A 72,089-nucleotide genomic window follows, 5' to 3' on the forward strand; every position below is an offset into this window, starting at 1 on the left:
CCTAGAGATAGGACGCATTTAGCAACGCACCGAGAGGTGTGCGTTGTGCGAGTATAGTGAGTTAATCCTCTTTGCTTGGTGAAATGTTGTAGCAACGCTTTTCTATAGGTTGTTGCATTGCTTGTCTACAAGTTAAATAGCCGCGTCTGACTGCCTGAGAAGGTAAGAGATGGAACGCACTAAAGCAAAGTTTGCATTGTTCCTAGAGATAGGCACAATCTTATGCTCAACGCAACCATGCACTATAGAGATATAGTCATGCGGCTGACCACCGAGAGGTGTGCGATGCGTTAGTACAATGAGCTGGGATTACTGGGGCGATTTAAGTTAATAAACATTACTATGCGTTAATGGTTGTTGTGTATCTACCTATTCTCATCGCAAGTCTTCTATTGCTCAGTTGTTTAGTTAGGAGTAGGAGTAGTGTGTAAATCCATTAAACTTCTTCTTTTTATTTTTATTCATCGCCTCAAACGCATTGCTTCACAAGCATTATTGAGTGACAAGTCCCTGTGTTCAACCTCGGATTACTCGAGAAACTTGCATTCGCGTTATACTTGGCGCGAGCATAAGAAAACTTGTGATAGGAATGCGTGGTCATTGCATATTAGATTAATGCATTTTCATTCCGAAGCAAGACCTCAGACGCATGGGCGTAAATGCACAGCTTTGCACGATCTTATGTGTGTATGTAGATGATTTGTTGATCTTTAGATCGAACTTTCACGTCATAAATGATGTAAAATCCACGTTGAGTGCAAACTTCGATATGGAAGACTTATGAGAAGCAAGTATAATCTTAGGCATAAAAATGACTAGGTCTGAAAAGAAAATTTCTTTGGATCAATCTCATTATGTAGAAAAGATTCTAAAGAAATATAATTACATTGAATGTAAACCAACATATACTCCTTATGACCCTAATGTTAAGTTGTTCAAGAACACTGGTGACATTGTTAATCAAATTAAGTATGCAATCATCATAGGCAATCCCAGATGTGTTGTTGACTGCACTAGGCCTGATATAGCTAATGTTGCAGGATTACTTTGTAGATTTACAAGCAGATCTAGTATAGAGCATTGAAATTCTATAGAAAGGGTTATAAGGTATTTGAAGAAAACCCAAACCTAGGATTACATTACTAGAAGTTTCCCATTGTCCTAGAAGGGTTCAACGATGCTGATTGGAACTCCCTCGCGGATTGTTCAAAGACTACAAGTGGCTATATTTTCAATATAGCAGGCGGAGCTGTCTCTTGGAAGTCCAAGAAACAGATTATCCTAGCCCAGTCTATGATGGAGTCAGAAATGATAGCACTTTGGGAAAAGCCGATACCAACCATATTGATCCATTGCAATAGTGCTGCAGCAATCGCAACAATTCAAAGTTGTTACTACAACGGAAAAAGATGAAAAATACGTCGTAAGCACAACACCATTGAGAGTTCCTCACTACTATGCAATTAGAGTGGATCATATATGAACTGATGAAAACTTGGTAGATCATTTGACGAAAGGACTGGCCAGAGAGAAGATTTTCAAAACCTTAGAAGGATGGGACTCGTGCCTATAAAGAGATGAATCACCTATGAGGAAAACCCAATTTGTAGATTGGAGATCCCAAGAAACAGGTTCAACGGGTAATAACTGATCACAAATGATATGTAGTGAATCATGCTAAAACAAACTCAGAGTTCCCTTTCTATGATCTAGAGTCTGAGCATGATATCCTGAAACGTAAGAAATGTTGAACTTAGTTCTTAATGAGATCTATACTTGATGTCAAGTGGGGTACCTAGCTATAGGAGTACTCTTGATAGACTCACTGTGTGAATGTGGAAATGGAGGCCACTTCTATGGAGTTCGGAAAACTCTCTAAAGCATTCACTAAACTGGGATACACGTATTATGCCTTAAAACACGAGCTTTCGAACTACACCCTAATGAGATTGTTTGTGAGACATTGTTAGAGATAGAGCTCAAAACCATGAGTCACTCTAGTGTATTTTGAATCATTTATACTAGTAAAGGTTCAAGTCGTAAGACACCTTTGCTTATGCATAGTGTTGTATTCACTGGTATTGCTCGATGAAAAATGTTTTTCCTATGTTTTTTTTTTAAAAAAAAAATTCAAGTAGGGGATTGTTGGTGAAATTTTAAATTTTAAAGGAAATAGGCATTTTGAGAATCCCACATTGCATAGATTGGGGAGTGAGACCTCACTTTTATACTCCCAACTTGAGTTGTGGATTTGAGCACCAAGAAGTACCCATATTTTAGAGGGAATGAGGAGATAAGCAAATATGGGTGTGGTGGACATCCCACACGCACATGCCACCATTGCTATCCGATCAATCGGGCGTGGCCGTATGTGTGATTATTTTTATTAAAAAAAATATTATTTTGATCTTCTTTAATTTTTTTAAAAAAAATCTTGTCAACAGGTCCCAATATGTGTCGCGAGTAGGTGGCACGGTCAAGTCTTCCTACACGTTCAGAGCATCTTATTTTTTATCACAGAGTTCCATTCCACTGTGTTTCATTCTCTCAATTTTCCTTTTCCTTTTCGTTTTTTGAGCTTCAAAATCTTGAAGGGTGTGAGTTTTGTTTACTCTTAGTTGTTTTATCCTAGAGACGATGTGGCAATTCCGTAGAACTGCTTGCACAATTTGGCAGAGTCGTGAAATGTCTTAAAGAGAGCGAGATCTGCAACTCAGCTTGTAATAAGTTTCTGTTTTGCATATTTCATTTTTCAGACGACCGTTGTTTCTAACTATTCGTTACTCTCAAATCTTGTCTAATGGAGGGTAGCGGTTCCAATAGTTTCCAACAAAACCTTTCAAAAAATAGTGAGGATTACAAATTTTGTTCTTCGTGGAAGGAAAACATTGAAACCCAGTCAAAATGAGGCCTTCAGAAATTCATAAACTCATTTTAGTTTATGGAAAAGTATTGTTATCTATCTTTATGACTACATTAGTAATGTGTTAGGAGAAGTTTTTTGAAGTGAAAAGTTTTCCTTGAAAATATTCCTTCATTAGAAAAGAGAAAAAATAGTAGAAGAATTGGAACTTGATTTAAGTTTGAATTTAGGACAAAGAAATAGATTAGATACAGTGTTTCACTATCTCATAAGTCACATGCTCCTTCCTAATTACCATTTCTTCTCTCTCCACTTTAGTCAATACTAGCAAGATTAATAAATAAATAATTAAGAATGACAAAGAGAAGAGTAACATATCTTCAACTACTTAGAAAAAATAGTATTGAAGCAACCTATGATTGGTGCAAAGTTTTACGACAAATTTTGCTTGAAAAGGTAATTGAAAATTTTAGGAAAGTTACACATTTCTTTTAGAGGTTAGGGAGCAAAATCGATTTTGATGGATTAGCAATGACTTCACAATTCAATCATGTTCTTATGGATTTTTTTTTTTTTTTTGTCATTATAGATTTGTCGGAAGATGTTCATATAGAAGATTTTCTTGAGAGGTTAGAGAGAAATGGAGAGAGGAGTTGGAAGTTTTTGGAAAATTCAGTATAAAGTGTGTAATCTTTTCTAAATATTATTTACATTCGTAATTTGAAAATTCCAACCAACATATCTTTCTCCTCCTTTTTCATAATCTCATTTTATTAATTTATTCTATTCTTTTGGTGAACCTTTAATTTGTTTAATATTTTTTAATCAAATATTTATTTAATCTATAATCTATACTATATCTAAAAGGGGCAAAGTGGAAGAATCTTTATGTTCCCATTTTCCCCTCATATTTAGATATGTACCTACGGTACCCTTCAATTATTTAGATGTAAACCTTTGCACCTTTTCTATAAAGCATCCTTTTATTTTGCTCTCTCATGTATCAAAACTCTCATACACCTTTCTGACAAAGCATCATTTCATTCAATATGTATTATGTGATGGGGAGATTAAAAATTTTAGGGGTAATCCATCTCTTCAGAACAAAGGTAACACCATATGTGTTTCTTGTTTCTTTTTTCATTCTTGTCGATCATTACCACTTTCATTGGGACACCAACAATATCTTCAAGAAAAACAAACAATTCTCAATGAAACAATGTAAGTGCTTATTTTGGTTATATATTTTAAGTGTGTGATTTTTTTAGGGTCAAATACGTAACCACCATGTGCGTTTTTTGTTTCCTTTTTTATTCTTGTCAATCACTAACACTTCATTGGGCTATCAACAACATTTTCAAGAAAAACAAACATTGTCAATGGAACAATATAAGTATTCATTTTGATTATATATTTTAAATGCATGACCAAATAGAGGAACTCTTCCAGTGTTTTCAATATTGAATTCAACTATGAAAGAAAGAATAAAGAGAGTTGAGACAATAGAGAAGAGAGAAGAATGATTCTCAATAAAATAACGTAAGTGTTTATTTTGGTTATATACATTAATTGCATGATTATTATTATTTATATATTTTTAATGTCAAATCAAGGAATTATTCCTATATTGTCAATATTGAATTCAACTAATGTAAAGAGAATGGGCAGAATATAGACAAGAGAGAAAGTGATAAATAAAGGAAAATTTTGAGAAAATGTGGGAAGAAAGAGAATAGAGGAGTTAGAAAACAAGATACTTTCTATTTAAATTTTTCTAATTTTAACATCATGATCATTCATCTTTTTCATTTTCCAAAATTTTATTGTTTATTTAATTATTATATCCACTATCATCTCATATGTGTAAGTTTTTTTGGTAGGGTTATTTTCTTTGGTAGGATTTTTTCTGTTCTTCTCTTTTCATTCCAATAAAAGCAACATATTTAGGAAACTAAAAAATTCTCATTGAAAAAATGAAAGTGATTATTTGGTTGTTTAAATTAATTAGAGTTTTTTTTTTTTTATCTAGATTATTATTGAAAGCATAATAAAAATAAACTGGTTGAGTGAAAAATGTGATATGGGAGAGATATAGAGAATATTTGAGAAAATTAAATACAAAAGAGTTAGAATATAATCTTCCTAATTTAAAATTTTAAGTTCTTACTTTTATTTATTTTCATTGGCTAATATAATTTTTTTTTTATATGTTCTCAATAGCATATATTTATAGTAGGATAAAACTCTCTCTAACCTTTCTTAAATTAATAAAATCAAATGACTTTATAATTCTATTCATTTTATGTGTTTTGTTACTTAAGATAGAGGTATTAAATTCTTCCTAGAAAAAGATGGAGGTATTAAATAATGAAAGAATGTTTTAATGGAATGTATCATGAAAAATTAAAAATAGAAAACAAACTCTCTTCTTTTTTTTCCTTTCTTTCTTGATATTCATTTAAAAATAAAAACAATAAATAACAATATTGATTAGATTTTTCCTATACAATAAATATTAGGATAAATATTAAAAATTTTAAATTGTTGAGAATTTTTAAACAAAACTTTTTTTTGTTTAATTTTGTATTTATAAAATTTAATTGAAGTGTTTATTTTATCATTTTAAACCTAACACGGAACTATTGAAAAAAATAATAATAATGGGATGGTTTTATTCATTTGAATAAGACAAATGTTTACATAATTTTACATATAAAACAAATAAAATCTTTGAAAAAAACTATAACTATAACTATACAAACAAAATCTTTGGAAAAAAAACTATAACCAATGCATAAATATCCAAAATTAGAAGATTTATCCCATACATAATAGGTTAGAGGTGTAATTTGGTTTTGAAAATATTAGGAACTCGATATTAATTTATATGGTTTGTAAAAAAGTATAATATTCACCTAATTTATGAGCTTCTATATAAATAAATGCTAATAAGCTAAAATTTTTCCATATTTTAAAATTTTTAATTAAGATTACGAGGGTGCACATGTTCCTATAGTTTTAATTAATTAACCAACATTCATTAATTATCGGTCATTTTATTAAAGACTAACCGTTGTACTCTTCGCACTGTATCGCAGATATAACCCATCAACAATAAGTTGACCCTTCACAAATCCTTTATAACTATAGCTAGGTCAAATTATCGTTTTATCCCTCTAGTTACATCTAAAACCGATCCCTCTAATAATACTTAGATATAGTCCAACTATAAATTAGGGAGAATCTTTACTTTCTATTTTTGCCCTTACGTTTTTTTTTATAATTATTATTTTGTCCGTACATTGCCATTTAATAAGTAACTAATTTATGTTTTAGGTTGAATCTCTTTGGCCTATTGTACATTTGTACTTAAAAATGAAAGAAACAACATCATCTAAAAAGAAAAGTTACACAATGAATAAGAAAATGTAACGAATACAAAAATTAAAGTGAGTAATAACTCATATTGCTGCAAACAAAAAATATATAAAGTATATAAATCAATAGAAAAATACACTATAGATACACTTTAAATGTAGTACATCAGTTGACTGGTATACTTTAAATATGGTATATTAGTTTACTGTTATACCAACAAAACGTAGGTTTGTTGAAAGGGCAAAATTAGAATACGGAATAAATGAAATTTTAAATTTAAGAATTTTGCCATATCTACAAATTTCCATATGTTGAAAGCATGTCCCTAGTTATATATTTTGAACTTAACACCATTACAAAATCCCATTAAAAATATGATATTTAATTTGCTACTTGATTAATTATTAATTGATTATATATATATATATATATATATATTAAATTTGATTTTATATAACTAATTCTATGTAACGACCCGACCTTTCAAGTATTCAGACAAGGGTCGTTACGACATAATGCACATTCTCATTCAAACATTTTGAACATCATGACGTAAATTTAGTGAAAACATAATAAACATTATAAACCGAAATATTAATTTAATAATAAATCCATTAACCAAAACATTTTGCTGGGATCCCAAATAAAACAGCTACAAAGAAAATGATCCAAAGCAATTTAGTGAAAACATGTTATCTGACAACGTATTCAAATGAAAGGAACAAAAGCCATTAAAAAAACATGTGCAGAAGCATTTTCTAATGTCTCCATATGGCTCTATCATGGATCCCGTCTACCTCTCGCTAGTCCATTCCTATCATTTCCTGAAAGAAAAACATAAAAGAAGAAATGATGAGTATAACGAGTAAATGACCCATTACTGGGCCCTCTAGATTACCTATTAGCTAATTTATCTAGGCACTAGTGTACATCCATATCATTTCAATTGTAGTGATCCCGAAGAGTCACTTATCAGTCATAAACGTGATCTCGAAAGAACACACATCAATCATAATGTGTAACCTGGAGGTACAAAAATCAGTCATAATGTGTAATCCGAACGTACATGAATAAGTCATAAACATGAACCCAAGGAAAATGCATCAGTCATAGCATGTAACCCAAAAATACATAAATCAGTCATAAACATGAACCCAAATAAACATGCATCAGTCATGGTGTGTAAGTCGAAGGTCCATGTGTTGAGGTTGATGCCCTAAAGTCTCGTGTCCTAACAGTATGTACGAACACTTGTGTTGTTAATATATGATATTTACTTCACATCTTGTATTTTGCTTGGTTAATTGTTTTACTTGCTTTACCACAAACCAATAAACATAAAATCCCTGATTATCTATATGTGACTCAAGCATGTATGTGGTGACATACAAGTGGATCATGTCTTGAATGATAACCAAAATGATCTGTAGTAAATGGATAAAGGAGGGAAACCTTATCCTGGTAACGTTACGGACGCGGTCTGCTTTCTGGAATGGTCACAAGTGTTGTGACTTGTCACAGATGGTCTGATCCTGATCATTCGTGTTGGGGACATGCGAGCAGGGGCGTCCTATACAAATAGTTTGTATAAAACCTGACCATGAAGTGTTAACGTCTCGTTATATAACATCGTTCATGACAAAGACTTCACTTCACTTGGATGACCATAGGTAACATGACCTCAATCCTGAGTGAGTTAGGAACTCCTGCCACTGAGGGCGGTCTTTTGATTTGTATGAGTGCGAGTGGCGACATCGCCGATTCAAACCTACCATTTTGGGGATTTGTCTGATTTGGGAGCTGGGAACTCAGCTACACAAGATGGAATTCACTCCTTCTCCGAGGCAGGGGTAAGTAGATAGATGACTCCCTTAAGGGTCGATTCTAGGGCTTGAGCTTGAACGATGTGGCGCCACACACCTTCTCTTGGCCCAAGAGGTGTTCACACATAGTTGGACTATGTTGTATTGTTCATTAGAGGAATAAGTGGTACTTAAGGAGTGAGATGTAACTACAGGGGCAAAACGATAAATTGGCCCAGCTGTACTTACGAGCATCTATGAAAGGTCATCGTACTCATGATTGGTTATATTCGATGGACACAAAAATATATCTGTGGTAAGAAGAGTTCAGCTGTTAGTCTTTAGTGGAATCACTGACAGTTAATGGATGGTAGATCTTGTGGCTAAAGAGTTTAGTCAGCTATTCACGTACCATTGGAGCTTCAAGCCATAGGTCCATTAGGTCCCCTGGGTAGCTTGGATAAAGTCGAGAACCAGTGTTTGGGTTAATTTGAAATGTTCAAATTGACAAGAGAAAGTTCAATTATATATGATATAATTGGACTAGTTAATTATATGTGATATAATTGGCTAAATGTATGAGACACATTATTTTGGAAGAAATTAGATATAAATATGATTTATATCAAGTAGAGGAGAAAATACTATAGTAGATATGTGATATCAAACTATATGATATAAATATAGTATGATTATATTTATTAATTAATTAATTGATTAATTGTATGATAATTAATCAATTTTTTTTCACGTTCGGACATTGGTAGTGGCCATCATCGGTTATGGTAATCGATGGGTTAAAAATGAAAAGAAGTTTTCATTTTGATAAAGAATTCAATACTGCTTCGACTGCCCAAAAGAATTTGTGAAATGATCGCCCAAGAGCCTATACGATAGTTGCTTCTCCATCTAAATGATCATCTACCTCACGATTTCTCTAAATGATCATATACGTTTTTCCTAAACGGTCGTTCAGCCTTTCCTACACGATCGTGTAGCTCCTCTATGCGATAAGCACTTCTGTTATACGATAGCACTGTTATATCTCCCACTTGCTTATCGTCTACACGACTCGTTGTCCTCTGTCCTCTACCAAAATCACCAAAGCCCACTCTTTCACTCCGAGAATACCCGTGGTTCATTAGTGGTGGTATCGTCCCCGCTGCAACGTTCGTGTTCGTGTTGATCGTGCTGTTGCAGTCGACGTTCTTGTTGGGTGTTGGTAGATCTGTTGGTGGGATCTACTGCGTTGGGATTCAAAAGTTCGAAGAGTGTTTTCAACTAGTATGGAACCCTTCCCTATTATTTATCATATTCTGAGCATGCCAATAATTAGATTTATGTGCATAACTGTATGTGTTGAATGTATTTCATTTGTATTTAGGTCACTGTGAAATCAGAGTGACTTGAACACGCTCATGGAACTCTTGGTATGAAATCCTTCACCATGTCCATGATCAATCATAAATGTGCACATATACAGTCATATGTGTACACCCGCCTAGATAAGAAAAACTAACAAGAATTTTATAACTTAGCATGCATCAATTTTTATATAACTCCTATGTTATATTTACAGTCGTTAATCTTAATGGTAAAATTTTTCAATATACCCTCAATCAACAGTACATTCATCATGGTCAAAATAGTCCAGTCCAATCGGTCAATGCCATTAAATTATGTAGTTCAATTAGTCATAAATTATCAGTCCAAACAATCTAGAATAATCAGTCAAATTAGTCTTAACAATCTCAATAAATAGTCCAAGTAGTCTTAAGTAAACAGTCCAAATATTAGGGACGAATGGTTTGAAGGCGAACCAGTAGAAAGTTACTTACCTCGAATTGCAATTCCAAAATGATTCCAAGAAATAAATCTCCAACTAAAACTTGAATTAACATTCCAAATACTTTGTTTGCTCCAAATTTATTCCAAACTTCACTCAATGATTCAAATCAAATAAAAATCCGACAAACGATGGGGACCGACGGACAAACAATGGTGAATGACTAAAAAAAGTATGAAATTAATAGGGATTTTTTTCTCTAGTTAACCTCTATTTGGAATGAAGTGAATGATTTAGAATGAAGTGAATGGTTGTATTCAAAGAGGAAAAATAATCCTAATCCTAAATTATTTGGGATTCCATAACTTGAAGTAGTAAACATATTAGATTTCCTTTTTGAATAAGACTTTTTCTTTAACTAGGAAATCTATATTTTAATTAATTTAATGTAACAACCCAAGTATGTATATAAATATTACGGAAAATTGTAAGTTTTAATTTTAAAATTAATTCTAAGACTAGTTGGAGAATACCAATTTTAAAATTTCATACGTTAAGATTAAAAGTGGTATATAAATAATAAGGAAAACACACAAAACATTAGTTTGATAATTAAACAAATAACAAAGAAATAATGATGATATAGGATGATTTTTTTAAGTAGAAAAATTTAGTAAGTTTAAGAATAAAATAAATAGATAAAATAACTAAGAACATTTTAGAAATATCTAAATAAGTTAAGATAATAATAACAATAACAATAAATAATAAAAATTGAATTGAATTGTGTTGAGTTGAGTTGGTTAGAAAAGAGATAACAAGAAAATAAAAATAAATAAATAAATATAATAATAATAATAATAAATAAATAAATAAATAGATAAATTGGTTAGTAAGAGAGAGATAAATATAGAAAAAAAAAACAGAGAGAGAGAAAGGAAGGAAAAAAAAAATAAGAATAGGAGAGGCGGTTTGGAAAAAAAAGAATAAAGAAAAAAAATTAAGAAAGAAAGGCAATGGAACACTCCTATAAATAGGAGAGATGGGTTGAGATTTAAGTATAAAAATAATTAAATAAATAAATAAAGGTTAAAGCAAGTTATTTTTGGGGAAATTGACGAATTTAAGTAAGTCTCTACTTCTTTAACATTTAAGAATTTCTTTTCTTTTCTTTTCTTTTATAAAACTTCAATCTTGAAAGATAAAATAAATCAACAATATTATTAAGGTAATAAAGTTTCTATATAGATTACAAACATCAAAAGAATAACGAACAAAATGTATGAAATTTCTTTACTACTATTATTATGTTATATACTATTAATATCACTATAGCTAATATTATTAGGACTATTACTATCAAAACAAATAATAATAATATTATTACTATTATCAATAATATATTATAATTACTATCACTATTATTATTACTACGACTACGACTACTACTATTACTGTTATTATCATTTCACTATTACTGTTATTATCATTTCACTATTACTGCTATTATTACTATTATTGTTGTTATTATTATTATTATTCTTATTATTCTTATTCTTATTATTAGGGCAGGCCTTGTACTTGCTGTCGGTGTAAAGAAATATATGTTATAAAGAAATATATGTTAATTGTATATGATACAATTAATATAATGTATATAGATACATTATATTATAAAGTTAATTTTGAATTAGATTCAAAATTAAACTATGAGATAATAATGTATTTGAATAAGATTCAAATATTAAATGATATGAATGAGATTCATATTAAAACTATGGTTAAATTTAATATGAATGAGAATTATATTAAAACTATATGTTAAGTTTCATGTGAATGGGATACACATTAAGACTATAGGTTATGAGAGAAAAATAAATTTGTATATGATTCAAAAGCCATATTAATTAAATATATGATATTTAATTAATTAAAATTAATTAATTGAATTACTTAACAATAATAACTCCTCTACAACTACAAAGGAGTTGAGGTGAGTGAGGTAAGGGGAGTTAACTCTTTTCTCTCACAGAGAGTTCTCTGAAATTTGAGAACACAATTTTTTTTCCCTCCTACTCTCTCTCAATTCTCTCTCAATCTTTCATCACTCTAAAATATAAAGAAAAAGTTCCTCTTAAAAATCTTTCCTTAATCTTCTAAAGATTAGTTCTCACAAACTAAATCCTTGTCAGAAAATAATGGGAAAGACTTAGCAGTGATGTCTTCTTCAAGATACAAGAAGAGTTGTGGAGATCGTGCTGTGTGAGGAATTGAAGAAATTTTGAAGAATTAGTCTTCAAATGTAATTAATTTTCTTTTCTTTGAAATTCTTCTTTGTGTAAAAGTATGTTTAGTTTAGATGTTTAATCTTCTCTATATTTTATGTAAATTCAAAATATTAATTAAAAGCACATCCGATCAATAGTATGGAAATTCAATTATTTCAAAATCATGTTAGCCTCTGCACTTACGAGGAGATATTAAATTTGTGCTTTGTTTGGGTCCAAAAATTTTAAGTTGAAATGAGTATTCATGGAAGATGCTATTTCCACTTTAATTTCCATTAAATTATTTTGATGAGGAATCAACATCCTCAATTTAAGTTCCATTAAATAATCTGTTGTTATTATTATTATTCATTCACTCCACTCATTGTACTTATAATAATCCTTTGACAACTTATTAAAATATCTAATATAATATGCCAAAGAATATCCAAAGATTATTATTTAAAAATAAATAAATATCAAATTACAACCTCTTGATTCTTAGGATAAATAAGAACTTTATAATTGTTAGAATTTTAAACTTAGTTTCAATTAGGTTTGTATGATTTTGTTAAGTTCCATACTTAGTCCAAACAAATTTTTACACCCATAACCCTAAATTATTATAAACCTACTATGCAAGCTAATTCATTAATATGCATTCAATATCAAGAGTACGTAAAATACCATAACATATTGTATAAATTTTCTATGTTTTTAAGTAGGTCGTTGGAAAATCAGATACATTTTTCCTACTATTCAATTGATAATTATTACAACACCATAATATAGTTTTAAAAATTTTAATTAATAAATCACATAGTTTGTCTTTTATTATTATTGTTATATTTAATAAAATATGATGTTGAGAATTATTCTTTAGACATATTTATTCTCTTACTAAAATTCTATTGTTTTTTTTATTGAGGTTAAAATGAGTCAAACAAAATTAAAAATGTTTTTAAGATCTCATTTTAATGTGATCGAGGAGTGGGATTCTAAAGTTTTAACTTAATATAATATAAATATAATTTTTCAATAAAATTTTAAATTTCAAAGCATTGGTTAAAATATTCATCTAAACCATATAGTGTGTAGCATATATACAATTTTTCTCGTAAATGAAAAGTTAGAAGGTTTTTAGGTTTTGTTTTTTAATTCAAAAAACATGTAAGAATACTAATTGAGTTATTCTCGAGTTGGTTTGACTCCAAAAGATATAATACTAATAATGACAGTTTTATCTTTTATGTCAATGTATATACCGATGAATGCATCCAAATAAAAGTTTAAAGATATTATTTCCAATTTTGGCTGATATATAGATGGAAACAACTTTTTTTTTTTTAGTTCTTTTATACAATGATGATTGTCAATAATTTTAAATGAAACCCTCTTTTTCAAGTCCCTTGTATGACTAAATGTTGCTTGTGTGGTCATGGAATTATTAATTTTTTAATTTCAAACGATAATATATTATAAGTGAAAAAAATAAATAACCCATGAAATTTACGATATTATTTTGAACATCACTTAAATAATTAAACAATAATGACAATTTAAAAATAACAAAGGATGATAATTTGAAAATAACCTTCACTTTATCGATGTTGTACTAATATCTTAAAAGTGAATATTTATTAAATTACAATTTTAGTCTCCAAACATTCAATAATATTGTATCTAGTTTAGTAAGTATTAAATGTTATGTCTATCATTTAAGTTAATTAATGTTTGCATATCAAGTTAACTCTATGTATTACTTATGAAATAATGATATAAACCTAACAAGATTATTCAGATTCATTTTGGACAAACACAACTTAATCGTGCAAGTTTTATGGATTAGTCAACAAAGTCGCCACTTCACTTGAATATAACATGACATGTCAATTTAAGTAGAGTCTAATGAATAATATAATGATATCATTTCAAATGTTGATTGTTCAATCTTCACTCATACAATTGTTGAATTAAACGGGGAAAAAAAACTCATATAATGCAACATAAGTTTTAAAAACACTCATGTTATAATAACCGTTGGATGTAGATTGAATAACCTATCCGTTCATAATAATTATAAGAATATAAATTTGAAGGATATTTCTCTCTAAATATCTAGTTGCATATCATGTGCCTTTTAAATAATTGCTCCAAAGTTTTGAACTTTCTTTGATCCCATCGTGTTTGGTGTCCCAAACTATTTCCTATATATTATATTTTCAAAAACATGATGATATTTTATATGAATGGAATTAATTGATTTGAAAAAGTTAAATTATTATGTCTCAAATTAGCAAGCCGGCAAGGAATGAAAATGCTTTATTTCGCCAAAAAAAGAAAAAAAAACTTTATGTAAACGTTGACAGGTAATACTTTTAGCTAAAAAAAAAGTATTTTTAATTTTAGAGATATGAAGCTCTTACCTTTTAATCGAATTCATGCTTTGAGATATTTTTATATTGACATTTAAACGTCTTTAATATTTTTAATTAAATTTTTAATTTTATGTCAATTAGATCTCTGTTTTTTTTTAATTTTGTGTCTAATAAATCATTGATCTATTCAATGTTTTTTAATTCACAAACTTATATGACACAAAATTAAAAATTTTAAGGTCCTATTGAACTAACAAATTATGTCTAATAAATCAATCAATTTAAAAAAATTAAAATTTCAACCATCTAATATATTTAAAGTTTACACTATTAAAAGTTGAAATACCTATTAGTTAATTTTTAAAATTAAAATACCTTTTACATCTAAACTTAAAAATTTATCAAATAAACTTATAATTTAATTAACATTTGATAAGTTATTTGATGATTTATGTTGAACCAATAAGGAGTGCTTGTTTGAGGGGTTGAGATTAGGATGGAGCATTCTAATCCCAACCATTGATTGAGGATGGATTCCTAGGTCTTTTTAATGGGAATAGTAAATACTATTTAACTCTATGTGTCAACTCTCTCTCTCTTTCTTTATTATTATTTTTTTAAATAAATAATAATTATTTGACTTTTTCTCCACTATTTTATATTTTAACTGTTGTGGTTTTATTTTTTTCTAATTATTATGATTATTATGTTATTTTTTTTAGAACCCACACTTGTCAGTTCCACACAACTCTAACAACCTATTTTACTCTCCAAATTTCTTTAGAGTTTTTTTTTTTTTAACTCCAAACAGATAAAGAAGAAGAAATATTGTCATTTTAGTATAACAACTACAAAAATGGAAATCAAATCTCCAATTTCTAATGAAAAAAGTCATATCAATTATCATTAACTTAATAGATTCGTGTAAAAAAGCGACGAGACTATAGTTTGTTTAAAGTAATGTCAATCATTCATTGGCTGAAAAATAATGGAAAATATAATATAACAATAAAACATTGAGTCCCTGGTCAAATGGTGAAGAACTAATGAGTGCGCCATGAACATAGATTTTATTTTTGTTTTATTAAAGCTTGGGACAGATGGATTCTCCTGAATGGCTTCCGAAAAAGATTTTTTTTTATATATTTTTTAAATAATATAGATTTATCAGAATTTGACCGTTTGTGTGCCACATGGAGAACCTTGATGTTTAGCCATATGTCGTCATTCAATATGCACTTCTGTCCCTTACTCTTTTGTTATTATTATTATCATTTTGTCTTTTTTGAGAATCAATTACTTTTTTTATGTAAAAATTGATAGGATTTTAACTTTCAAATTTTTAATAATTTAGTCTTTAATAATCAACCATTTAAGAGTGCTTTGAATCCATTAAATTGAACTTGCAATAGCTATAAGAGCTAATTGAAGTTGATGAGAAAAACAATGAAGGTAAAAAACACATTCATTTTCTTTCAAAACAAGTGCTTTCAATCCATTGAACTGAACTTGCATATTACTTGCTTCATCATATCCTTGTTCTCTTAAACTAGCAATGTTTAACCCATGTTGAGAAAAAAAATCATTTATGGCTTTCTTAAGTGATAGAGAACTTGTACCATCGTACATCTTTTGATTCGTCTATTAAGATAGAAACCTATTTGTCACTCATATCTTTTATAACCATATTAATAATTTTTACTGCAATGGGATGCACTATATCTTTTTTAATATTGAGTGGAGCCATTTTCAAATTATCTGGGGCATTTTTTAAAGTTACAACTTCAATATGTTATTATGGTTGTAAAACCATTGTAAAAGTTCAAGAAAATTACCTTGATTCTTCGAATGCAAGTCATTGTCGTAATCAAAATCAAATACAATCAATAAATGCACCTATTCAAGTTCGATACTCAACTTGTACTTGGTCAGGACATCCTATTTAAAAGAAGTGTCAATAAGTTATTTTTATTTCAAAAGAGGCTCACATTTACCCAAAGCCTTATTTGTGTGCACTATTAGGACCACCGACATAAATATGCAATTTCTCTTTTTTTTCCAATTAGAACATCCTTCACTAACAAAAGAGTCACCTCCTAACTCTTCACTTACTTCTGGTTTGAATAAATAGCAACATAAACAAAATATGACATCCTTTGAAATGCTATATTCTAGCCAATTAAAATATTCACTATACCAAAGCTCGGTTAAATCGTGATGACTTTGTATCAAATTTCTTAAGTGGAAAAGTATGATTTCGATGCTAACAAGGACCTTTTAGCAAATATGCTCTTCAAACTTGATCTCAAATATTATAATTATAATAATAAATTTTGATTCTTAGACCAGAATCTACGGGTAGTTCTTCTAGATCGAATTCTGTATAAGATCGATTAGAACCCAAAACATTTTTCTTCTTTGAAGATGACGTCTTTATTATCTCTATTGTTATTTTTCTTTTACAATATCTCTCCATATTAATTTTGAATTAACTCTACAAAAGTATTAATAAAAAAAATATTATATTCTATTATAAATTTAAAAGCATAAAAACTTAAAATCTAAGAAGATTTTAAAACTTACTTGCCAAGTTCGTTTATTCAAACGACTGACAATAAATAATCTTCTAACTTGGAACATTGAAATTAATTTTAAAAACCTATAAGAGTAATGTGAATGTAAAAATAACATGGAAACAAATGAAAATATATAGAGCGCAATGTGGATATAAAAATTATGTATAAAAAACTAATGGCACAATAAAAATATCTCTCCATATTGAATTAGAGCTAACTCTAAAAGTATTCACAATAAAATATTAAAAATTATTATGTAGATTTCAAAATATAAGAACTAAAAAATCTAAGAATAATTTCAAAAACATATCAATGATATGATATATATAGCCTAACGAGTAACAAAAAAAACTATCTCGTATAACTCTAAAACTAATATATATAACAAAATTTACATAGAAAAAGAAAAGTAAATATTACTTATTCAAAGAACGTTATTGAGAATTGAGATTAAATACTTCTTTAAATTTTGAAGAAAAAAACTTCCACAGATGATAAATGAATTGCACTGATTTTCTAATTTTTTAGAGTCTGATTTGTAATTGCAACCTAAAAAGTTAAAACATATTTTTATATTTTAATTTCATATTTAGAATTAAAAAAAAAAATCCCACTTTTATTCCCACCAAATTGTAGGCGGAATCTATTTTAAATTGGATTTTTTTTCAAAAAAAAAAAAAAAAAGATATACTAGTTTTTGAGTGGGACTTTAAAATCAAAAGTTAAAAAAAGATAAAGCAAGAATCAAACTCAAGTCTCATGCAACTTCAATCAATCCCTTAATCACTTAATTTTGGTAAAAAGAGCGCATTTATATAAAAAAATATATTATTAACTATTATTTAAAAATTTATATTAAAAATACAAATATTGATAATTTGAGGGGGCATGTACTCCTAGCCCCTATGTGGTTTCACCCTTGCTTATGGATAATACTCCTACCTCCAAATGTCTTCTTTTGTTATCTACTATTCATCAATAGTTTAAAAAAACAATCTAAATTTTGGGAACTAAAAAAAGTAACTTTGAAAAAGTTGTTTCTGTTTTTAGAATTTGACTAAGAATTCAACCATTATACTTGAGAAAGATGCAAATCATTGTAAGAAATATGAATGAAATAAGCTTAATTTGCAAAAACAAAAACAAAAAATTAAGGTCCCATTTGATAACTATTTTATTTTATTTTTATTTTTTTTAAAATAAGCCTATAGACAATACTTTAACATCCAAATTTCTTCCTTTATTATCTATTTTTCATCAAAAGTTTAAAAAACGAAGCCATATTTTGAGAACTAAAAAAAGTAGCTTTCGAAAAGTTGTTTTTATTTTTGGAATTTGACTAAGAATTTAACCATTATACTTAGAAAGGATGCAAATCATGGTAGAAATGTAAATGAAATAGACCTAATTTTCAAAAATAAAAATTAAAAATAAAATGGTTATTAAAAGAGGTCTAAATTTAAAATACTACTTTATTTTAATTTTTTTTTAAGCATAACCGAGATGAGGAAAGTACATATTAAAGTAAAAAAGAAAATCATTCCCAAGTTCATTAAATTAACAATATATATATATATATACATGAAACTTTATTCTAAACTGAATAAAATCAATCATTTTTTTTTTAGTTTTCAATTAGCCATATTAAAAATTATTTATTTCTTTATTTTCTACTCGATGCAAATAATTTTAAAATTAGTTGTATTTTCTTTTCATTTAATTTCTTTGTTCATTCAAACACTATAAGGTGGAATAATTAACATGAATTAACTTACATTAATATCACATCACTAAATGAATACCTTTACTTTTAACCTAGGTATTTGAAAATTAAATAAATAGTAAATTACATAGTTCATTTGTTTCCGGGAGTTATTCAAACTAAAAAAAAATCAAATTAGGGAAAATAAATAAGATTTTGTTTGATAATTATTTCATTTTTCATTTTTTGTTTTTAAAAACTAAGTTTATAGATGCTACTTCTACCTCTAAATTTCTTCATTTGTTATCTACTTTTTACCGATAATTTAAAAAAGTCAAAATTTGAAAACTAAAAAAAATAGTTTTTAAAATTTTGTGTTTGTTTTTTTAATTTGGCTACGTGTTCAACCAGTATACTTAGGAAAGATGCAAATCATTGTAAGAAGTTGGGAAAAAATATTATTAATGTTTAAAAACAAAAAAACGAAGGACGGAATGATTATCAAATGGGACCTTAATTTTTCTAGTAGTCAACTCTCAATTTCAAAAATGGCAAAAATAACTATTTTTTAAATTTCTCTTTTTAAAAAAATTGTAATTGAAATTGTGTTGAATTGTATTACCAACTGCATAACTAAAGTAAGTAAAATAAATCATCCTATTGAGTAGCATAGAGTAATTAAACAAGTTGAAGAAAAAAAAGTATTAAAGAACTTATTTGAATTTAATTTATCATCTCAAAACAAATTAAATGGGAATCAACTTCTCGAATTCCCTAATTTCCATCATAGAAAATTTTTATTTAAGAAAAATTGGTTTATTGATTCAAAATACTTGTGAAATTTACTCAAAAATTTAATAACACGGTTATTAGAAAATAAAAGGAAAATACATCACAAACAATTTATAAATTTTTCCATAACATGCACAGCAATCTATCAAACACCAAAATACAAATATTGTAGTTTTAACTTTTAATCTACTAAACCAAACAAGGATAACAAAAAAAAAAAAAAAAAAAAAAAAAAAAAAAAAATCTGACTTTTAGAAACAACTCATTAAATAAAATTAATCTAAAAGAAACTTAACTTATAATGGTGGTTTAAAATTTTCATCAAAATTTTTATTAGGAGAAAATTTATTTTTCCTCTAATTTCGATGAGATTTTGAGATTTTAAAAATTTTTAGAGAAATTTCAAAATTTTGATAATATTCTGATTTCCCATTTCTGCAAAATTTCGATATTTCGAGAAAAATTCGAGAAATTTTGACATTTCGAAAAAAATTCAATTTTTTTTAATTAACTACGTTAGATCCAATTATAAGATCCTGATTGCATACAATTCTATAATTTCACATACTAATGTGATTTTCGACAAATGATTAAGCACTTTTTAGTTATTTTTTAATTTCCAACCTTTTTCAATTTTTAGCTTTATTTTCCAAAAAAAAACTTTCCTTTCTAAACAAATTGAATTTGAAAAAACCACAAAAAATAACAATATTTATTTTTAACCTCACACAAACTTTTTCTACAAATTTTCACACTATTTCACCTCACAATTGAAATTATGTGAGTTTTTTTTTCTTTAACCATCTAGAATTTCATAATTTTTACATCATTTCACCTCAAAATATTTATAAACTTTATATTATTTTGTAATTATTTTTCATTTCTTTTTTAAATTTATGTTCTTGCATTAACATTTACACAGACATTTATAATAGAGATCTAAATATTGTTTTACTTTATAGAAATTATAGTCTATTTAAGCCAATAATCAAAATTTCATTAACTAATCATAATAATTTTCATTAATTTTCATCACTCTCTATAATTTTTTCCAAAATTCCTATCGATATTCCATAAGATTGGGACCTTCATATTTCCATCGACATCGATATTTCAAACTTTGATTATAATATACATATACATGCACATCATATATCTACATATCCTATTTAGAAATGAGGAAAACTCACAATTAAAGACGATGGAAGCACTACAAGAATTTTGGTTATTCCCGAAGAAACTTTTTCCGATGTCAAAAAAAGCGTCAGACGATCTCATTTCCCCCGAAGATAAATGGGGATGTTGGGAGAAAACCCAATCTCGACGGAAGGTTCACTAGCGTCAGGATAACCAATCTATGTCGACGGTCGATAAACCTACCATTAGGCTTGTTGAACTATCCCGACGATTCCTAGATCGTCGGGAGTTGTTTAGTTTTCTAAAAAATGAGAAAACTGTAGTTTAATGTTCTCTTGACGGTCGGAGCAATACCATCAGGAGAAAGTCCCTTTGCTCGACGGTTCCGAACCGTCAGGAAGTAGCAAAATAGAAAATTAAAAAACATTATGAAAAATTGTAGAACTATCTCGACGGTCTTCGAGCGACCGTTCGGGAGTCTCTATTTCTGTCGATGATGATGCAATCATTGGGTGATTCTTAATTTAAAACAGATAGTTTTATAGTTTTTTGTCCGCCTATCCCGACAATTTGGGAAATGCCGTCGGACGAGGTTTAAGTTTTAAAAACAAGAAATATAAATAAAAAAAATTTATGAGAAATTGTCAAGTTTTGCCCGACGGTATGCAAGCACACTGTCGGACTATAGTTGAGTTTGCCCGACGGTATTCGAGCAACCGTCAGGAGTTCGTATTTCAACCAACAGTATTCGAGCGACCATCTGGAGTTCGTACTTTAACCGATGATATTCGAGCGACCGTCGGGATATGTGTAGTTAAATAAAGAAAAACTTATGGGTAATTGTAAAGTTATGCCAACAGTGTACAAGAACATAGTCGGGATAAGGTTGAGTTTGCCCGACGGTACTTGAGCGACTGTCTGGAGTTTGTAATTAGGCTGATGGTATTCGATTGACCGTTGGGATATGGTATTTATCCCTACGATTGACCAAACGACCGTCGAGAAAAGTTCATTAAAATACCTTCCCCACCTCCCCACTGTCCACAGTTTCTTCTTTTCCTTCTTCTTCCATTTTTTTCTTCTCCTTCATTCTTTCTTCTTTGAAACCCACAATCAAGATTCTCCATCCGCTCACCATCCGCTCGTCGTCCAATTTTGGTACCATGATTTTCTTTCCCTTTTTTTTTTCTTTTTAGTTTTTCATTTTCCTTTTTTATAGAGGGATGTGTACATTTCTTAGTATTTATCATAGTCTAACGTGATAATCATCTCTAAAAAAATTTGTATTATGTTATTTTTTCCATTTTCATTGTCTGGGGTGTTTTTGGGTGAGAAAAATGAATATCTCAATAGGGATGGCCATTGCGTTGACCCATAGTGTTGATCACCTTTTCTCAGTATGATTATTTTCTATAATGAGTTCGCTAGTATTAGGCTTTTCAAATTTCCTTTGGTGGGATTGAAGACATAAAATAATAAGCTTTTAGGTTTCATAGATCTTTTTGTAGTATATTATTAAAATTACAGCTTATTCTCTAAATCATACATGTTCAACTTATTGCATATAATATTAATAATGGATAAAGAGTGGATTAAGATTAGGAACAAGTTATTTGTTGGTGATGTCCTAAAACTCGCTGTTCGTAATTCATGTTAAACATTCTATTTATCAATAAATTGTTATTGAGTAAATTGTTCAATAAATTTATTATTGCATTCTATTCTAAAAATCCAATAAACATATCCTTGGCTATTATATGAATACTTTAACTTTATGTGGTGACATATGCATAATCAAGTTATAGTATATAACTTAAATGGTCTATAAGTATATGGATGAAATTAGGTATCACATCCTAGTAACACTATTGGATGCGGCCAATTTTGTATAACTGATACAAATGATGTGATTCACTAATAATTCATGAGAGACATGTGAGTGGGCATCCTATGCAATGAGTTTGCATAAGTCTGGACCTCGAAATAGTCACTTTTCTTTATAACAACTGTTTACTGTTAAAACTAACTATTTCAACCTAAATGACCTAGGGTAACTCGATTTTAATCCTGAGCTAACTATGAACTCCTGTTTATTACGGGATTATCCTTTGACCTGTGTAGGTGAAGTAGTCCAATAGAACTGCTTAATAAGCCTCCCATTTTGGGGATAAAACTAGATAGATAGCTGGGGACATAGTAATGCAAGATGAAATTCACTCCTACCCGACTTAGAGTTAGCATATAGGTTGTTCTCTTAAGTGTTGATGCCTAGTCTTGAAAAATGGAACCCCGCCCTCTCTTGGTAGAGAGGGATATGATTTGTAAAAGGTATTATAAATTAATTGTTCAATAGAGTGTTAGTAGGAGCTTAAAGTGCAAGATATATTTACAGGGGTAAAATGGTAATTTTGACCCAGCTGTAAATATGAACGATTTGAGAAGAATAGACTTACTAATTATGGTCGAAATGGATAGAAATATATCTACAGTGAGGAGAGTGCAACTATCGAGCTATAATGATGTGTCTTGATAGTTAACAAATAATAATTAATTCAGATTAAAGAGTTTAACTAATTAATTACAAATCGTTGGAGTTCATGATCTGTAGGTCCATTAGGTATGCCTACTAGCTTGTAAACTAGATTAATAAATTGAGTATTAATTGGGTGGATTTTAGAATTAGGGTTATGAATTTGAAATATTCAAATTCAATTTTTAGGGTTTTTAATTAATTGTATACGATACAATTGAAACGTTTAATTTTATCGAAACTAAACAAAATTGGAGAATCAATTAATATTTAAATTTTCATTTAAATATTAATTATATAAAATTGAGTCATATTAGTGGAATTGGTTTTATTAATTTGATATTAAGATATTAAATTAAATTTTTATTTAAAATTAAAATTAGTTTTATTTAAAATTAATTTTGTAAAACTAAATATTTAAATAAAACAAAATTATTTATATACAAAATCATATATTTTTTTAATGAAATTGACTAAAAAATAATTAAATTGGATTGAGGAAAAATCCACCTTGTGATTAAGTGGTTAATCACCAAATATCACCTGAGTTTCATTAAATTGGTGAAGCTAGAGCTGGCCTCCATGCAAACACCATCTCCATGCATCTTTTCAGCTTATAAATTGAAGCTCCATGCTGAGAATTTATGAGACATGCTGTGATTTTGAACCAAAATATTGTTGCTGTGAAAACATACAAAATCTACTTAAGTTCATCCAAAATTTAGCTCAATTTGAATGTTTATACCACACAATCCTACTTGAGATTAGTAGAGAAGATCTCGATGGTGGTCTACTTGAAGATTCAAGCTCCAATTTCTGGATTTCTTGCTGAAATCGTGGAGTTTTCTTCAAAGGTAAAGTTTGCTTCAAACCCTCTATGAATATCACTTGAATAGCATGTTTAAAACTAAAATTAAGAGAAGTTAGAGTACCTATTGATTCTGATTTGTTCCGCTACATGTTATATTACTCCTTCAATTGGTATCAGAGCATGATTTAAACACTCAATTACCGTTAATTTGAGTTTGGTGGGTGAATTTCTAAGCATGTTTAAGTATGTGACTGATATGGTTTAAATTCAATTTTAGCATTAGAATTCTCTTTGATTTTCAAATTAAATTTGTAATTGGCTCTTGTTTGATGAGCTTATATGTGTGCTCTAGAGTCTATAATTTATTTGGAGTCATTAGAGTCCGAATTAGGTTGTAATTTGAAGATTGAAGCAAGCATGTTCAAGCAGAAAACTGGAGCTGAGCCTTCTGCCCAGGAGCATCGCGACGCTGTTCATCGAGCGTTGCAACGTTAGAATGCGGCGTCACCATGTTGTTCATCCCAAGTGTGTTTGCTTCGCGTGTTGCCTGGCCAGTTCGTGGGTTGAAGAAACCGCGGTTCTCCTCCAAATCGGTCCGGTTCAACTTCCTTTGGTGCCTTGTGGTCTGGTTCAGGCAGTTCGGGTCAGTTCGAGCGGTTCTTCATCAAATTAAAGTTATTCTTGAGTTTTTTTTTGGTTATAATTTAGCTTATTTGTTTTCTTAGAATACCGAAGTTGAACCATATTAGCGTTATTCAATTATTTTATGCATATGATGTGTATTATTTTTGAATTAAACATGTTTGTGCATAAAGTATGCCATTTTAGATTTAAAATCCCACCATAATTAAACATGTTACATGCATTATTGTATGTTATAAATTAGTTATAATATATAGTATGCATGCTTTAGGGTTTGTTAAAAATTGACGTAATTGTTATGTTAATTTTTTCCTTTGAAGCATGTTATGGTTGGTTTAAAGCATGTTTATTTTATAAGTTTGTTATAAAATGAAATTAGACTTTAAAATCCAAAACAAAGATACACAACATGCTCACTTAGGTTAACAACTAGTTTTAACCGTTAAAATAGATTGTTACCTTATAAAATTTGGTTACAAACTAAAATCGGTTCATAAACCTGTCTAAGGCTGGGGGTACTTAAGTTGATGGTTTACGTAACACCTCCTACTTGGGGATTATGACTGAAAAATTGAGTGTTTTTGTTAACTGGTTTTATGAGCTTACATGAAGGGTGTGAGGTTTAAAATTGGTTTAAACACATAGACATCGTAGGTTAATATCCAAATATAAACGTTATACTTGGATAAAATAACTTAGACTTAGGTTCTTCTTAATTAGCCATAATAAAACCTAAGCAAATGAATACCCAAACATTTAGAACACTTTAGTGGGAGATTGACAATATATTTGATATAAAGTTAATAGTTCTCACGTCCCTAAGAGTTAACACCGTGACATTCATGCTTGGCTTCGTGTCGCTTTTACCAAGATTACTCCATACGAAAAGTGTTTGCATGAGTCAATAAAAAGGTGAATGAGGGAAGTAGTTCATAGTAAGTGGGTGAAGGAAATGTGTCAACATTGTCCTACAGTCTCGTCCATTAGTTTGAACCGTGAAATTTCTATGTTGCACCTATTGTCGTTTTTAGGCAACACTAGCTAGTCTTTAACTACGATGATCCCCATGGAGGGTTGTAACATAGGATTTGGAACAACCCAAGCTTAAAAAATGAATAGGGTCTTATAGTTCCATCTTGGATATTATCTTCATCTCGGGGGCATATTCATACCGTTCTATGAAATCTGAAAATGGCGGGTCACACTTATAAGCATTATTAATTGTTAGTAAAGTTCTTAACCAAAAACGATAATTAAAAGATCTAAAGGAATAAAGAGTTATTCTGATATGGTATTTGGTCAGGATTGTCTTGCTTCAGTGAAGGAATTTTTTGACCGCCTCACGGTAGCAACTATTCTAAATCACTAAATTATCGTTGCAAATAAAATAAAGATTTTTGGGTACTTTAGTGTTTTTTGCTAAAATTGGATTTAGATGCATAAGTTTAATGGAATTTTTTTTAATTTTTTTAGCAATGACAAATTCAATTATACAACTGCTCGCTTTCAATAAGTTTAACAGAGAAGGATATTCAAACTGAAAATCCAACATCAATACGATATTAGTTGTGGATGATTTGAGGTTTGTGTTGACGGAGGAATGTCCTCCGATTCCCAGTACAACGGCGAACCGAAATGTTCGGGACATCTATGATCTGTGGGTTAGGGCTAACGAAAAAGCCAGGACTTATATCTTAACAAGTATATATGATGTACTTAATAAGAAACATGAGCTAATGCCCACTTCCTGTGAGATAATGGCGTCGCTCCAAGAGATGTTCGGGCAACTGTCATCCTTTGTTCGACATGAAGCCATTAAGTATGTTTATAATACTTGCATGAAAGATGTTACCAATATTAGAGAACATGTTCTCGATATGATGGTCCATTTTAATATTGTTGAGGCTCATAGGGAGATAATAGATGAAATCAGTCAAGTCAATATGATATTAGAATCTCTTCCGAAGAGTTATCTACCTTTAAGAACTAATGATGTTATGAACAAAATTACTTACAATTTGACTACACTGTTGAACGAACTATAGACATATCAGTGTATGATGAAACTTAAAGAAGGTGAAGTAAATGTTATTTCAAGACCTAAAAAGTTTCAAAAGGGTTTTACGTCTAAAACAAAACCCGTTGATAAAAAGAAGTCTGTTCCCTCTTCTTCAAAAGACAAGGCTGTACAAATGAAGAAGAAGGGTAAAGGGAATAAGAAAACCTCTGCAAAGAAGAACAAAAACAAAAACAAGGCTCCCAAAAGGAAGTGTTTCCATTATAAAGAGGATGGGCACTGGAAGCATAACTGCCCAAATTATTTAGCAGAAAAGAAAGCAGAAAAGACGAACCAAGGTAAATCAGATTTACTAGTAGTTGAAACATGTCTAGTGGAGAATACTCACCTAGCCTGAATATTAGATTCAGACGCCGTTAATCATGTTTGCACTTTTCTACAGGAAACTAGTTCTTGGAGACAACTTTCTGAACAAGAAATGACTTTCAAGGTGGGAACGGGAGAAGTCATTTCAGCTCATGTAGTGGGAGATGTCAAGCTATTTTTTTTGGAGAATCTTTCATCTTACTTAGAAATATATATTATGTACCTAAGATGAAAAGAAACTTAATGACCATTTCCAATCTGCTAGAAAATATGTATAAAATATTTTTTAATCTAATGAAGTGTTTGTGTTTTCAAGAGGTGTTCATATTTGTTCTGCAAGACTTGAAAATAACTTGTACATATTAAAACCAACTGAAGCAAAGCCCATTCTAAATATAGAGATGTTTAAAATAGCTGAGACTCAAAATAAAAAAATGAAAATTTCTCCTAACGCCTATCTTTGGCACCTAAGACTTGGTCACATTAATCTCAACAGGATTGAGAGATTGGTTAAAAATGGTCATGTAAGTCAGTTAGAAGATAGTTCTTTACCTCCATGTGAATCATGTCTTGAAGGAAAAATGACAAAAAGATCTTATTCTAAAAAAGGTCTTCGTGCCAAAGAGCCTCTCGAACTTATATATTCAGACCTATGTGGTTCGATAAGTGTAGAAGCACAAGGAGGCTATCAGTATTTTGTCAATTTTATTGATGATTAGTCGAGATATGACTACATTTACTTAATAAGTCACAAGTTTGAAACTTTTGAAAAGTTCAAAAAGTTTAAGATTGAGACTGAAATTTTTTAAGTGAAAGAATTAAAATACTTGATCTGATCGAGGTGGTGAGTATATGGATTTACAATTCCAAAGCTATTTAGTAGATCATGGAATTCAATCTTAACTTACAGCACCTAGAACACCACAACAAAACTGTGTTATAGAAAGGACAAATCGAATCTTGTTAGACATGGTTCGAACAATGATGAGTTATGCTCAGTTACCTCAATCCTTTTGGGGGTATGTAGTACAGACCGCATTATATATTCTAAACGTTGTTCCTTCAAAACGTATTTCAGAAACACCACATGAATTATGGAAAGGACGCAAAACTAGTTTATATCATTTCCGTATCTGGGATTGTGTAGCACACGTGTTGGTACAAAATCCTAAAAAATTGGAAACACGTTCAAAGTTATGCCTTTTTGTATGATACCCTAAAGAAACAAAAGGAGGACAATTCTATGATCTCCAAGAAGACAAAGTATTGGTATCGACAAATGCTACATTCTTGGAAGAAGATCATGTTAAAAATCATCAACCTCGCAGTAAACTAATATGACAATAAATGAACAAAGATGCTGTAGAAATATCAACAAGGTTTGTTCATCAAGCTGATTCATCAACAACTGTTGTTGCCCTGTCACGTCCTCCTCAAGAGTTGAGTATGCCTCGATGTAGTGTGAGGGTTATTCAGCAACCTGAATGCTATATGGGTTTAACAGAAACTCAAAACATCATACATGATTATGGTTTAGAGGATCCATTAACCATTAAAAAGGCAATGGAAGATGTTTATAGGAAACAATGGATAAAAGCCATGGACATTGAAATGGAGTCAATGTACTTCAATTATGTATGGGAACTTATAGATCAACCACATGGGGTCAAACCTATAGGTTGTAAATAGATCTACAAAAGAAAATGAGACCAAACTGGCAAGGTATAAACCTACAAAGGTAGCTCATGGAAAAAGGTTTTACCCAAAGAGAAGGGTTGATTATGAAGAAACCTTTTCTCCGATTGCCATGATAAAATCTATAAGAATACTTCTATCCATTACCACATATTAAGACTATGAAATATGGCAAACAGATATTAAAACAGCTTTTCTGAACAACCATCTTGATGAAAGTATTTTTATGTCTCAACTAGAAGGGTTCATCAAACAAGGATAGGAATAGAAAGTTTGTAAGCTTAAACGATCCATTTATGGGTTAAAGCAAGCTTCAAGATCATGGAATATAAGATTTGATATTGCGATCAAATCTTATGGCTTTGAACAGAAAGTTGATGAACCTTGTGTATGCAAGAAAATAATCAACAAGACTGTAGAATTCTTAGTACTTTATGTTGATGATATCTTACTCAGACAAGCTTCCTGGCTGACGTAAAGAGATGGTTAGCAACACAGTTCCAAATGAAAAATTTGGGTGATGCTCAATATGTTCTACGGATACAAATTTTTGAAATCGAAAGAATAGAATCCTAGAATTATCTCAAGAATCTTATATTGACAAGATGTTGTCAAGATATAATATGCTAAATTCAAAAAAATGTATGTTGTCTTTTAGACATGGAATTCATTTGTCAAAGAAACAGTGTCCTACGACACCTCAAGATGTTGAGGAAATGAAAATAATTTCATATACATTTGTAGTTGGGAGTTTGATGTACGCAATGTTATGTATTCGTCCTGACATATGCTTTGTAGTTGGAATCATCAGCATGTTCCAATTTGATCCAGGACATAGTCATTGGACTGCCGTAAAAAACATCCTCAAGTATCTAAGAAGAATGAGGGACTATATGCTTGTGTATGGACCTAAGGATTTGATCCTTGCTAGATACACTGATTCTGATTTTTAGACTGATGTAAACTCAAGGAAATCTACTCAGGATCAATTTTCACTCTCAATGAAGGAACTATAGTTTGAAGAAGCATTAAACAGACTTGTATCACTGACTCCACAATGGAAGTAGAATATATAGCTGCATGTGAAGCCGCTAAAAAGTAGTATGGCTACGTAAATTCTTGGCTGACTTGGAAGTAGTTCCAAATATGCACCTACCTATCACACTATATTGTGATAATAGTGGTGCTATTACCAACTCAAAAGAACCGAGTCACAAACGTGAAAAATATATTGAGAGAAAGTACCATCTCATCAGAGAGATAGTACACCGAGGAGACATGATCATCACGAAGATAGACTCTGAAGACAACCTAGCCAATCCGTTTATGAAGGCCCTCTCGGCTAAAGTGTTTGAGGGCCACCTAGTTGGACTAGGACTACGAATAACATAATCTAGGAAAAGTAGGAGAATATGTATTTGATATTTAAAATTCCCTAGTTCATTGTATTTTCTTTCTATATTTCTCAACATTGTAAACATTGTATATTTACTCCCATTGGAGTATTAGTCTAAGTGGGAGATTGTTGGGGATGTCCTAAAACTTGAATTTGAACATTTCAAATTCATAACTTCAAGTCGAACACCATCAAGATCTTCTCTACTAATCTCAAGTAGGATTGTGTGGTGGAAACACTCAAATTGAGCTAAATTTTGGATGAACTTAAGTGGATTTTGTAGGTTTTCATAGCAGCAGTATTTTGGTTCAAAATCACAGCATGTCTCATAAATTCTCAACATGGAGCTTCAATTTATAAGCTGAAAAGATGCATGGAGATGGTGTTTGCATGAAGACTAGCTCTAGCTTCACCTATTTAATGAAACTCAAATGGGATTTGGTGATTAACCACTTAATCACAAGGTGAATTTTTTGGAAAAATCCACTCAATCCAATTCAATCATTTTTTAGTTAATTTGATTAAAAAGGATTTTTATTTAAATAAACTTATTTTATTTAAATATTTAGTTTTACAAAATTAATTTTAAATAAATCTAATTTTAATTTTTAATCAAACATTTTTAATTCAAATGTTAATTTAATATCTTAATATTAAATTAATAAAACTAATTCCACTAATATGATTCAATTTCATATAATTAATATTTAAATTAAAATTTTAATATTAATTAATTCTCCATTTTTTTTTAATTTTAATAAAATTAAACATTTTAATTGTATCGTATACAATTAATCAAAAACCCTAAAATTTGAATTTGAACATTTCAAATTCATAACCCTAATTCCAAAATTCATCCAATTAATATTCAATTTATTAATCCAATTTACGAGCTAGTAGAGGGACTTAATGAACCTACAGATCATGGGCTCCAACGATTTGTATTAATTGGTTATACTCTTTCAAGTTCAAATTTCTGGATTTCTTGCTGAATTCGTGGAGTTTTCTTCAAAGGTAAAGTTTAGTTCAAACCCTCTATGAATATCACTTGAATAACATGTTTAAAACTCAAATTAAGAGTAGTTAGAGTGCTTATTGATTCTGATTTGTTCCGCTGCATGTTATATTACTCCTTCATTATCAACTGAGTATGCAGAAGGAGTATATCGATTCCTTGAAATTGCAAAACTTCATGTTAATAACTTAGGAAAAACAAGAAGTCCGTGCAGAAAATATATGAATGTAATGTAGGAGCCAATAGATCGAGTTGAACGACATTTTTTCATTAATGGAATTTCTCCATTGTATCATCAATGGGTATATCATGGAGATCCATATGACTAGTCTAGGCGATACGAGAGTCACACATCTCAATCGACACATGATGATGGATTGAGTACGATAGAGATGAATGTTATAGATGAAGAAAATGAAATTTTGGTATTATAAATGATCTACAGTGTCCAATTGTCGATGTAAATGAAGAAGAAAACAAGAATGTGATGCACACCAATGCCCAAGAAAGAGATAACAATTTGAGCTTACTTGAAGACTTAATAAATGAAGCACGCAATCATTTGTACCCTGGTTGTACAAATTTCTCTTCATTGTTGTTATTGGTGAAGTCGATGCATATTAATGTTCTTAGCGGTTGGAGTAACAAATCTTGATTTGTTACTTGAATTGTTAAAAGAAGTATTTCCTGTTTGAGTATCTATACCTAGTTTATTTTATGAAGCTAAAAAAAATTACGTGACTTAGGACTAGGTTATGAGTCTACTGATGCTTGCAAATATGATTGCATTCTATATTGGAATGAATTTGTCGACTTGCAACAGTGTCTAGTATGTGATAAATCTCGGTACAAAATTGACTCTGGAAAAAGTAAAAAGATTTCACATAAAATTTTGCAACATTTTCCTTTAATGCCAATATTGAATCGATTATTTGCATCTAAATATATTGCACCTGAAATGAAGTGGAATAAAGATAAACGTGTTGAAACTAATGGAGTGTTGCGATATCCAGCTGATGCTGAAGAGTGGAGGCATTTTGATTGTGAGGTTCCTCAGTTTGCTTCAAATCCACAAAATGTTCGTTTAGGACTAGCTTCAAATGGTTTCAGTCCATTCGGGAATATGAGTACTTCGTATAGTATGTGGCCAGTGGTATTCATTCCTTACAATTTGCCACCTTGGAAATGCATGAAAAAGACAAATTTTATTGTCTTCCTTCTTATACTTAGGCCAAAATCTCCTGGAAAAGAAATTGATATTTACTTACAACAATTGATTAAAGAGTTAAAGGAGTTATGGAATGATGGTATGTACATTTATGGTTGTGTTAACAATGAATACTTTCAATTACATGCGAGCTTATTGTGGACTATTAATGACTTTCCTGCGTATGGTGACCTATTTGGATGGAGTACCAAAGGTTACCAAGCATGCTCTATTTGTAAAGAGGATACATCATCATTAAGGCTAAGAGGAAAGCAATATTTTACGGGGCATCGATGTTATCTTCTAGATAACCACAATTAGCGCAAGAGCAAACAATATGATGGAAAGGTGGAATGTAGACCTACTCCAGTTTTCATGAATGGAGAAGATATCTTATGAGAGGTGAACTTGTTAAACTTTCCCATGCTTAGAAAAAATCCAGAGAAACGTGATAAAAAACGAAAACGAAGTTTAAATTCGAATTAAAAAAATATATTTTTCCAACTTCTATATTGGTCGAAACTTTTATTGAGATATAAGTTGGATGTTAGGCATATTGAAAAGAATATTTGTGATAATTTAGTAGGCACATCGTTAAATATTGAGGGAAAGAATAAGGATACAACTAATGCTCATTTGGATTTAAAAGATTTAAATATACGAAAAGAATTACACTTGCAAAAGGTAGGAGATAAAGTTGTAACACCATACGCTGCATGCATATTGACTACTAATGACAAGGTTGCATTCTGTAAGTGAATCAAATCAGTCAAATTTCCCGAGGGTTTGTATCAAATATATCAGGATGTGTGAGTGAGAAAGATGGAAAGCTATTGGGACTAAAAACTCACGACTCGCATGTTCTGCTTCAGAGGTTTCTTCCAATTAGTATTCAAACATACTTAAAAAAAGATGTGTCCACTGTTGTCGTTGAGTTATCCAATTTTTCTGTGATCTATGTGCAAAAACAATATCTATAGGGGATTTGGATCGATTACAAAGAGACATTATAATCATACTTTGTAAATTCGAAAAAATATTCCCACGGGCATTTTTTGATGTAATGGTGCACCTAGCAATGGTGCACCTAACAGTTCATTTGCCCTATGAAACAAAAGTTCAAGTCCAATTAGCTATAGTTGAATGTACCCTATCGAAAGAAGCTTACGGACATTAAAACAATATGTAAAAAACAAAGCACGTCCTGAGGATTCTATAGTAGAAGCATACATAATGAATGAATCATTGGTATTTTGTTCTTTCCACATAACTGTAATTGAGACGAGGTTCAATAGAGATGAAAGAAATGATGATAGACTTCTAGATTGAGATATGTGGTGGTCAGACAATATGCGTGACCATTAAGAGCATAAGAGTAAGGACATTATCGAGAGAAGAGAAATGCAGTGCACATTAGTATATCTTGAAAAATTCCATGGAAATAAAATTTTATCGAAAGTATGTTTTGAACATTCTATTGTAATTGATGATTTTGATACAAAGTGTGGAATAGAAAATTGAGACATGTCTCTTTCTTATAGGAAATATTTGAGACTAATTCGACATGAAGCTCAAAGTCAGGATGATTTATATAGAAGGCACCAACAAGACTTTCCTAATTTTTTCAAATCTCATGTAAGTATGAGTTTAAACGACAAGTAAAATTTCAATTGAATTAATTCAGGTGACATTAGTTTTTAAGATCTATTGTGTTGTACTGAATTAATAAGTTCTTTCATTGCGTGAAAATGGAGATATGTCTGATGATATATATTCATTAGCGATAGGGCAAACTTCAGAAGTGTGCTCATACAATGGTTGTATTGTTAATGGAGTACGCTATTATAGTATTGAGCGTGATAATTGTCGGAGTACACAAAATAGCGAGATCATGTTGTTTTCAGAAAGTGAAGGTGGAAGAGATCTTCATAATTTCTATGGTGTTCTCAATGAAGTATTGGACTTCCAGTATGCCAAGAGAAGATATATAATTATGTTTAAGTGCACCTGGTTTGATACAGACCCTAAAAACACAATACAGTGGATCTATTATTAATGGAGTACGCTATCATAGTATTGAGTGTGATAATTGTCGGAGTACACAAAATAGCGGGATCATGGTGTCTTCAGAAAGTGAAGGTGGAAGAGATTTTTATAATTTCTATGGTGTTGTCAATGAAGTATTAGACTTCCAGTATGCCAAGAGAAGACATGTAATTATGTTTAAGTACACTTGGTTCGATACAGACCCTAAAAACACTAATAGAATACACATGGATTTGGGGTATATATCAATTAACATAACTCGTCATTGGTTTGTTAATGAGCCTTTTGTATTTGCCAGTCAAGCTAAAAAAATGTTCTACATCAACGGTCCCAAATATGGTAATAATTGGAAAGTGGTACAAGTAGTCTAAAATAAGCGTGTGTGAGACATGCCAGATGTAGAAGAATGTGAGAATGACCAACCTCAATTATTAGAAGTTTTGAATAGTATTACTTGTACAATCGATGAATCAATGAACGATATTAGTTTATGTAGAGTTAATGTTGATCCTATAGTTGTAGAAGAAAAGATAATTCAACTAGTTGATGATGACTTCATCAATGACAAGGAAGAGGATGTACAATCATCTTCTAATAGGAGTTTGAGTTTCGATGAACATCTTAATGATATAGAATAAAAATATCTATCTTCTTTTTCATTTCATAACTTACGTATTGTTGTATAACATCCATGTTGTTGTTTACACAGGAAAAATGGTAGGTCACACTGATGGGGAGGTAGTAATGGAGTATTTAGAGTCTGAGCATATCGACGCATCATCCTCCTTGGGAGATAATTCAAGTTACTTTAGATCCACATTTTATTTTAGATCCATATTTTATTTTAGATCCACATTTTATTTTAGAACAATAATCGATAATTTGTATATAAACTAATGTTTAATAAACTAACAACGTATAATTTCTTCTGAGGCTGGTTCTGCAACTAATAGGATGGGATGCGAATACCAAAAATTTGGAAGAATTCCTATCGAGATCGACCCTGCATGGGAGAAACCAATTTGCAATAATGCAATAAAGTTTAGCAATGCCATTAGTACAAATGCTCGGGAATCTTTTTTTATTCGTTATGGAACATGAAGAGAGGTACCAATAGAAACTAGAGAGCTAGTTAAAAGTCGATTCTTAATAAGATGGTTATTCGATATTTTACAAATTATATATATATATGTCTGCAGAGATACTAATTAGTTTTTTCTTTTCTTTCGGAACCATTTTGTTTTTTACTTGTCCAACCAACTGGTTAATGATTTTATCGATGAATAGATGAAAAATTCATTCAAAGAGTATAAGGGAACTACACGAACACTATAAAAATATGCAAGTCCTAAAGAGGCACGAGCACACCCACCTGATCGACTTAAAGATGCCATAAAAAATTAACACTTTCTATGCACCAAGTTTGAATCCATCAAATGGAAAGTAAGAACTTTTGTATTTTTTGTATTTTTTTTTAATTATTTTTGGGTTTACTTACATTTCAATTACTCTTTTCCTCTTAATTTCTCATTTTCTTATAGTGTAGCAGAGACTAATCAAAGGAATTGGCCAGCTCTAAAGTTCACTCATACAACTAGTTCTAGGACTTTCATATGCATTCAAGAATCCACGGTAAAAATAAAAGTATTTCTATATTTGATTTCTAAGAAAGTATTATTACTATCTTCTATGTGAATTGTCTTACAGAAAGGACCAAGGCCAAACAATGGACTTAGTAGACTTATTTAAGATACACACTCTAAGAGTGATAACTCGCTTATTAATTAGGCCGCACATGTAATTTTTTATCCTACAATGTAACTTTATTTATATAAAATTATCATACAATAATTAGTCTTAATTATTGATGTAGAGTTGAATGGTGGAGCTGTCTCCACCCAAGAAGGGTCTAAACCAATATCGGAAGAAGAAATATGCGAGCAGGTATTGGGCACAAGAGTGGGCCTTAGTAGGACACCAAAGGGTTAAAAAAAAAATAATTGTCCAATACATCCTCATAAAAAATTATAGAGGAGCAATAAGAAGAGATAGGATCCTTAAAGGCTAGATTAGCTAGATTAGACGAACTGGAAGCAAGAAGACAATCTGAGATGGATGATACAAAAGTTATGCTCTTACGACTCATGAAAGATAAATCGAACTAGGTATGAGCTCTTCAACTTTCGTAATAAACTTAATAGAAGATTGTATATGTTGTTATCCTGTAGTTATGGTAACAACATAAACGTATAGTTATGTAAAGTATAGTTTGTATTATGAAGTTGAGTTTGAATTTCAGTTTGTGGGGGGGGAGATTGAAGAAACTTAGGTTTGAGATTCAAATATGTAGATATGAGTTGGTTGGGTTTAAGTTGAATTTTAAGTTCTATATTAGGTTTTAGATTGAAATATGTAGATATGGGTTGGTTGGGTTTAAGTTGGGTTTTAAGTTCTATATTGAGTTTGAGATTGAAATATGTAGATATGAGTTGGTGTTTCAATTGTTAATGTTCTCAGTTGTGTTTTAAGTTATATATTGTTGAGAATAAATTTGAGATGGATATATGCTATTTTTAGTATATGGTTAAAATAAGTTGGGGGAGGGAGCGAGATGATTATCTAATTATGTTGAGATTGTTATTTCTATATTGAGTTTGAGTTTAAAATATGTAAATATGGATTTGTTTGAAGTTAAAGTGGATTTTATTTGTTAATGTTCGTATATTGTCTTTAGAGTTGGTATAAGGATAAATGTATAATTATGATTAAATTTAAGTTGAGTTTTAAGTTCTATATTAAGTTTGAGATTGAAATATGCAAGTTTGAGTTGGTTTATTTCAATTCATTAATGTTATTAGTTGAGTTTTAAATTCTATATTCATTTTGACATTGGTATATATGGTATATTGAGTATTAAACTTATTTAAATTTGTATTTTGTAGGTATCTCGAGAGTTATATGTTGAAGATACTGATAGGCGTAGTTAGATTGTAGAATTATGTGTTTTTAGGTAGTTTGTTATCATGTAATCTTATTTTGGGTTAAGGAATTGTGGATGTTATGGTATATTTAAAACGAATAGTATTAGTAAGTTGTTTACTTGACAAACTCTTGAGATTCAGACATATTTTCTATATATTATTTACTATTGTAAACATGTACTTGATTTTGACATTTTTTATTTTAGTTTGGTTGATACTAAGATTCAAACAGGTATGCCATTTGAAAAAAAAAAAACGGATTTAAATATAGAAAATAAAAAAAATTTTAAATTTGACGGTTAAATATATAATCCCAACAATTCAAGAGGTTGAGAAAAAACATAATTTTATGCGTTTTCACCTTTTTTCGACTCTAAGAAACCATCCCTCGATGGCCCAGGGGTCGGGAAAAGTCACTAAATCCTGATGATGGAAACACACCGTCTAGGAAAGGCCGCTTATCCTATAGTCCTAATTTATAAAGACCGTCGGGAGCTAAAACTTTGCTTGATGCTACAATGACACCATCAAGTTAAATGAATATAGTCTGATGGTGACACTAATTATCACCATGGGGAAATATTTAGCTCCTGACTGTCTTTACAAATTAGGACCATCAGAGGTTGGTCACTTATCCCGATGGTTTTGTTTAGGGTCGGCAAGAAAACCCCATTCTCCATCTGTCGAGGTAACTTTTTTCCCTATGACATGGCTTTTATACCATTTGAAAAGGTTTTGCCGATGAAGTTTTTCCAACGATTCGATCGACGATTGCAGGACCGTCGGGAAAGGTTTAGCCGACAGTTTTTTTGGACTAATGTTGACGGTTTTTAGCATTGGAAAATGCCAAATTATTGAAGTGAATATATACGTCTTCTGATTGGTTTTTAAATAAAATAAAATAAAATAGAATAAAATGAGAAAAAATTAGAGAAAGAATGAAGAGAAAATGTGATGTGGAAAAAAAATGAAAATGAAAATGAAAAGTAGAGGAGAAATGTGGAGTTGGATTAGAGAGGAAAAAGTGTGGAAGAGAAAAGACGAATGATATGAGAGAAGGAGCAAAAGAGATTTTTGTGTGAAGTGGAGAAAACAATAAAGGGTGTACGTGGGATCAGAGGACGCATTGATTAAGAAAGAAAACGAAGGTTTGAGAGGAACATCCACTCAAATTTTCTTTTTTTCCCTTCAAATATCTCAATGGTTTCTAATTTTAAATTTTAAATTTTGAAAAATAAAGTTAATGAAATTGCAATCAAATAAAGAAGACCACACAATCTAAGATCAAGGTAAAATCAAAACACAAACACAACCAAAGGAATTAAGAGAAATAAGAGAAAAAAGAGAAAAGATGTTCATAGTTCAAGGAATTGGTTTCAAGGAGGAAAACCTACTTGAGTCCCTCCATAAAAACCTCGAGCCTTTGCAAACAAGAAAGAAAAACCTTAGATCACACAACTTGGGGAGGACGCAAGGTAGCTCTATGGACACAAAGATTATGTTCACGCCAAATATTATATATGACGGCGCACTAAGTAACTCTCTGAACTTTACGCCTCAACTAATTGTTAGCACTAAAGTGACACATCCAAATAAGTTTCATTTCTCAAAGAGCAATCCTATGGAAGCATACGCTCTACAAGAGCATGCCTTCTAGACGATCGGACTAAAAGGAAAATCAAAGAATATAATATATTGATTTTGAAAGTATATGCTATGACTTCTTTCTAAAATTTTATAATTCAATCTTTTTTTCATGAAAAAAAAATCTTCCAAATATGTTAAGTTTGAAATTTTACAAACCAAATAAAAACTAAAAGTTCTAAATATCAAGATCAAAATGATTAATTTCTATTTGTAAATTCAGGGGATGAATAGAAATTAAGTTTACCACCTAGAAACTAAAAATGTAGTTTATCAAAAAAAAAAAAAAACATTTAAGATGATTATGATTTAACCATTTCTTTTAATGTTTAGTTTGAGACTGTTGCAGATTTTAAAATAATAGAGGGCAGTTGTATTTTTAGAATTATGAGTTTTAAAACGAAGTAAAGTGTGTTTAGTAAATTTCAATTTTAAATAATAAAAAAATTAGTTGTTGTATTTGTTAAGTTAATACAAATGGATGTGATTTAGTTACATGGATAGAATATAATTTATTACAGAAAGAATATCTTTTCGGTCCCTATGTTTTAGATCTATTTAGTTTTCATTTGGTCTCTAGAATTCAAAATATTACACATTTAATCTTTAAATTATAAATTTTGTTTCAACTTAGTCCCTAGATTTCAAAATGTTATAATTTTATCTTGAGATTTGAGTTTTATTTCAATTTAGTCCCCAATTTATTTCAAGATCTACACATTTTAACCTCAAATTTTCACTATACTCACTTTATATCCCTAGTGTTATTGTCCATTAATTAATTCAGAAGAAGTATAATTAATTAAGCTCCACTATTTTGTATCACTATTAAAATTAAATTTAAAACTCCACTTCACAACTATTTTAAATGAACTAATAAATATCATTATATACTTTTTCATGTTTTTCTCTTCAAAATAATTTCTCTCTTTATTGTTAAGTTATAGTATAGTTCAACTCGTCATATATATATTTCGTTGAACCCAAAAGAGCGAAAAAAAAAATCACAACTATGATTGGTGACGGCTGAATTGTGACAGAATAATCCATTTAATATATAATTTTTCCTCTCTTTATAATATCCCAACTTTAGTCTCTATCGGTCTCCTCAATTATTCCCTTTCCCTCTCCCTCTCGATATTTCTAATATTTTGAATGTGGAACCCCTTGAATTGCACAAATCAAACAATATTATTATTATTATTATTATTATTATTATAAAATAGGTCACGAAAGACCAAACTAATTAATTAATAAGTTGCCCAAACGATGTCGGAGGCTGAGAAAATCATTTTATTTTTCTTAATAGTTACTTTTAGTCCCTACACTTTCATAAAAACAACAATTTAGTCCCTCGACTTTGATTTGTAACGATTTAATCTTTGAACTTTTAATTATCTAACAATTTAGTCCATATACATATACATTTTTAACAATTTAGTTTCTATTATAAAAACTATTATTAAAATTTAATGAGATTTCTCATATAAATAAATCGATAAACTAATTAGAGACTTAATATTTTTATAAAATAAAAAATTGACATCGTAAAATAAAAAAAATTGACATCAACCTTTGATAAAAAGAAATTTTACTTAGGGACTAAATTGTTACAAATTTCAAAGTACAGTGACTAAATTATTAAATATTAAAGTTTAGAGACTAAATCATTATAAAATTGAAAGTACAAGGATTAAATCGTTATTAACCAAAGTTTAGAGACTAAATTATTGTTTTCACGAAAATTTAGGGATCAAAAATAATTTTCAACATTTTTTAAGCTAAATTAAATAACTATAATTAGTTTTGTAACGGGTTATAAATCATGTTAATATAGTTCCATATTTGTACAACTGAATTAATTTAATTTAAAATATATTTAAATAATTAATGTTTGTTTTTAAACTTATTTTAAAATCATCAAATCACTAAAAAAACGCATTACATTATTTGCAATTCAAAAGATTAGAGGATAGTAGGTCATCAAATTAAAATATTATATTTGGTATTGAAAAGATTAAAAGATCATCCAATTAATTGAATACATAATTACTTGATTATTAAAAAAAATAAAGTAATAGATTATTATTATTGAAATATGAATTTTTTTACTAATTAAATTTAACTAATCCTAGTTATATATTTAAGATATTGTTGACTAATAAATTATTAATTTATGTAAGAAAGTAATTGCATTCATTTAATAAAATTTTATATAAAAATAAGTTAAGTAAATATTCTAATAGATTATTATTGCTTTATTGAAATAAATATTTATATTATTTTTATTAAATTAATATTAATTACTTAACTAATTAATTATATTTAAAGTAAAATTATATATAAAATAAAAACAGATGAAGAAAGGAAAAAAGAAAACCCAAAGCTTTGGAAGAGAATAGAAAACCTTTCTTTGTGGGAAATGAGAATGCCCGAGAATAACTTATTCCCAGGAAAATGGTTGAAAACTGTGAAACAAATATGAAATTTGGATGTATGTGTCAATTCCCATGCACAAAACCCTTTAACCAAACAAGTTCTAAAAAAAATAAAATAGAGAGGTAGAGAAACATTCCAAAGAGGAGGGGGACAAAAATTTAGAGAATAAAATTAATAGAGATAATAAGAATTCAAAGATAAAGAAATAAAGTTATAGATATATGGGGGATTTTCAAAAATAGAAAAATAAGGGAAACTATTTATACAAAATAACAAAATTTAATCTTTTTTTATAGAGGCTAATAGATGTTGATATAAGTCTATCATTGATACTATGTGATAGACGCTTATAATCAGTATTTTTTTTTGTTATTTTTATAAATAGTTTGACGTTTTTTCTATCTATGAAAATTTCTATAGTTATATTATAATATTTTTTTTTGGAAGAATGATTTACGGAGAAAAATTTTAAAGAGAGAGAAAAAAATGTAGGAGTGAGGGAGAATAAATTTCAAGAGTATAGAGTTTAGAGAAAAAAATTAAATAGAGTTAAAAACTATGGAAGAAAAAGAATAAGTGGAAAAATGAACTTTAAAAAAGAAATAATAAAATTAGAGATAAACATCATAAAACTTCTTGAGATAAAACTATTGACAAATTCACAATCATCGTGTGATTTTATCATCATTACCAAATATTATAATTTTAGAAAAAATTAATATCCCACATCTCAAAAGTAAAAATCACTATTTGTTGTCTAACCCATACTTTGCAACATATTAAATTCTTATTTTTTAAAATTTTTTTAATTTTTTTTTACCGTTATAAAGATGAAACATAATACATTGAAAAAGATAGATATAGCTAGATATAGCTGAAGATATACGACAAGTATCATACTATATTTAAAAATCTCTCATCAATAATGAATGTGGAATGTGGGGGCATCCACATTTCTTCCACTCCCCAACCAGAGGAGTTCATTATATAAGTAGAGTCCCTTCCCATGCATAGGGCATAGCAAATTCAAAAAAAAAAAAAAAAAAAAGAAACTAAAAACCAAAGGCAAAGGGAGAATTAGTTAAGCCATATTAACACAATGGCAGGGAATAAGCAGCCAGTGGCTATAATTGGGGCTGGAATTAGTGGCCTAATTGCTTGCAAATTTGTAGCTCAAAAGGGGTTACATCCTGTAGTTTACGAGGCCGAAGACGGTATCGGAGGGGTGTGGGCTCGAACCATCAATTCAACCAAACTCCAAAATCACAAAAGTACTTACGAATTTTGTGACTTCCCTTGGCCTTCTTCCGTTCAATCTGACTATCCTTCTCATCAAGAAGTGCTCGACTATCTCCATTCTTATGCCCTTCATTTTGATCTCCTTCGCTTTATCAACTTCAATTCTCGTGTTCTTAGTTTCGATTATGATACCGATGGAGATGAAACGGCGAGTTACTCGCATGAGCTTTGGGGAGGAAATGGCCTCCCCTTTGCTAAGGAACCTAGATGGATCCTTGAAGTTCAAAACACTAAAAATAATACTGTTCAGGTTCTGCTTCCTTCCCTCATCTTCGTTTTCTCTTTTTAGTCTTTAAGTTTAGTGGTCATTTATATCGTCTTATTCTTCCATTATATACTAGTACGAACAATGTTTTTGTGCAGGGTTTTACACCTACTTTTGTGTATCTTAATCCAATCATACACCAAAAAATTAAAATTAAAAAACAAATATATATTTTTGAAAAAATAAAAGTGAGAGAGATAATTTCAATCTTGTTGCTAATATTTATGAAAAGTACATTAAAATAAGTTTCCCTATAACTAAATAACATAAAATAACCTCAAACTTTTGTATTTATTACAAAAATATCATTATTCTCTAAAAAATTATAATATAATATCTTTTCATTTTTCGTAAATATTTTAAAGCTATTCTTAAAATTTTTTAAAAAGACCATTAGAAGTTTGGATAAGAATTGTAAAAGTATAGTGGTATTAATATATATATTTTGATCTATTTCAAAACTACCATTGAAGGAAAAATAATGGTATAAGGTCTTGTTTTTCATTTTAGATTGTCACTCCATAATTCAAATTCTAAATTTCGTCCGACTAAGAATTCTATTCTAAGAATAATATTCAAATATTTATGAAAGGTCAAGAATAATGTTACGAAATTATTGCAGGTTGATCGGGCTGGGTTTGTGATATCGTGCATAGGGAAATATAGTGGGATGCCATACATACCAGAGTTCCCACCAAATGAAGGCCCAGAAGTGTTTCATGGGAAAGTGCTTCATTCAATGGATTACGCTACCGTCACCAAAAACAACATGGGAGTTAACTCAGTCAACCAATTAGTTCAGAGCAAACGAATTGCAGTCGTTGGATCTCTCAAATCAGCCATGGACATAGCCATGGAATGTGCTGAAGCTAATGGTGAAATTAAATTAAACTAACTTTTTTTTTATTTAATAAGCTTTTTCAAGTGCATGTTTCGGGAGTGATTTTAAAATAGTTAAAATCACTTTTCTCAAATTCAAAATCATTATGATTTATGGTTTGATTTTACACATTTAAATACAATTTTCATATTTAATTTTGTATTATTAAAACCACGTTTCGAGGTATTGTTTTATATGATAAAAGTGATTTTTGACCTTTACAAAATTTACTTCCCAACATGTCCTTAAATATGACGAATAATATTACTAATAGAAGTGAGAGGTTGCAGGAGCGGAAAACCCATGCACGTTGGTTGTAAGAAATTCACATTGGCTGACTCCTTCTGACCAAGCATGGGGTGTCGATATAGGTCTTTTGTATAATAGTCGATTCTCTGAACTATTGGTCCACAAACCTGGTGAAAACTTCTTACTCAGCATCATTGCCACCTTACTTACCCCAGTGGTAAGAAAGCACAAACCCTCTCTCTCTATATATATATTGTATATATTCTCTGTGGATAAATTATTTGAGCGCATCAACCTCTCCTAACATGATGAACGGATTTAAATGTATAAAAGAACTATTAAAAGTTTAGTTGTATTTGTATTTAATGCGTTTCTTAAACTTTAAAAGTGTTTAAAAGGTCGTTCTTCTATTAATGTTATGCATAATAGATTTAGAACGTGTTTAATAGATATCTAAACTTTTAATTTTGTGTTTGATCATTGAATTTTCAAATTTGTGTTTAGTAATAAGTTCAGTTAAAATATCCTTGAATTATGGGGTTGATTATTTTCAATCATACTTTCGAGCTTCGAAAAGTATCATATCAATGAACATTGAAGTTTAAAGTTTTTTCTAAATTACACTTTAAAGGTTTTCGTCGTTATTCATGAAGCAAAAGATTTGTTAAGCATCTATGTGTATAAGTGAACAAATATGAATGTGTAGAAAAGTAAATTTTGGAGTTAGGGATGTTAGTTTAATATCATAAACAAGTGGAATTGAAATATGCACGATCTGTATTTATTTTTTTTTAATTTTTAGATTTTGTTCACATAAATAAGTATAAACTTTTCAATTTTAAATTAAACCTATCAACGTTATCTTGAAACAATATTCAAACTTCAAAAATTGAATTAAAACTTTTAAAGTTTAAAAGTAGAATCGAAACCAAACTCATAATTTAAGAGTCACTATATATATGTATGTATAATTTAAGCTATACTAATATGTCTTTTTAAATCCATGAAACAACTTTTAAAGTTATTTACCTAAAAAAAGATTATAGTTTAAAAAATTATTAGAAATCTAATCATTACAAAAAAAAAAAAAGGTCAAATAGTTAATTAGATACATTCTAAAATTTAAACAACTTTAATTAGGGTTAGATCATTTTCCAAAATTCGATTACTGCTACTTGGTCATCTCTTCTTATTCTGATTGGCTAATTTAAATGAGAGGAAGGGTGTAATTGCTCTTAAATTATCTTGAAATTATTTGTTTAAAATAATATAAAAATGAATAAATAAAAGGTGATAGACAAACGTTCAAATAGTAGTCCCTCCAATTAATTAATTAGAGATTAATTACCACAAAATTTCAAAAGAAAAATAAGCAATTGGTTACACCATCTTCTTGCAACATGAACCAGGACATGTTTAATAGTGGTTTTAGAAAGAGTAATTTTAATCAAATTGATTTACTAGCGGAATCTTTTGTTAAAAAGTGATTTTCATACTATCATTTTAATATTTGGTTCTATATTTATTAAATTGGTTTACTACAATCAAAAGTGATTTTCAATTCCTTGTGCATGTTTAGGATTGACTCATAAAATAGTTGTTTTAAGCTAAATTGTTTAATTATGATTAGTTTTATAAAAGTGTAATAAACCATGACAATATTTGGTTCCATACTTGTACAAGTGGTTTAATTTAGAGAAGAATCTTTTTAGTTCCAAATTTTTTAGAATAAGTGCATTTAGTCCCTAAATTTTTAAAAAATATCTTTTTTTTTTGAATTTTTAGAAATAGATTTAATAGGTCCCATCAGTAATTTCTTATTGTTTTAAATGAGAAAAATAATTTTAAAAAATTATCTCTTCTCTCTAAAATTATTTTTAAAAATAATTTTTGTAATTCAAATTGTCATATAATTATATAAAAAAATACTTAAGAGATCTTTTAAACCTATTCTTAAAAGTTTGAGAACTCAAAAGGAAAAAAAAAAAAAACCTATTCTGAAACACCTATTCCTTGAATTCAAGGACTAAAAGATAGTTTTCTCTTTAATTTGATTAAACGTATTTTAAAATGATTAATATTTGTTTCAAAGGTATTTAGTAAGAAAAGCTATATATTTGAGATTGAAAAAGATTAGAGGGTGGTAGACAAAAAATTATAAAGAGAGAGATAAAATTTGAGGAGAAAAAGTTTAAAAAGAAAAATATAGAGACAGGAGAAATTTAGGGAGAGAAAAAAAAATGTTAGATATAAACTTATCAGAGAACTCAAAGATAGAGAAATAAAATTTTGAGGGCATAGACAAATATTTATAGAGAATAAGTTTAAAGAGGGAAAATCAAAATTAAGAGTGAGGGAAAAAAGATTTATAGAGAAAAATGCTAAAGAGAATTAAAGGGAGATAAATCCATTGAAGAGTGAAAAACTAAGGAAAAAATGATTTTTTCCAAAAAAAAAAAAAAAAAAAAAGAATAGAGATAAAGAGAAAATTAGGGGAGAGGGTAAAAATGGGAGAGAAATAAAATTACATATTGATAAAAAAATTTAAAAAGAAAAATGCAAATTTTCTCTAAATTTTAGGACAAAGTGAAATAAGATGAAAATTGTTTAATATGAAATAATAGTCTTTTCAGAAAGAAAATCACTCCTAAGTCACAATGACCTAGCAAAAATTACTTGAAAATCACCTCCTAAGTGATTGACCATGAATTTACTTAAAATAATTTTTCTAAAATCACTTTTTTATCATTGTCAAACATCACAAGAAAGTGATTTTAAGTTTGCACAAAATAACGTTCCCAAACCCTAAATCACATAGTTCATAGTTTTTTTTTTCCCTCTAAAGGTCATTTTTTGAATCTTTTCTAAGGCATTGTCTTTTTTTTTTTTTTTTCTGCTTATTTTTTTCAAAACATTTAACTTTAAGATCGATAGTACAAACTTCATAATTAGATACATTATTTCAACCATACTATTATTTGTCCTATATCACACACATAAAATTGTGGGTGAATTTTTCAGAGATGGGGTATATCAAAATTTGTGGAGAGCTACCTACGGTGGAAACTTCCATTAAAGAAACATGGAATGCTACCAAAACATAGCTTTTTCGTAGAGGTCTCTTCATGCCAAGTTGCAACCATCCCTGAAAATTTCTACAAAAGAGTGGAAGAAGGAAGCATCGTCTTAAGAAAATCCAATTCCTTCACCTTCTCCAAACAAGGACTCATCATCGACGACGACCCCATCGAACCTGTCGAAGCTGACCTCGTCATTCTCGCCACCGGATACAAAGGGAATGAAAAGCTCAAAACCATGTTCAAATCTACCACTTTCCAAAAATACATCTCCACCTCCCCGACCTCCATCATGCCTCTATACAGGTAAAACATAACAAACTCAACAAACATGTTTGAGAGTAATCTTCAAAATGTTAGGGTGTGGAAACAAAATTTTGAAATAAATGGAAAAAGAAAAAAGAGAAATTTGTAATCATGTTTTTAGATTCGTGTTTAGTAGTAGATTCAAAAATTAAAACTAAAAATGTATTTGATAATATGGTTATAATCCATAAAAATAATTATAGTGACTCACTAAATATTAGGTTGAATATAAACTTTATAAATTTTATTATTTTTTATTATTGTATAAAGAATAATTTAAATTAACAAAAATTATTGATTTTATAACCTAAATACTACACTGGTTAATGGTCTTCTTCTTTTTAATATAATTTTACATTTCAAAATTTCAAACTCAAAATCTAAATACACTAAAAACATAAAATTACAGTTTTAGAATTTGCATTGCGTGGATCATATAATCCGAAAGCAGTTTTCCAATATAGAGTTCAGATTAATTACCAAACACATATTCACTGATTTGAAAACATGAAATAGAATACGAATTAATTACCAAACAGACATTTTAACTTTCTCCTAAATCGTGAGTGCAGACAGGTGATTCAACCAAGGATTCCGCGATTTGCAGTGATCGGGTATGCGGAGGGGATATCGGACTTATTTAGCTCGGACATGAGATGCCAATGGCTAGTACATGTGCTTGATGGAAGCTTTAAGTTGCCAACTATAAAAGAAATGGAGGAGGAGATAAGGTTGTGGGAGATGAATATGAAGGAATATGCAGGGGAATACTTTTGGAGGTCTTGTGTTGGAATCAACAATATTTGGTACAATGATCAGCTTTGCAAGGATATGGGACGTAAATACTTGAGGAAGAAGACCATTTTGGATGAGCTTTTTCAACCTTATCTGCCTTCTGATTATGCAACTCTCAGCTACGAGAAAAAATGCAACTAAATATTCCATAACTCTTTATCTAAATTAAAATAAGATAAATAATAATAAGAAGAAGAAGGCATGATTTCTCTTATTATCTTTTCCTTTATGCATTATTCTCTCTCTATTTAGAATAAATTAGTCGAATGAGTCGTTAAATTATTGTAGCTGACAGTTCTATACTGTTGGATGCATGAGAGAGAAATGTTAAATATGTATCTTGAATTTATTGTCAAATTTTAAGTATGTATATGCAACGTTTCTTATCATAAGGCAAGACAATCACATTGTTGTGGACTTATTTTACTGCCAACCTATATATATATGTATATGGACAAATTTATCATAGGTCAAGGGACTCATCCCCAGTCAACTTCATTTTATATTAGTATAAAACAAAGTTATTTTAATTATCAAAGTGGTCATCTGACAATTAGGTCGATGCTCCAATCCTTCCTTATTTGGCTCAAAAGTTCGAATCTTTTTGCATGCAATTCTTTTAAATTATTTTCTTTTTTGTCCTACTATTATATTGCCCATGAAAATATATTTAATAGTGCAGTAAATTAAAATATACCGAATAAAATAATTTTTTAGGATTAAATTACAAGTTTAGTCTGAAAAAAATTGACTTTCCATTTCAAAAGCAAATAAAAACAACACAAATCTTCTAGGACGTGTTTGTTTCAATGTTTGGGATTGGATGAGTTAGGCATCCCAAACCCAACCCTTGTATGGGATAAGGATCTAGAAGCACCTGTTTCTCGTGTGTTTGAATAGTAAACGTTATTCAAATCGATGGGTTACCCTTCTTTTTTCTTTATTTTCTTAATTTAATCTAGGAAGTTCGTCGACCAACTTTTGAATCTGATGACTGCCGCTGACTAACTCCGACCATCACCTCCGAAAACTGCCGTTGGCCAACCTTCGACCACCAACTTCGGCTACCACTTCCGACGACTTCCACCCACGAATATTTTTTTTCTAAGTCATTCTAAAGATTCCATTCGTTTAAATATAAATATTTTTAAAAATACACTCTCTTTCTTCTAATTATTTTTTTGTTTTGGAGCCTTTCTAATTATTACTATTATACTATCTTATTTTTAATTCTCTCCCTTTCCGTCTTTGTTTAAAATTAATGTTTTCTTCATTTTAGGAGATCTCATTTATTTTCTATTTTTCCTAGTTGAAAATCGATCATATATCTACGAGATCTTGAGTATATGTCGAATATACTGGTAATATAATGGAAAATGTAAATATATATCGCACATACCTTAGTTTATTCTTTGGCATGTTTACAAATATACTTAAAAATATAAATTTACATCGAATATATTGTTTGATATATAAGACAATATATTATACAAATTGTGTTGATCATTCACTTATCAAATATACACTGATTTATTTATAGAAAATTAAAATATTTATGCGTTATATACATCAAATATACATCATTTTCTCTTTCAAAGCTTCTTGTCGATTCTTGCTTTTATTTATGAGGGCAACAATTTTTTAAATTTTTTGAGATATTTTCCTTACTTGTATAAGTTCTAAAAAAATCTATTTTGGAAAGTTCTAACCACAATAAATTTTCCTTACATACTGATAAAGCAAAAGTGGGTCATATTTTTGTATAAATTGATAGCTCACAATTGTATAATTAGGTACATTTATTTATGCTATATGTATAGGAAGTCCTAATTTAATTTAATATTTTCATTTTAAAAAAAATTGGTCAATTTAACTAGCTCAAAAATTTAGAATTATTTTTTAAACATAAAGGATTAAAATGTTGGTAACAACTTAGTGCCAAATATAAAATAAAACTGAAACTTGATGAATTTTTAGGGAAATTATATCGTATGTCAAATACATTTTAAGAAATCAAAACCATGATTTCAACTTTTTTGTAATTGCAAATGTGGCAATCACATAGAAATCACATAGCATTCACGTAACAATCACCAAACACATCCTTATTGTATTGTATGGGTGTGATCTACTTATAAATATTCATTTTCAACACAACTCTTCAATTGATAATCTCCAATACCAATTTTCAATTTCCACAACGTGGATGTGATGCCATAAAAAATTCTTATATCAAAGAAACCTGTTCATGAAAATTTAAGTTTTAAAGGAAATAGGCATTTTGGATTGTTGGTTTGGGCCCGAAAGGGTATCCATATTTTAGAGGGAGTGAAGAGATAGGTAAATGTGGGTACGGTGGACATCCCACACGAGCACGCTGCCGTCCATCCTCACAAGGTGAGGTGCATGTGTGATTATTTTTTTTATTAAAAAAATTACTATTTTAATCTTTAATTTTTTTAAAATAAAAAAAATCTTGTCAACAACTCCAAATACGTGTCGCGAGCAAGTGGTACTGGTCAAGTCTTCTACACGTTTCGCACGCCTGTATGTCTATAAAACGTGCAAGCCTTCAGCAGTTCAAATCATCTCATTTTTTATCATAGAGTTCCATTCTACAGTGTTTCATTTTCTCAATTTTCCTTTTCGTTTCCATATTATGAGCATCAAAGTCCTAAAGGGTGTGAGTTTTCTAATCAGGTACATTGCATATTTGATCGAGACAATTTTGTTTATCTTGGGGACGACTTGACAATTTCGAAGAACCGCTTAGACATTGGGTAGAGTCGCGAAATGTCTTAAAGAGAGGAAGATCCGCGACTCAGCTTATAACAAGTTTTTGTTTTGCAGGTTCCATTTTTCTAATGACAACTCTTTCTGACTGTCTATTGCTGTCAAATCTTGTATAACGGAGAGTAGCAGTTCCATTAGTTTCCAACCATTTTAAAATGGTTCATCTGTTGATTCTATCATAGTCCTTTTAAATCAGAACGTCATTATGACCTCCGACCTCAACTATCTGTTCTGGTTTGAAGGAGTGGACTTTAAACGGTAGAAACAAAAGATGTTGTTTTTCTTACCATCAAGAAGGTTGCTGACGTTTGTACCATGGAGAAGTCAACCTTTCCAAACGAAGATTCGACTGAACAATAAATAAAAAAGCTGTTGATTGGGAAGAAAAAGATCTTTTTTGTGTAAAATTTTTATATTAAATGGTTTGATTGATGATTTGTATGATTACTACAGCACAATGAAGACAACAAAGAAAGTTTGGGATGCCCAACAGAAGAAGTATGATACCGAGGAGGCCAAGTCGAAAAAGTATGTCGTCAACCGTTACCTTGAGTTTTAGATGACGGATGAAAAATCTGTGGAGGCCAGTCTCATGAGCTGCAGAAGATAGCCCATGAATCACTGCAAGAATTTTCACTTTTTTGCATGTAAAAAAACGTCGGGCAAAGTATTGAAAACGTTGGGATAGGTTATGCCAACACATTTTTTTTTTGCTTCGACATAATGTTGTCGTATCCATGTCGGGAGAAGTTCCTCCGGACGAAAACTATTTTCGTCGACATAAATACCATTTTTGGCAACGCAATTTTTTGCGTTCATATGTGTTTTCCCAACAAAATACAATTTTCATGGGGAAAAGCATAGTCCTAAAAAACAAAATTTCAATTTAATAGATAGATTTCTGCCAACGATTATTTGTGTGGGCATAAGTTGTTTATAATTTTATATATTTTGTAACAATTAAATAACCAATTTTTTTATTTCTTTAATTTGTAATTAACAAAAATTAATCTTCAAACAAATCAATTGGGAATAAATATAACAAAAGTAAGCTTATATATTTAAAAATAAGACTAATATTCAATACACAAGCTATAAAATTCTATGAACAAAAACTGTGTATACAATTAAATTTGAGCTTTTCTAACTTCTTAAAAATCCCCTATATAAATAATAATAATAATAATCTTCCCTAAGCCAAAATAAGTGAGATAATAAACCAAACTAAGTAATCATCTCACAAAATCTTCTCGCAATCTCCAAAAAAAAAAAAAAATGATCTTTAAGAATTTACACGAACAATCTGAAAGAGGAAAAACAAATATTATTAAATATTTCTTAAAATCAACAAAGAAAAATGCACAAAAAGATCTTAGCAATCACACAAAGACTTAAACAAAATGTTTAAAATGGTTATGAGGAATGATCCCTCTCTCAAGCTACAAACATGTCGTCAATGTTGATAATTAAAACATGAACACCACAAACAACCATTTTACTATCTAAAAAGTGATTAAAATGGTTATAATTAAGACGTAAACCCCTCCCCACGTTACGAGCGTGTTGTAAATCCACTTAAACAAATAGATCAACGCCCTTTAAACTCCACAACTATCGGATCCCTACAAATAAGCGAAGAACTTGTTCCTTTAAAATCCACAATTAGGCTTCAAGATAATCTAAAACACAATTACAACATATACATCCTCCCTTCCCCTCCCAAGCTACAAACGTGTCCTAATTCCACATAAACGCCATTTAAACCACAAAGTAGCAACAAATACATAGAAAGCGTCAAAGTGAATCCATCCCTTTAAATCTACCTAAATTTCTTTCAAGGATAAACTCGTCATTCGATAGTCCTAAAAACATATAACTCAACTCTCGGATTCCTACAAATAAATCCAGAACAAAGTTCCTTTAAAATGCACAATTAGGGTTCTAGATAATCTAAAAAATAATAACATATACATCCATTTACATGACACTTTGTCACTTCCATGAATTGTGCAACTCTGTCAATGTACTCTCTTGAGAATCTATCTCTATGCTTAATCCAATCCTTATTCATCGTTGAACTAAATGAATAAAGCATGTATAAGTTTTAGCTATATGAAGGATATATTTCATTATCTCTGAGTTTTGGCGTTTATGATGAGAACAAGAGAGAAATCACTACATTTCAAGTGTTCATTCTTACTTTACAGAAGGGTTGGTCTGCATCAAGCATGTGACGAGAACATTAATAAGGAAAAAGGGTCAAATATTTACAATTGTGAACCTTTATTGATAAAAGCTAAATAAATGAAGCTAAAGGATCAAATGTTTTCCATTTTCTTTTTTTTTCCCTTAAAGTTTTCGTTTTTCCTCACAATTTTTTTAATCAATCAAACAAAATGATCCTTTACTAGAGATTTTTCAGATAATATGATATTAAATTTACCTTTAACTATCAACTTAAGTTTTTTGGGTCAATCGAGGATTTAACATTAGCAAGTAAAAAGTGTGAAATTTAGTTAATTTGCTTTAAACATCCTAGCAGTTCCATTTTAAAACTTAAAACATATTATATCCATAAAAAGGAAAGATTAAATTTCAATATTAACAAATGAATCTCATGTACAAAATTAAAACCAAAACACACAAATAATTCATCATTCATTATATCCATCCATATACAAATCAAAGATAGAAGAACAATTTCATTCATAAAAAAATGAATATCCTAATTCCAATCTGAAAAAAAAAACCGTATCAGAATAATAAAACAAACACAACCTATGAATAACATTTATTAGAAAAAAGCAAAGAGAAGAAGAACCAACTAGTGCATGAGACAGTAGTGTGCGACGGCGTGCACTAGCGTTCTATGTTGGAGCGGTGGTCGTTTATGTAAAAAAAAATGGAGGGGGAAAGGGAAAGTAATAGAGAAAGGAAGAGTAGGGATGGAGGGATGGAAGAGTGGGGGTCGAGGGTGGGGGGAACGGAAGAAGAGGCGCACAGGGGGGGAGAGGGTGGAAAAGGAGGCGTGGGGAGGGTGGGGGGGGAAGGTGGGGGAGTGGGGGGAGGGAAGAGGCGGTGGGTGGGGGTAGTCTGGGGGGTCGGGGGGTTGGGGGAAGGGAAAGAGAAAGGAAAAATAGGGAAAAAGAAAAGTGGGTGGAAAATAAGAAGTGGGTTTTTTAATGACTTTTCACCACACATATTTTTGTTGGAATACGTTCAAATTTTTGTCAGCATAATTTTTTTTTAAAAAAAAATGTGCACGTTGCTCTATTTTGGCTGACACATTAAATTTTTGTCGAGATAAATACGCCTCTGCCAATGAAAATGAATGCGTCGGGAAAAAAATATCGAAATAGGTAAAAATTCTTGTAGTGAATAATAAGTGAAGGTGTACCTTTAAATAAGTAGTTCTAAGTGTCGTTATTATTCATAAGTTGCCTTTTTTATGAAAGGATTTCAAAAACATCTTGAGGCATAAGACCAAGGTGTTTTCCTTAGAGAGTCTAATCACCCGACTGAGGATTGAGGAAGAAGTTCGAAAGTCGAACTAGAGGGAGGAGGTGAACATTGTTCTTGGAAAATATGCCTCTGTTGTGATAAAGGCTGATCGAAAGTTCAAGGAAACTAAGAGGAAAGGTCAGAACCGTGGTTTTAACAACCTGAACAATCAGAAGAAGCAAAAACCCCCCTAGGAGAAATAGTACATTCTCTTTGCTTTAATTGTAATAAACCAGGACACATGGCTAAGAACTGAAGGACACATCGTCCTGTTGGTCAGGCGAACCTAATAGAAGAACCGTTAGTTGCCATGATCGGAGAAGTAAATGTGATCGGTGGTTCTGAGTGGTGTTAGATAGACATTGGTGATACGCGCCATGTCTACCACGAACTTAGTCTCTTTAAAACTTATACTAGAACTAAGGATAAGAACATTCTTTTGGGATATCACCAGTCAATGAAAGTTGTTGGAACTGGCAAGGTGGAGTTGAAGTTTACATCCGGGCTATCTCCTTGAATGGTGTCCTACACACTCCTGAGATAGGAAAGAACTTGGTCTCTAGCTATCAATTCAACAAGGTCGGGTTTACCCAAACAATAGGAGCAGATTTATATACCTTTAGTAAGAATAATGTATTTGTAGGGAAGGGATATGAAACTGAGGGAATGTTCAAATTAAATCTAGACATTAATAAAATGAAATCTTCTGTTTATATGTTGTATTCTTTGAATGTTTGGCATGCTAGACTTGGTCATGTTAATAAGAAATTAATTAGTAATATGATTGGGCTGGAAATGATACCTAAGTTATCCATGAATGAATTTGATAAATGCGAGTATTGTAGTCAGGCTAAAATAACTAAGACTCTACATAAATCTGTACTTAAGAAATTTGAGCCTCTAGATTTTATTCATTTTTACTTGAGTGAATTTGACAGCATCTTGACTAGGCGCAGTAAAGATATTTTATTACTTTTATTGATGATTGCTCTAGTTTCACTTTGTATATTTGCTGAAAAACAAAAGTGATGTGTTTGATGCTTTCAAATTGTTTGTAACTAAAATAGAAAATCAGTTTAACAGAAAGGTTAAAAGACTTCGTAGTGATAAGGGAACTGAGTACGACTCAAACAACTTTAAAGAGTTCTTTAACTCACATGAAATAACACACGAAAAAACTACATTCTACTCTCTTGAAATGAACGGAAAAGCTTAAAGAAAAAATAGAACTTTGGCTAAGCTAGTAGTTGCTATTTTACTTAGTTCAGGAGCCATATCTTATTGATGGGGTGAAATCATCCTTACCGTATGCTATGTCGTAAACAGAATACCAAAATCTAAAAACACAACTTCACCCTATGAGCTCCTCATGAATAAGAAACCAAACTTGTCATAGTTTAGAACATGTAGATGTCTAGCCTTTGTAAGAATTCCAGACCCTAAAAGGAAAAAGCTGTAGAGGTTTATCAGTAAATAAACATACCCATTCCTTGAATAATCATCGGTAAAAGTGATGAAATATTCATAGCCTCCCCTAGCTTTTACATTCATCGAACCACAGAGGTCTGAATGTATTAGCTCTAGACGTTCTTTGGCTCTATGACCTTTTCCAGTAAAAGACCATTAGTCCTCTTGCCTTCAAGGCATGACTCACACACATGTAAAGAATTTTCTTCTAACTTGCTTAGATGTCCATTCTTAAACAACCTCTCAATCCTATTGAGATTAATGTGTCCTAGTCTTAGGTGCCAAAGTTGGGCATTTTCCTTAGGAGAAACTCTAAGTCTTTTATGTTGATTACAACAGTTTTAAACATCTCTGTGTTAAGGAGGGCATTTGTTGCTAACGGCCTTAGCACATACAAATTATTTTCCAGTTTTGCTGAACATATATCAATACCATTCTTTGTAATAAACACTTTATTAAAAGAAAAAATGATGATAATAAGATTATTCTAACAACCACTTTATAGAAACTAAGTTCCTTTTAAATTCAGGAACTACAAATACATCTTTCAAAATAAGAAATTTGTTCTGTAAAGTCAACCGAAGACCTCTCACTGCCATAGCTGAGATGATGTGCCCGATTCCAACTCGCATCGTTATCTCACCAGCATCTAGTTGCCGCCAGGAACTAATTCCCTAATATGATGAACAAACATGGTTAGTGGCCCCGGAGTCAATAATCAGGGTAGAATCATCATTCTCCACTAAATCATATTTACCTTATTTGACCTTCTTCTTTTATGCCAAATATCTGGGGCAGTTCCTCTTCCAGTGCCCATCTCGGTTGCAATGAAAACATTTTTCTTTGTCAGCCTTGACGGGTTGTCTACCCCTTGGTGCAGTAACCACTAGGTTAGCAGCCTTTCTCTTTCCACCCTTCTTCTTTATCCACTTTTTGATGCTGAAAGAAGAAGGTACAGACTTCGTTTTAGAAGTTGAACCTTTGTGGAACTTTTTAAAAGATGATGCAACATTTTTTTCACCCTTCTTCTACTTGCTTTTCAATACGGAATGGAAGGTCTGTAGCTCGTTGAGCAGGGTAGTTAGGTTGTAGTTAATCCTATTCAAAACAGCATTGCTACAGAAGTGCAAGAAACTTTCAGGTAAAGATTTTAGTATTATGCTAACCTAGCTGGCCTCATCGATGCTTGACCTGTTCATCTTCACCACGTTGAAGTGGGTCATTATGTTGAAAACGTGTTCTCGAACAGATGCCCCTTCTTGTATACGGGCATTGAAGATTTACTTGAGAGCATCATGCCTGAGCTGTACAGACGGTTGTCCGAGCATTCCCCCTCAGCGACTCCATGATCTCACGGGCTGTGAGCATGAGCTCATGCTTCTTTGCCAAGACTTCGTTAAGGCTTGCCAAAATATATGCTTGGGCCTTTTCGTTTTCCCTTGTCCAACGCTCATATGCTTCCCGAACATTTCGAGGAGCATTAGGAGGCAGAACGGGAGGACACTCCTCCATCAAGACAAAGCGAAGGTCATCGATGATTAAAATAATATTGATTGTGTTTTTCCAACTAGCGTAGTTTTCACTCATTAATTTATCAGCAACTAGGAAACTTAAGGCAGCGATAACCATATTAATGAATTGTTGGAAAAAAAAAAAAAAACTACTTTAGTCTACTTGCATTAAACCACTTTTAAGAAAATCAATCAATTTTTAGCAAAATAGTATAGTGTACCCTAAGTGAGATCTATTTTACAATGATGTTTCAGTGAGGTAGGAAAAAAGTCATCGTTGGGTGATCAAGTGCCCCTTCACTAAAATGAGACATTCTCAACCATTACACAGAAATAACTTCTTGTCCCTGTAACTAATAGTCACCATTATTTGGTCTGGAATTTATTAATATCCTTAACAATTCTGTGTAAGTGTAACCCCTCATTTTAGGTTCTAGAGTCCTGCCCCAATGAGCTAACCGTAGGGAAAAGCCGATTGGAATATGAAACTAAAGCAACCCTATCAATTTCTGGAAATCAAATAAAGTGTCATGCAATACACCCATCCTTTATGGGGACACCCACGATGCCACGAGGCGATGCATGAAACTTTATTTAACCTAATGAGAGATATTGAGGGATGTGTTGTCACACGTCCCACTCCCACTTACTATAAACACTTTCTCCATTCACCTTGATATTAACCCACAACAAGAATTTTAGGCTTTAATGTAGGTTGGAAAAAGTGAAACCGGATGTATAATTTTGGTTTAAAAAACGGATCTTTAATGTCAATTTTAAACTGACATTGAAGATAGGCTACAATGCCGGTTTAAAATTGACATTAAAGATCTATATTTTTTAATTTTATATATTGAAAGGATTAGGGTTACAAGGAAAAGAAATTAAATTTATTTCTTCCTCACGCGTACAAAGCTCCACCACAGAATCTTCTTCTTCTTCGTTTTGCATAGCCTTACACCTAGCCACTCATCTTTTTCTCTCTGACCACCTCCAATACCGATGACCGCTACGCAAGGAACCGTTGCTTGCTGCCATCCATGTAGTCTCAAGCCTGACGTCACTGGTAGCTACTTGTCGTCGATCTCGTTCGGATTCACACCTTTTCCTCTTGCAGTGAGGCCACCAAGACTGTCCTCACGGTGTGGAAAAAATCTATGTTGTTGAACTGTGAGGGGTTTACCGTGTTTTAACGTCGACGGTAATTTGGTTTATAGGGTGGACAACTATCTAGTAGGCAATAAGGGCGAGATCCTTCTCATGGACACCGCCGGTAACCCTCTGTTCACAATCTATCGCAAGGTACGTACTATATATATATGCTTTGGTTCTGTTTTAGTTAACTCTTGATTTAGTAATATATTAAAAATAATACACATAGAGATTGAGCCTAGACGATACTTAGGTGGTTTACGAGGATGAAACGAGCGTGACTCCCCCACACAGATGAATTTGCTTAAATCAAGGTGCCTGGCTCGTGTTGTTGAAGCTATGGATATGGGTGTGTATGAGATCAAGGAGTGGTATAGGAACAGATGTTGTGAGGTGTACGATGAAAAATGGAGAATAGTGGTGGAGATCAAACGCAAAGAGGCAGTGGGAGGGTTGAGCTTCGGGACGGACAAATTAGTTCTAGAGATATTAGTTCTTTGAGATCAAATCGCGAGATCTCTTGTAGGTTTACCATTTCCTTTGAATCTTATACAATATTAGTTATTCAGATATTTATTGATTTATTACTTGACAAATTTCATCTGGAGTTCACTTTGCATTACCCCGTTAAACTTTTTCACGTGATTTTTAAACTTCAGTATATGTGATTGTTCATTTCGTAGTGGATCTATTTCCTACAGTTTCCACTCTATAATTAAACAATAAGACTCATTTTTCTCCCTTGGGCCTTGATGTAAGATAGTTACATCTTTGTTCCTTGCAACACAAAGATCGCTAAATATCTTACTATATTTAAATGTATTCTTATTTAAAATGGAGCTGCTTTCTTTATGGGTATGCTCTTCAAATCCTCATACTTCCTCTGCCCATTGTCAGTACCACTTATCACATAGAAACCAATTAAATCTCCATCAAGAAGTTTGAGATGATGTATGTCAAAGTCGAAATCAAAATTCTAGAAATTACTGTACTATTTTGGTAGGTTCTTGAATATATGTATTGGAAGAGTTCTGTAGGGGAATGAGAATAATCAAAATGCTATTTTGTTTGTTTGTTTGTTTATTGAGAGGGAGAATGCTTTGGCATTATAAGAATTTAAGAGAATTGTGCCCCTTTCAAGAAAACTCTTGTTTCCTTAGTTATACTCCACGAGTTTAGCTTTAGTTCATATTGATTGAAGTTGCCTCACATTTGTGTTCTCTCAATCTCTTCCTCTACCATAACATGATGTATATTGAAACTCTCCTTGTAGGTCAGTCTTGGAATTCAAAAGAAGGTTGTTTGGTTATCCATTATGTCATCTCCCTCACTTCCATGATCTATTTAATTCAAAAGAAGGTAATTTGATTATCCATTATGCCATCAGCAAAATAGTTTATATTTATTCTATTGGATACTTAGTGTAGGACCATCCTATAGCATTCTCCCCTTCTTTCTTTCTTTCTTTTTCTATTTTTTTTTTAGTTTGCTGTGATCTTACTTGGAGTTTAGTTTAGGGATAAATCTCCACATTTCTTGTAGGCACTCTTGCTTAGTTGGTATATTTTTCTGGAAACAAGAAATTGTTGAAAAATGATCAAGTTCAAACTTCTGTAAAAGCTAGTAGAAGAAGTCGTTCCATTCTCCAAGGGAGGATTCACTTGACCCAGTTTGAAGCAAGCAAAATAAGATTGTATTGCATTTATTAACCACAAGCAACTTGGTATGAGTGATATCCTTCGTGACATACACTTGCGCATGATCTATTTTTCTTTTACATTTTTTTAATTAATATGATTGGTCTAGTTGCCTAAGAAATCTAAAATGAAAAAAGAATTCCTTTGCTGAATTTATTGTTTGGATTTTTTATAAGATTTTAATGAAGTTGCAAGTTTGTTTACAAATTTTGATGTTCTTCATTTATATTTTGAAGTTAATTCTTTTTCGACTCTTGCAAGTCATGATATTTATCATATTTTTCTCAACTATGTTATCGATTGTTATCATACTTAAAAATTTCCCAGAGTCCTGTGGAAGGTCGGGTTTTGCAATAGAGTTGGTAGCTATGGTAGAGGAGCAACAACTCAAACTTTACTTGGAAAGTATCGTCTTACGCGCAATTCAATTAATTTTTAGTGGAATGAGTTACGAGCTTGATTGAAGAGATTGTTAGCCTTTTTTTCCTTTCTTTTAGCTTAAGAGATCTTTTATAACACGATCTTCAATGGTGGTTATCAACTGACATTATAGCTTTTTAATGTCAGTTTTAAACCGACATTAAAACCCATAATTCTTATAGTAACCTACTCAAATGCCACCCATAGGGGTACAACCATGGTGGCTCGAGGCCGAGAGTAGATCTCACGGTGTGAACTTTTAGGGAGAAATGTGTGGAGGTTAAAATGAAGTATCATATACCCATTTTCCTCCCACTAAGTGTTCTACTTATGGTTAATTAACTTAGGAAAATCATATTTTAAAATAATTTTAAAAAATGATTATAGCCTAAGGTTTGCATGTTACTCTTTAATATTGATTTTAGTTCCAATTGAATTTAATTATAAAAATTATAAATAAATGAAACAATTAAAAACCAACCGTTGCATGCTAGACATACTTTAGTTAATTATAACATTTATAAATTAACCTAAGGTAATGTCATGCTTCATGCAATATTCATTCATTACTAATATATAACATTTATATAACTAAGTAATGAATCATACTATAACATACATTCCATATATCCATTGAACCATATATTATAACACTTATAATATAAATGCTAAAAAACACATGAACTTTTAGAATAAATATACATGTGATGTATGTTTTTTTATTATATGTCATAATGTATGCCATATAGTTTTTAAAACCCACCATAAGTTATACATTTGTTTTCATACATCATTTTGTATTATAAGTGTTATAATATATGAATATGCATGATTTAAATTACATAAAGCATGCTCATACATCATATAGTATAAATGTTATAGTATATGTATGCATGCATTATAGCTACGTGGTCATTGCTACTGGTCCATAAGGTCCCATTGGTAGCTCAAAATGATTTAATTGAGAATCAGTTTTTGAGTTAATTTGAAATGTTCAAATTAATAAGAGGGAATTTAATTATATATGATATAATTAAATTGATTCAATTATATATGATAATAGTTTAATTGGAGAAATAAATATTTGAATATGATTCAAATATATTTTCTATGCATTAGATTCATAGTTGTTAAATTCAATATAAATATGATTTATATTAAATGCTATAAAATAGAGAAAAAGAACTATAGTTTAAAACTATTCGTTATAATGTAATATGATAAGTTGATTATCATATTCATTTATAATTATTAATTAGTTGATAATTATCCCCTTTTTCTCTTTAACCTCCCTAGTGGGAAGTTAACTGGTTTTGTGGCTTTTAGGATAAATAAAATATGATTTTATTTTTTCCAAAAATAAATGTTACACAATTGAGAGATACACGATTTGGTTAAGAGCCTATGCGATAAACTCCTTTTACTATACGATTGAAGAAAACTTTATGCGTTAACTTGTTCTTCATTCAATCGTCCTCCTCTTCCAAACCACAAACTCCCTCCTAACCAAAATAACTAGAGCCCACCACTCTTGGGTTCTCACCCCGAGAATACCAAGGTTACCAAGTGGTAGTGTCCTTCTTCCTTTTTGGTTCGAGATCTTGTTGTTGTTTGGAGTGTCCGTGACTGTTTGTGATGTTCGTGACAGTACGAGGGTTTTACTTGAAGAAGAGTTCTTCAAAGGTATAATCTTTAAACTCTATTTCTAATTAGAAATCATGTTGTAGTTTATGTTATAATGCATAATTTGTACTGTTTTACTGTAAATATTTATTTCAATCAAAGTGAGATTTGGACGATCTGCTTCCACTCATAGGTTCTCTGTAAAACGAGATCCTTCAATTGGTATCAGAGTCAGGTTGTGTTCTGATATCCAAATTCCATTTGTTGTATTGAATTCGTTTACAGTTTGATGGGTTTTACTTTCTGCATTGCGTTTAATCGTTAAATGTATGTGGATGTTGGTTGATGGATAATTGTGGGGTAGTAATCTCTGTTTTGCATTTCTATTTACTTTACAAAAGTTAATTCCTAAGGGCCCCAACGTTTTTGGGCATAAATTCTTGCAATCGAGTCTGTATTCATTTATGTTTTTAAGTCATTCGTAAAGCTTCAGACGCAAAGGTTGTAGTTCGTTTCAATGGAGAAGACGAAATAATGGTCGCATCATGTAGCTTGAGCTAAACGATCGTTTAGATTTGGCTATGCGTTCGTATAGAGTTTTCTATACAATCGTGTAGCATTTGCTAAACGATTGCATAGCTAATGCTAATGCTATGCGATCGTGTAGAGCTGTCTACTCGATCGTGTTGGATTGGTTTCATGATCGCGTAGGCGCTCGAGGGGTAAACGATCGCACGGTATTTGATACTCGACACAAGGCATGCGTGCTAAACGATCGTGTAAATTATCATGCTAAACACATAGTCAGTAGCTACATGATCGCATAGTATACGATACTCAACGCACGCTACTTGATCGTGTAGACTATCATGCTCATCGCATAGTCCTTAGCTACACGATCACATGATATGCGCTACTCAGAACACGTTGCATAATCGCATGGACTTTTATGCTCATTGCGTAGTCCAAAGCTACGCAATCATTACTACACGATCGTTTACACTCGACGCTTGTTGCTCGACGATCATAAGGTTTGCTATACGATCAAGTTACAAGGCTTCAAAACGAGCGGTTCAAGACCCGATTCATCTGTTCTAAACCGGTTGACTCAAACTTTTGTAATAGATTGGCCTTTACTTTTCCAATTTTGAGATTTACTATCCTGGTCCATCAACTTTTATTTAGATATGCATATGATGTATGTTTATTTTATATGTCATAATGTATGTCATATAGTTTTAAAACCCACCATAAGTTATGCATTTTATTTCATGCATCATTTTTATATTATAAGTGTTATAATATATTAGTATGCATGATTTAAATTACATAAAGCATGCTCGTGCATCATCTAATATAAGAGTTATAATATATACATGCATTATAGCATATCCATGCATCATTTATATTGTATATGTTATAATATAAGGTTGAATGTATGTATGGAGTGTATGCTTAGTTCATTACTTTTTTATATAAAAGTTATATATTAGTAATGAATGAACATTGCATGAAGCATGACACTAACTTAGGTTTACTTATAAATGTTTTAAATACCTTATGTCTAGCTTGCAATGTTGAATGGTTTTAATTGTTTCATTTTTTATAAGAGTTCTAATTAATGAAATTAGAATTAAAATCAATAATAAAGAGTTGCAAGCCCATCTTAGGCTTTAATCATCTTTTAAAAATGTTTTAAAATTTGATTGAGATAGACCTAAGATCACATTTCTAATAAGATTAGAAATCTAAGTTTAATCTTTTAAATCAGTTTAATAGGATTAAATTGATTCTAATAGAAGATTAAATATGTAACAAATGTACCTATAAGGGACCTTTTGGCTAAGGTTGGTTCTAGTTAGGCTGGGGTACTTAAGTCGATAGAAACGTCACACACCTACCTAGGAATCTACCTGGAAAGGTGAATTAGATAGATTTGTTACATACATGCAAATTTGATGAAATTCTATTAAAGAGTTTAATAAGACTTGAATCAAAGTTGTTTAATCATCAAAAGCAAGTGTTGTTTCTAAACAACTTAAACAAATCACTTAGATAAAATCAGTAATCGGATTTTCTGAGTTAATGAATCCTAGGTAGAACATTCAGTGGGAGGTAAATGGGGTATATGATACTTCACTTTAACCTCAACATGTTACTCCCTAAAAGTTCACACCGTGAGATCTATCCTCAGCCTCGAGGCACCTTGGGAGTGTCCCCCTACAGATGGCATTTAGGTAAGTCAATACCAAGGTGAATGGAGAGAATTTTTATAGTAAATGGGAGTGGGACGTATGACAACATTTCCCTAAGTCTCTCTTATTAGGTTCGATAAAGTTTTTGTGCATCGCTTCGTGGCATCGTGGGTGTCCCCCTAAAGGATGGCAGTTTTGCACAACTCTTTATTTAATCTCCAGAAATGGATAGGGTTGCTTTAATCTCTTTTCTTAATCAGCTTTTCCCTAAGGTTGGCTCATTAAGGCAGGACTCTATGACCTAAAATGAGGGATTACACTTACATAGAATTGTTAATGATGTTAACAATTCTAGACCGAACAATAGTGACTATTAGATTCAGTTACAAGGAGTTGTTTTTGTCTAATGGTTGAGATTATCTCATTTCACTGAAGGGGCACTTGATCACCCTATGGTGACTTTTGTCTTGCCACATTGAAGCATCATTGCAAAATAGATGTCACTTAGGGTACACTAGAACTATTTTGCTAAAACATGATTGGTTTTAAAAATGGTTTAATGCAAGTAGACTTAATTACATTTGTTAATTTTTCAGAAGTTTTAATATGGCTACCGCTACACTTAGATTGCTTGCCACTGATAAACTGACTGGCAAAAATTATACTAGTTGGAAAAACACCATTATTACGATATTGATCATTGATGATCTAAGGTTCATCCTTATGGAGGAGTGTCCTCCTATTCCACCTTCTACTGGTGCTTGAAACGTTCGAGAAGCATATGAGCGTTGGATACAAGTGAATGAGAAGGCCCAAGCATATATCTTGGCCAGCCTTAACGAAGTTTTGGCCAAAAAGCATGAGCTCATGATCACTGCACGCAAGATCTTGGAGTCCCTAAGGGGAAATGTTCGAATAATCGTCAACACAGCTCAGGCATGACGCTCTTAAGTACATCTTTAATTCATGGATGAAAGAACAAAAATCTGTTCAAGAAATGTTTTTAATATGATGGTCCACTTCAATATGGTGGAGATGAATGGGTGGAGTATCAATGAGGCCAAGTTAGCATTATTCTGGAATTCTTACTAGAAAGCTTCCTTCATTTTGTTAACAATGTTGTTCTGAACTGGGTTGACTACAACCTTACAACTCTCCTCAATGAGTTGTAGACTTTCCAATCTTTGATGAAAAGAAATGAAAAGAAGGTTGGTGAAGCAAATGTTACTTCTATAGGAACTTTGATTACAGAGGACCTTTGAGTGAAAGTGGATTGTCCAAATTCCATTGTGAATGAACGCATACATATACAGTCATACAAGAATAGATTATGCATAAATCTTAAATTACAGCATGCTTTGAAATAAAAAAAAAAAAGGATTAATAGACTATACCTTTGAAGAACCGTTCTTCATCTAACTTATTCACAAACGCTCCGAACAAGTCACGAACACTCCTCTCGAACAAGCAACAAATAGCAATTCGATCCTTAAACTAATAGAACACTACCACTTCGTGACCTTGGTTCAGTGTGAGAATCCAGGAGTGGTTGGCTTTGGCTAATTTTGGTTAGAGGGAAGTTTGGTGTGGAGGAGAAAGACGATTGAGTAGACGAACAACACTATTGTATAGATGACGAAGTCTATCGCATAGACAAGTCACTCAATCGTGTAGATAATAAAGCTATCATATAGTCTCTCAAGCAATCGTGTCGATACTCGATTATTAATTGCATCTCATTCTTGAAATTATGAAAAAATTTCATTTTATCCTAAATTTTCCATAAAACTAAATAACTACCCACTAAGGGTTGTTATGGAGAAAAAAGTGTTAATTATCAAATAATTAATAAATCTAAATGAATATGATAACTAACTTAGCATATTATATTTATAACCTATAGTTTTAATATTGCATCATATACAATATATAAACCATAGTTCTTTTTCTCTATTTTATGGCATTTAATATAAATCATGTTTATATTAAATTTAATAACTATGAATCTTATTCATAAAAAATACATTTGAATCACATTGAAATATTTATTCATCCAATTAAATAATAATGTATCAAATACGTTATATTAATTATATCATATATAATTGAACTAATTTAATTATATCATATATAATCAAATTCCCTCTTATTAATTTGAACATTTCAAATTAACCCAAAAACTGATTCTCAACTTAAATTCATTGAGCTACCAAGGGGACCTTATGAACCAGTAGCTTGAAACTCTAACAGTACATGAATAACTGATTAAACTCTTTAATCACATTATCCACCATTACTTAATTGTCGGGCACTCCACTAAAGACCGACAACTGCACTCTTCGGACTACAAATATATTTCTGTGTCTATTGGATATAAACAATCAACAGTACGATGATCCTTCACAAATCGCTTGTAAGTACAGCTGGGCCAAATTATCGTTTTGCCCTTGTAGTTACATCTAACTTCTTAAGTACCACTGATCCCTTTAATGAACAATAAATCACAGTCCCACTATGACTAAATCCCTTTTAGGCCAAGAGAGGGCGTGGCACCACATTGTTCAAGATCCGGAATCAGCCTTTTAGGGAGTAATTTATCTACTTACCATTGCTTCGGGGAAGTAGTGAATTCTATCTTGTGTAGTTGAGTTCTCAGCTTCCCAATCAGACGAATCCCCAAAATGGTAGGCTTGTTGAGTCGGCGATTTGGCCACTCTCATCCAGGCAAATTAAAGGACCGACGTCATAAGCAGGAGTTCAAAACTCACTCAGAATTAAGGTCATGTTACCAATGGTCATCCTAGTGAAATGAAAGACTCTATTATGATCGCCATTATATAACGAGACTAAACAATTCGTGGTCCGGTCTTATACAAACTCCTTTTTATAGAATATTCCAGCTCACATGTCTAATACATGAATCATCAGGATCAGACAATTTTTAGCACTTTAAAACATTTGTAACACCTTTAAAGCGGGCCATACTCGTAGTGTCACCAGGATAAGATATTCAGCCTTATCCATATATTATAGACCATTTAGGTTATCACTTAAACACGATCCACTTATATGTCTCCACATACATGTTTAAGTTACAACGATAATCATGGATCTTAGTTTATTGGTTTGGGGTTAATGCAACTAAAATATCATATATTTCATAGACAATGTGAATAAAATATCATATATTATAAATCGCAGATTGTTTGTTCATGCATGTGTTTACAAACTACAGAACCCTACGAGATTTAGGGGATCAACCCCAATAATCTCCCACTTCTTCTAAAGCTAGTGGGGTGTACAAGATAATCAAATTACAAGTACACATAACAATAAACTAGGGCACAATCAAGCCCAGTACAAGACCTCCCACTTGCCCTTGTCCAGTCGTGGTCTCTCCCATAGACCCATACTCTGCAGGTGACCCTCAAACACTGTAGCCGTGATGGCCTTTGTAAACGAATCAGAAACATTGTGCTCCGAAGCTATCTTCATGACAATAACGTCCCCTCGATGCAGAATCTCTTGGATGAGATGGTATATCCACTCAATGTGCTTGTCGTGCTTATGACTTCGAGGCCCAAGGGAATTCGTCGTAACACCACTATTATCACAATAAAGTGTGATGGGTTTAGACATATTTAGAACAACTTCCAGATTAGTCAGGAATTTCCTGAGCCAAACGACCTCCTTAATAGCTTCACAAGCCATTACATACTTGGCCTTCATGGTGGAGTCCGTGATGCACCACTGCTTGGTGCTTCGCCATACTACAACTCCTCTGTTAAGAGTGAACATTGATCCTAAAGTGGATTTCCGAGAATCCCTACTAGTCTGAAATCCAGAGTCAGTGTATCCTGTAAGGATCAAATTCTCATAATCATACACAATCATGTAGTCCCTCGTTCTCCAAAGATACTTGAGGATATTCTTGACAGTTGTCCAGTGATCATATCCTGGATTAGATTGATATCTACTGACTATCCATACTGCGTAGTAAATGCCGGGTCTAGTACATAACATCGCATACATCAAATTGCCTACAACAAATGCATAGATGACTCGTCTTATTTCCTTAAACTATTGAGGTGTCTTAGGACACTGATCCTTAGACAATGTAACTCCGTGCTTCAAAGCCAATAAGCCTCTCTTGGAGTTTTGTATCGAGTACTTGATCAACATCTTGTTTATGTGCGATGCCTGAGACAGTGCTTGCATTTTGTCCCTTGGATCCCGAAAGATCTGAATCCCAAGAACAAACTAAGCCTCTCCCAAATCTTTCATTTGGAATTTGGTCTCTAGCTTGTTCTTAACTAAAGTCAGTAAGCCTACATCATTCCCAATGAGTAGGATATCGTCTACATATAACACTAGGAAAACTATTGAACTGTTGATGATTTTCTTGTAGACACAAGCTCATCAATATTCTGATCAAAGCCATAAGATTTGATCATAATATCAAACCTTATGTTCCAAGATCGAGATGCATGTTTCAGTCAATAAATGGATTGATTCAACTTGCAAACCTTTTACTCTTGACCTTGGACTATGAATCCCTTGGGCTACACCATATAAATGGTCTCCTCAAGATTTCCATTCAGAAAAGCAGTCTTGACATCCATTTTCCATATCTCATAGTCATAATATGAGGTAATGGATAGGAGGATGCAGATAGACTTCAGATCTGCATGGCAACAGGCGAGAAAGTCTTCTTATAGTCGACTTCTTCTACCTAGGTATAACCCTTTGCCACTAGTCTAGCCTTGAAGGTTTGCACATTCCCATCAGCACCCCATATCCTCTTGTAGATCCATTTACAACCTATAGGTTTAACCCCATCACGTTGCTCTACAAGATCCCAAACTGAATTGAAGTACATAGACTCATTTCAAAATCTATTGCTTTGATTCATTCATCTTTGTAATTATCCTCCATCGCCTTCTTATAAGACAGTGGATCTTCAACCTCTCCATCAGGCACCATAGCAAGAATTTCAATTAAACCCATATAGTGAATAGGTGGGTTCGCAACCCTCTCACTAATTCGAGGTTCCCTCAATACTTGAGGTGGATTTGACCTACTAGATGAATCTACATCAATAAGTCTTGTTGAGGTAGTAGGCTCTTCAAAATCTCTTGTTGAAGATTCAGTAGTTTCTTTAAAAAGCTCACTCAATGCTATTTTGCTTCTAGGTCTGTTCTCCCTTATATGATCCTCCTTAAAAAAAAGTAGCATTTGTCGATACAAACACTTTTTTTTATTTAGAATCATAAAATAACCTCCTCTCATTCCCTTGAGGTAGCCTACAAATAGGCATAGCCTTGAACGTGGTTCTAATTGCTGAGGATTAACGACCATTCCATAACTCCAAAGGTTTTCTGGCAACACTCTCGAAAGGAACACAGTTCAGGATATAAGTTCCAATCGTTACTGCAAAACCCCAAAATGAGTCAGGTAAGAAAGCGTAACTCATCATCGAAAAAACCATGTCCAACAGGGTTCGATTTCTCCTTTCTAATACACCATTTTGCTGAGGTGTACTAGGTGCTGAGAGTTGGGAAACTATTCTATGTTCTATCATATAGTTCATATACTCTTTGAACTTTTCAAAGGACTCATACTTATGTTGCATTAAATAAACATACCCATACCTCGAATAATCATTAGTAAAGTGATGAAGTATTAATAGCCTCCCCTGGCTCGCACATTCATCGAACCATAAAGATCTGAATGCACTAGCTCTAGAGGCTCTTCGACCCTATAACCTTTTCCATTAAAAGGTATTTTAGTCATTTTTCCTTTAAGACATGACTCGCACACAGGTAAAGAATTTTCTTATAACTCGCTTAGAAGTCCATTCTTCACCAAACTCTCAAGCTTATTGAGATTAATGTGTCCTAAACGTAGGTGCCACAGTTGAGCATTTTCTTTAGAGATATTTTAAGTAGTTTATTTTGAGTTACGAAAAATTTAAACATCTCTATGTTATATAGGGAATTTGTTGCTAACAGCCTTAACACATACAATATATATTCCAGTTTAGCTAAACATACATCAACACCATTTTTCAAAATAAACATTTTATTTATAGAAAAATGTATTTGATATTTACATTCAATCAAAGACTTTACAGAAATTAAGTTCCTCTTTAACATGGGAACTACATACACATCATTCAAAATGATAAATCTATTCTGTGAAGTCAATCAAAGACCTCTCACTGCTACAGCTGAGTGCCCGGTTCCAACTCGCATCGTCATCTCACTAGCACCTGAAATGAAGAACAAACATGATTAGTGGCCCTAGAGTCAATAATCCAGGCAGAATCATCATTCTCCACTAAACAAGTTTCCAAAACTAGTAAATCGTATTTACCTTGTTTGGTCTTCTTCTTCTCAGCCAAATAATATGGGTAGTTTCGCTTCCACCTGTCCTGGTTGCAATGGAGACACTTTCCTTTGTTAAACCTCACTGGTTGCCTACCCCTTGGAGCAACAAGTTGTGGGTTAGCAGGCGCTTTCCTCTTACCACCCTTTCTATTCTTCCACTTTCTGGTGCCAGAAGTAGAAGGTGCAGACTTAGTTACAAAGGTGGAACCTTTATGGAACTTCTTGGAAGATGAGGCAACATTTGCCTCACCAACCTTCTTCTCCTTGCTTTTCAGCAAAGATTGGAAAGTCTGCAACTCATTGGTAGAGTTATAAGGTTGTAATCAACTCTATTAAGAACAACGTTGCTTACAAAATGAATGAAGCTTTCTAGTAACGACTCCAGAATAATGCTAACTTGGGTGGCCTCATCGATGCTCGACCATTAATCTCCGCCACATTGAAGTGGAGCATCATATTGAAAACATGATCCCAAACAGATGTTCTCTCTTTCATCTGTGAGTTGAAGATGTACTTAAGAGCGTCGTGCATGAGCTATGCGGACGGTTGTCAGAAGATTCCCCTCAGGGACTCCATGATTTCACGTGTAGTGATCATGGGCTCATGCTTCTTTGCCAAAACGTCGTTAAGGCTAGCCAAGATATACACTCGGGCCTTTTCGTTTTCCCATATCCAACGCTCATACACGTCTCAAACATTTTGAGCAGTATTAGGAGATGGAATAGGAGGGCAGTCCTTCATAAGGACGAACCTTAGGTCATCGATGATTAGTATCGTGTTTATCGTATTTTTCAAACTAGCATAATTCTCGCCAGTCAGCTTATCAATGACAAGTAAAAACGAAATAGCGGTAGCCATAATTTAAATTGTTTGAAAAAGAACAAACTTAATAAGTCTACTTGCATTAAACCACTTTAATACAAATTATGTTTTAGCAAAGTAGTTTTAGTGTAACCTAAGTGACATCTATTTTGCAATGATGCTCCAATGAGGTAGGACA

General features: G+C 31.3%; 2 protein-coding genes across 2 annotated transcripts; both read left to right on the forward strand.

Moving 5' to 3' along the window:
• Positions 1-42,326: 42,326 nt before the first annotated feature.
• Positions 42,327-48,762, forward strand: LOC120069252 (putative flavin-containing monooxygenase 1). Its single transcript, XM_039020969.2, has 5 exons — positions 42,327-43,019; positions 43,657-43,909; positions 44,205-44,380; positions 47,185-47,546; positions 48,119-48,762. Exons 1-5 carry the CDS (start codon positions 42,570-42,572, stop codon positions 48,480-48,482), a joined length of 1,605 nt encoding a protein of 534 aa, XP_038876897.2. The 5' UTR covers positions 42,327-42,569; the 3' UTR covers positions 48,483-48,762.
• A 9,853-nt stretch (positions 48,763-58,615) lies between these two features.
• On the forward strand, positions 58,616-59,266 carry LOC150037722 (protein LURP-one-related 8-like). The gene is made up of 3 exons (XM_090310995.1): positions 58,616-58,755; positions 58,831-58,915; positions 59,060-59,266. The coding sequence occupies exons 1-3, from the start codon at positions 58,616-58,618 to the stop codon at positions 59,264-59,266; spliced, it is 432 nt and encodes a 143-aa protein (XP_090167121.1).
• Positions 59,267-72,089: the final 12,823 nt, after the last annotated feature.

This window comes from Benincasa hispida, chromosome 2 (genome assembly GCF_027475165.1).
Source record: "Benincasa hispida cultivar pf3 chromosome 2, pf3_genome.v1.1, whole genome shotgun sequence".
In the NCBI taxonomy this organism is placed as follows: domain Eukaryota; kingdom Viridiplantae; phylum Streptophyta; class Magnoliopsida; order Cucurbitales; family Cucurbitaceae; genus Benincasa; species Benincasa hispida.

Coding starts and splice junctions, on each gene's coding strand:
- LOC150037722 (XM_090310995.1), top strand. CDS start 58,616: ATGACCGCTACGCAAGGAACCGTTGCTTGCTGCCATCCATGTAGTCTC. Junction 58,756..58,830: donor CCACCAAGACTGTCCTCACG/GTGTGGAAAAAA, acceptor TTTGGTTTATAG/GGTGGACAACTATCTAGTAG. Junction 58,916..59,059: donor TGTTCACAATCTATCGCAAG/GTACGTACTATA, acceptor TCCCCCACACAG/ATGAATTTGCTTAAATCAAG.
- LOC120069252 (XM_039020969.2), top strand. CDS start 42,570: ATGGCAGGGAATAAGCAGCCAGTGGCTATAATTGGGGCTGGAATTAGT. Junction 43,020..43,656: donor CTAAAAATAATACTGTTCAG/GTTCTGCTTCCT, acceptor AAATTATTGCAG/GTTGATCGGGCTGGGTTTGT. Junction 43,910..44,204: donor GGAATGTGCTGAAGCTAATG/GTGAAATTAAAT, acceptor GAGAGGTTGCAG/GAGCGGAAAACCCATGCACG.